Genomic DNA, 60,948 nt, shown 5'->3' on the forward strand with positions numbered 1-60,948 from the left:
TGGAATGCAATATACCAGAAATGGAATGGCTTTTTAAAAGGGGAATTTATTAAGTTGCAGTTTACATATTATATGGCTGTGAAAATGTCCAAATTAAAGCAGGGCTTTAGAAATGCCCAATCTAAGGCATCAAGGAATAATGCCTTGGTTCAAGAAGTCCAATGACATTCAGAGTTTCTCTCTCAACTAGAAAGGCACATGGCAAACACAGCAACATCTGTTAGCTTCTCTCCAGGCTTCCTGTAACATAAAGCACTCCTGGGGGTATGCTCTTTCTTCATCTCCAAAGGTCTCTGGTTGCATGGGCTCTGTAGCTTTTTAAAACATGGTTCTCTCTTAAAGGGCTCCAGTAAGCAACCCCCTTGAATGGATGGAGACACACCTCCACAGAAACTGTCTGTGCCTGTTTGAAAGGATTATGAACCCTAGGAAAGCCATGTTTTAATCCTGCTCCATCTTGTGGAGGCAGCCATTTCTTTTAATCCATATTCAGCACTGTAGGTTGGAAATCTGATTAGATTATCTCCATGGATACAGTGTGCCCAATTGTGCATACTAACCTTTGATTAGAGGGAGATGCAACTCCACCCATTCCAGGTGGACTTGATCAGTTTACTGGAATCCTTTAAAAGAGGAAACATTTTGGAAAAAGCTCAGAGCCATTAGAACCATAGAGCCTATACAGCCAGAGACCTTTGGAGATGAAGAAGGAAAACACCCCAAGGAGAGCTTCATGAAACAAGAAGCCTGGAGAGAAAGCTAACAGATGTCGCCATTTTCTCCATGTGACTTTCCAGTTGGGAGAGGAACCTTGAACTTCATCAGCCTTTCTTGAGTAATGGTAACCTCTTATCGGTGCCTTAATTCGGACATTTTTATAGACCTGCTTTAATCTGGACATTTTCAGGGCCTTAGAACTGTAAACTTGCAACTGAATAACTTCTCCCTTTCAAAAGCCATTCTGTTTCAATGATCAATTGATTGATAGATAGATGTAGATGAATTGATAGATGAAGGGATAGACAGATGGGATAATATAGCAAATGTACCAAAATGTTAATATTGGTGGATCTGGGTAATTGGGGGTGGGGGGAGTGTATGTTGGAGTTCTCTGTATAGGATTTGTATTATTTTTGCAACTATCCTGTAAGTTTGAAATGATTTAAAAATAAAAAGTTTAAAGCAAAATAAAAAAATTTTTTTTAAATAATAAATTACACCCCCCCCCCCAAAAAAGGCCATTCTGTTTCTGGCATATTACATTCTGGCAGCTAGCAAACCAGAATACCATCTAATCAAAAGTTACCACCCACAGTTGGATGGGTCATATCTCCATAGAAACTACTAAAAGTTCCTACTCAGCAATGTTGAATGGGGATTAAAGGACATGGCTTTTATGGAGTCCACAGCAGATTCAAATTGACACAAATTGTGTCTCTTTTTGTTGTTAAGTTGAAGGATTTTTTTATAGGCCAAATGATTTTTCAAAGGACTGCTAAGTTCACTCAGTGGGAAAAGAATAATTTATTCAACAAATGGATGAATACTAGATATCCATGTGAAAAAAAAGGGTAACCCCTACCTCACAACATATACAAAAATTAACTCAAAATGATCAAAAACTTAAATATAAGAGCTAAAACCATAAAATTATTAGAAGAAAACATAGAAAAATATCTTTAGGACTTTTATTAGGCAATTAATTCTTAGACGTTACACCAAAAGCATGAACAACAAAAGAAAAAATTAAGAAAGTGGACTTCATCAAAATTTAAACTTCAGTGTATAAAAAGACACTAGTGCTTACAGGGCAAGATGGCAGATTAGTGAGGTGAGGAATTTAATTAATCCACCAGAGCAGCTAGTAAATAGCTAGAAACTGTACAGAACAACTGATGGGGCTACATCAGTGACCAAATATACAGCGTACAACAGTCTGGACAAACTGGACCAGCTGTGACCCCACACAAAACTGTAAGACCCAACCCATGGAGACCAGAGACCCTCCCCCACAGGCAGAGCAGGCTGGGTCCCCAAGGGAAAAGGAAACAGACTTTACTAGCAACAAGGGCTTAGCTCAAGCAAGCTCCATTCATGGAATTAATTATCAAATTCTGACTACTGATATAGACCCCCAGCATGGATAAACCTGAAATAAGCACTAAAGGTACTAGTAGTTTTTGCCCTAGCAGAGAGAGGGCAGGGCTGACAGAAAAAATATATACAAGGGCGAACTATGGGGTATACATACAATGGACTACTGAGTGGCCACAGAAGGAATGAAGTTGTAAGCCATGCAACTAGGTGAATGAAACTTAAGGACTATATGTTGAATGAAACATCAGAAACAAAAAGACAAATATCATGCCTCATTCATAAGGACTAACTATAATATAAAAACACAGTAACCTGAAGTCAAGAACATGGGTTATCATGTTGGGGCCTATTCTAGTTTGTGAGCTGCTGGAATGCAGTGTACCAGGAATGGAATGGCTATTTAAAAGGGGAATTTAATAAGTTGCTAGTTTACAGTTCTAAGGCTGAGAAAATGTCCCAATTAGAACAAGTTTATAGAAATGTCCAATCAAAGGCATCCATGGAAAGATACCTTGGTTCAAGGAGGCCGATGAAATTCAGGGTTTCTCTCTCAAGTGAGAAGGCACATGATGGACATAGTCAGGGCTTCTCTCTCAGCTGGAAGGGCACATGGTGAACACGGGTCATCAGCTAGCTTTCTCTCCTGGCTTCCAGTTTCATGAAGCTCCCAGAGAGGCGTTTTCCTTCTTCATCTCCAAAGGTCTCTGGCTATATAGGCTCTGTGGTTCTCATGGCTCTGAGCTTTTTCCAAAATGTTTCCTCTTTTATAGGATTCCAATAAACTAATCAAGACCCACCTGAACAGGTGGAAACATGTCTCCACCTAATCCAGTTTAACAACCACTCTTGATTGAGTCACATCTCCAGGGAGATGATCTAATTACAGTTTCAAATATACCATACTGAATAGGGATTAGAAGAAATGGCTGCCTTTACAAAACGGGATTAAGATTAAAACATGGCTTCTCTAGGGTACATACATCCTTTCAAACCAGCACAGGGCCTGTTGTAAAGGATCATAGACTGTGAGCTCTTACAACAGTCATTATTTCTAAATTCTGAGATACTGAACTGTTTGTTTATAACCTGGTCGTTCCCAGAAATTTGGGGTATTTATGTGTCACCTGGGATTCAGATTTAGAGCTCTGAAGGTATGAAAGTCAGCAGTGCCCCCATACAGCAACTGTTTAAAAAGTTGAAAAAGAGATCAGACTTTGACAAGAGGTATGAATGAAGCTGATCTGGATAGGACTAAGGTAAATGAGAATACAGGGTAAAGGATAATATTGCCCATATTTTAAAACTTCAGCTTCTGCATGAGATCAAAGGGAGAGGTGTTTATTTGATGCAAAATTTTTATTTTGAGTAAGGCATTTCCTAATTTAACTTGTATGGTCAATTTACTTGAACACCGTAAGTACCTGGAATCCTGAATAGGGTGTGAGATTTTGTTGGTTCGTCCAGGTTAGTATGATGCCCTGATGTATCCCAAAGTAAATTTGGGCAGTGAATAAAGAAGTATTTGCAAGGTCCCCTTGGGGCACTGGGGAGAAAGAAGGAAATATTCAACTTCCCCATTTGGAGGATTTCTGATATTCTCACAAGCAATAGAGACAACCAACTCTATAGGCCAAGCCATTGATCTTGGGGTTCGCCCCTATGAAACTTATTCCTGCAAAGGATAAGCTAAGCCTACTTAAAATTAGACCTAAGAGTCATTCCCAGAGAACCTGTGTTTTTGCTCAGATGTGGCCTCTCTCTCTAAGCCAACACAGCAAATGAACTCACTGCCCCCCCCCCCCACTACATGGGACATGACTCCCAGGGGTGTAAATCTCCCTGGCAACACGGGACAGAAAGCCCGGGATGCGCTGGGACCAAGCACCAAGGGATAGAGAAAGCCTTCTTTACCAAAAGGGGAAAGAGAGAAATGAGACAAAGTTTCAGTGGCTGAGGGATTTCAGACAGAGTTGAGAAGTTACCCTGGAGATTATTTTTGTGCATTATATAACTTTCCCTTTTTAGTTTAAGGTGTGTTGGAGTGGCTACAGGGAAATATCTGAAATTGTTGAGCTGTGTTCCAGTAGCCTTGATTTTTGAAGATGATTATATAACAATATAGCTTTACAATGTGACTGTGTGATTGTGAAAACCTTGTGTCTGATGCTCCTTTTGTCTAGGGTACGGAAAGATGAGTGAAAAATATGAATAAGAAATAAACAAATAATAGGGGAGACAAAAAGGTTAAAATAAATTAGGTAGATGGAAATACTAGTGGTCAATGAAAGAGAAGGGTAAGGGGCATGGTATGTATGAGGTTTTTTTTTCTTTTTATTTCTTTTTCTGGAGTGATGCAAATGTTCTAAAAAATGATCATGGTGATGAATGTACAACTATGTGATGAAATTTTGAGCCATTGTTGTATATCATATATGGATTGCTTGCATTTTAAGATTGATTAAAAGAAATGTACAGAGTTCCTATTTGGAAAGATAGAAATATTTTTTCTGAAATATAAATCTGAATGTGTTTAAAGAGGGAAATGGTAAGTTGTATATATGGTAATAGAAAAAAATACTTAAAATCCATAGAACTACCTATACGAATAATGAGCCCTCAGTTAAACCACAGACTGTAGTTAACAATACAATTATAAAAATACGTTTTCCTCAATTGTTACAAATAAACCACACCACTGAAAGGTATTGATAATAAGGTACTTTGGGTAATCCTGCATTTTATACATACTTACTCTTTAAACCCACACATTTTTCTAATGAGAAAAAGAACAAATACTTAGAAATAAATTTAACAGAAGAATTACAAAACAAAACAAAAGGACATTAGCAAGAAAGTGAAAAGACAACCAACAGGGTGGGAGAAAATACTTAGAAACCATATATATGACAAGGGTTTAAAATCAAGATATAAATGAATTCCTACAACTCAATAACAAAAAAACAAACAACCCAATTTAAAATGAACAAAGGGCTTGAACAGACATTTCTACCAAAGAAGATACACAGGTGGCCAATAAGCACAGGAAAAGATACTGAACATCGTTAGCCATTAGGGTAATACAAATCAACAGTACAATGAGATGCTACTACACAAGCCACTAGAAAGACTATCATCTAAAAAAAAAAACAGAAAACAAGTATCAGCAGGGATGTGGAGATATAGGAACCCTAATACATCGTTGGTAGGAATATAAAAGGTGGGAAAGTGTGGCAGTTCTTCAAAAGTTAAACAGAATTACTACTAAGTCCTAGCAATTTCACTTCTAGGTATACACGCAAAAGAAATGAAAGGAGGGACTTGGACATATTGCTTTACACTATTACACTATTCACAGCAGCATTATTTGCAATAGCCAAAAGGTGGAAGCCCCCAAGTGTCAATCAACAGATGAATGGACAAACAAAATGTGGTATATTGCAAGCCTCCTTCCATGGGACTTTAATGCACAGGTCAAGATGAAAATAGTTTGCTTTTCAAGAAAAAAAAAATGGCATCATCCCTGCATTGGAATATTATTCAGCAGTGAAAAGAAATGATGTTCTCATGCATGCAACAACATGGATAAACCTTGAAGACTTCATGCTGAGTGAAATAAGCCAGACACACAAAAGGACAGATATTGTGTGATTTCACTTATACAAAATAACTAGAATATTCAAGTTCACAGAGCTAGAAAGTAGAGTACAGTTTACCAGGGTTGGGGTAAGGGGCAATGGGGTGCCAATGTATAATGGGTGCAGGGTCTCTGTTAGGGGTGGTGGAAAAATTGTGGTAATGGATGATGGTAGCACTACACTATGAATGTGATTAATGCTACTGAATCTTCTGCTTAAAGCTGGTTAAACGCTAAATGTTACATTGTGCTACCACAATTAAAAAGAGAGAGAGAGGCCTAACACAGGGGTAATGGGAAGGGTCTATTTCTCAATTTTTCAGTTGGCTGCATGGTAGTATGTATTTGTGGAAACTCATCAGATTCTTCACTTAAGATCAGTACATTTAGTTCATGTAAAGTACACCTCAAAACGTACAGTGGAAAGCAGGCAAAATTGGACATGAGTAGACATGCTCCATGACTGACTACTTCTGTGAGTTTGAGCAACTTACATAGCCTCAGTTTCCTCATCTGAAAAATAAAAGGATAGGAATAAATGATCTCTAAGTTCCCTAACAGCTTTAAGTGTCTAATTAGTGATTTTTAAAGTAGTAATTTATGGAAATTATTAACATGACACAATTTTGACAAGTTTAACTGTAAAAGTTTCAATTATATCAATATATGAATACATTTTCATTATAAAGAGAAACTGAGGGCAGGCCACTGTGGCTGTGCAGGTAGAGTTCTTGCCTGCCATGCCAGACACCCAGGTTTGATTCCCAGTGCCTGCCCATGCAAAAAAAAAAAACAAAGAAAGAAACTCATACACTACAGATAAGGCCCACCTCCCACAGTCCTCGAGGGGACCTGTCTTGCCAGGTTTAGCTCTACTTTTCTACACTGGGAATCGAACCCGGGTCCTGGGGCATGGCAGGCAAGCACTCTTACGTGCTGAGCCACCGTGGCCTGCCCTCTAGGCATTTTCTATTGCTTGGAGGCACTCTGGCCTAGCGGATAAGCATGAAGACTGTGGAGTAAAATGCTGCACAGGTGCAGAACCCAGCACCACCACCAACCAGCAATCTGACGAAGTCTCCCAAATTCCCCATTCTTCAGTTTCCCCACCTGAAAACCAGAATAATGATAAGCATTCAAGACAGTGCTATGAGTATTAATGTGATATGCTTAAACTCTGAGAACAAAACCTAGCACCCAGAAAGTATCTGTCATTACTGGTGAACTTTTCACTATTTCATTATAAGATATCTATACTAGCTTCTTCTAATAGTTTCAATTATGAGCAATTTAAAACTTAACACTAAGACAAGCAGGTCACTGAAAGTACTTCTTTGAATACAAAGGCATTCAGGAAACTAGATCTCTGATCCTGGAATATTAATCGTTGATCTTGAACTAAAAGTATTCTTAGATATCAGTCAGTACACCTTGTTTGAGGAAACTTAGTCCCATCCAAGTTCTGTTACTAATATTTCACGTGGTTTTTTTGTTTGTTTGTTTTTATCATTTATTTTTTGTTTTCTTAATTTTGTTCATTTTAATGTAGGAAGAAGTATTCAATGAGTAGGGGAGAGGTGAGGAGGGGATAAAAGTCAAAAGAACCTCATCCAGATGCTCAATAGCTGTCCCATCACTGAAAATCACTGAGCATTCACCATATCCAGGAACCCAACGACTGCAGGGGAACACATAATGCTGCAGCACACAGCCTGATGACTACCTGAACTTTATATCTAGGTTTATGGGAAGGGATTCAATGTGCTTGCTCTTTATTCATTTAGTATTCGTGCTGTAAAAGATTTTCATTTCTTAAAACGGAATCCTTAAATGAAGAGACCAGGGGAGTCTGTCTGGTTGGATTCGGATTAGTGTACTATTTTAGTGAAGTGGAAAGACACAAAGACTATACTTTCAATTGACATGAGGGAGAATGAAAGTTCATCCACTCGAGCCCAATCAATTTTTCACCTTTACACACAATGATAAGAGCCTGTGTCAAAGGTTCTTCATTCCGTCTACGTGAAAGAGCCGTATCTCACAGCCACTTTGTCCACAAGTCAACAGTCTTAAAGAACAAAAATGTGAGGACGTTGATTCTGCTGCAGGTGTGGGCAGTTCCTGGCTCTGCTCTGGATGGGCCCACTTTCTACTGGGATGAACTGGCCGGTCTGGGAAGAACTGTGCTGGCTAACCAGTCCATTTCCTCCCACGACAAACCAGCCTGCAGAGAGCACACCCATGTAGCGCCTTGCTGGAGAGGAAAGAGACAAAGAGCATGGGGAGAAAGCCCCAACCATGCCCTTTAACCAGACCCAAGCATGTTTCCATGGCATTCTTGGCTGAATCCCATATTAACACATTCCCAAGGGTAATAGCTGACCTCGGATAGCAGAGTGAACTATGACCCATGTGGCGTGATTTTATACATCCCTCTGCCTCAACTTGCTCCTCACTTTCCATTAAAACTGTCTGGCACCCAGTATTTGAGACACATTCCTCTAGTTTAACAAGCATTGTCTTTAATTAAAATGTCAATGTCCTTGGGACAGTTTGTAAATTCAGTCAGTCATTCATTCCCACTATTGCATGAGTTAGTTTCATCTATTCCATTTTCCCTGCAAACTGGCTGAGATCACCAAATATAGAGGATGGGAGATTGGATTATGCTTTACTGCTGTTCTTTTATTTTATGTTTCAATTCAAGAGACCTTCAAAGAGAGGGAAAGGTGACTTTGGAGTGTGGAGCACTTCCATGGCAGGGCAGGGAGAGGAATAGAGAGGGTGGTCTGTCAGAGGACAGCAGAGGGACCCTGATCACCTGATGTAAGGGGAGAAACACAGCAAGTAAGCAAAAACCCCAAATAAGCCCCATTACTTCCCAACTTTGGCACCAGCACTTTGGCACCAGCCTACTTGAGGAAATATCACTCAGATCCAAACAACAACCTAGAGTTGTATCAACTCTCCTTATCTTTCAAATTAACACTTCAGTGATTAATGAGGGAACAATTTTTCAGTGCACAAACTGAATTTAAAACAACGCAGTGACCACATGAACAAAAGCATTAAAAAAAAAAATAAAACAAACAGCAGCAGCATCACAGGCAAAACACATCATTCAGTTTTAATGAGAAAGTCTTGACATCAAGGAATAAGGTTGTTCCATGGCATTGTGACAACCTCCCCCAAATACCATCTCCCCTGGTTGCATTTTCCTATAGTTGCTTTAGAACCATCAGTAGCAACTGGAGAAATAGAGACATTTGGAAGTAATTGTAAAGACTTGAAAGGTTAGATAAGTGGCTAATGATTTAAGGGGATAAGCAGAACCTAGAAATGTCCACAAACTTGGGGATGTAGAATGCTTTAATGTTGATGCACATTATAAAGTAAGACCCCCTGCGTATTGAGTGTTTACATTGTGCTAAGTCTGTGCTTTACCACATCCAATTCTTATAATTCCCTATAAGTTTGATATTATCACTCCATTTTACACTTGAGGAAACTAGAGATATCAGAAGTGGCAAGACCAAGATTTGAAACCTGATTCCACAGCCTGTTTGCGGATGCATGGGTGGTTCAGTGGTGGAATGCTTGCTGGCCACGTGGGACAGCCGGGTTCGACTCCCGGACCATGCACCTAAAAAAGAAAAAAGCTTGTTTGCTCAGCTACAAGTCTTCCTGTTCCCCATCGATGTGACATAAAATGCTCTGGGGTCATCTCCTCCAAGAAGCCTGTGTGGTATCTCTCTCTACCCTCTCTGCTCTGGATTGCATCTGTCCTTTGTGTTTTTCTGGCTCTTTATCTAGGACTACACATTCCTTGAAAGCCAGGTCCACAGCTTATATTTATATAAACACCCACCAGAATGACTGGCAGAGAGGAAAAACTTACAGAATCCTAAAATAAGAGATATCTAGGGAAGATACCAGAATTAAGCATTTATTATTCTCACGCAGTCTCTAATAGCATTATTTATACTTTTGTTTTATATAATTAGCATAATAACTATTCATTTTAAAAATATGATATTGATGGTTGATATAGATTAATTGATTCCATTTTCAAGTAACTCAGCCAGAGCTTTTTGGCTGTAGTATGCAGCTATAACATTCAAGGCCTCAACTGGGACCAACTGAATGCATAAAAGGCAAGTAGAAACTATACATTAAATAAAACGAATCAAATGATAATTGTTAAAAAAGAGTGCAGGTCAAACATAACCAACCATGATGAATATTCTGAGACTTCCCAATTTAATAGCCAATCCTCCCCTTCCCCTAAAAGAACATACTATAATATGGTTGCTCAGATCCCACTGAAAGAGTTCCTGTCTTCTCCCTTCTCCCAGATTCCCAGTTAAACCAGGACTTCTCTACCTGTAAGTACTCGTAACCCATGGCTTCAGGCGACTGCTAGCAAAACAGTCATAACATACAGAAATGTGTGCTAGCAGACACCTCACCAGGAGCACAAGAAGTTAGGAGGCCAGCTCCTGAGCAGGAGAGCAGGAGAATATCATGGTTAATCTTGGCTATGAACCTAGCGGCTGTTGATCTTGAGCAAGTTATTTAAACTTTTTAGATCTCAGTTTCCTCATGTGTAAAATGGAAGTTAAAACAGCTCCTACTTCATAAGGTAGTTGGGATAAGTTGATAAGATAATGTATGTATAACACTTCCCACACTCCCTAGCACATAGTAAGTACTCAATAAAAGTCAAATATTGCTGCCTAAGGTGACAGCTGAGTGACAGCAGCATTGTCCTACACAACAGAACTGGTCTGTGGGTCAGCTTTGGCACAGATGGCAGGACCAAAGAACATAGATCCTCAAATGAGCACTGCAATAACATGTCAAGATGTCAAAGGAGCCAATACAGTATAGACTACTTAAATTGCAAATTATCAGTTTCTAGCTGTGTGGCCTCAGGAAGATTGCTTACTCTTATTGTGCCTCAGTTTCTTCATGTGTAAAATGGTGGTAATAATTACAATGATGATTCAATAAGTATGTATTTTAAGCCCTTAGAGCAGGACCGCCTGTACATGAATGTGTAAATTAGCTGCTATTATTCCAAGCCACCTTTGGCCTTTATTTACTACACAACAGCTCTGTGTTTAACTAGACAGAGAAATTATGTGGTCACTGAGGGAAACCTAAAATATCTTCATGCATTATTCAAATCTGAGAAATACTTCACAATGAACTTCTCTATTAGAAGAAACTGGAGTCCAGCAAAATATAGAACCTATCTATAAACCCCTTTCTGCTTCTAAATTACTCATTATTAAACTGAAAAAGGTGCTGAGCCATTATGTGACAATGAATAAGAACTCATATTCCTCCTACAAAGTCTGGTTCTCCTCCCCTCAGTGTTTCAGAGAGAGAGAGAGAGGAGAAGTCTGGCTCAGGGCAACTGTTTTGCCAAATAAAAAAATGTCCCCAAAAGTGTTTACAATTCTCATTTGGTTTTTCTTGTTACAGAAAAATAGCAAAAATTGTTAAGAGTTCTTTAAAATTTTCATCATATACAAAAGAAGGGGTACAAGTTACATGCGAAACTACCGTGCAGTTTCTGAATTAAGTCAGGTAAGGAAGCATCCAAGATAAGGCTGAAACACATCCTTCCCACTGGCTATCTGCTACCCTGATAAAGAACTGTAATTGAAGCCAATCCTGGGCAAAGCTAGGTCTTTGCAAAAGGTGCCTTCTCTGTTTCCTCCTACAAAAATTCATAGCAGCGCTGCACCAAACCACTTCTACAGTTTAGTGCACTCATAGTCACTAGCTAGTACTTCTCTATCTTTTGATCTCACTGACTGACTCTGTCAGTCTGTCTTTGTCTCTCTCTCTGACAAGCACACACATGCAGATAGTTGCAGTAAAGGTTTGGAGTACAGATAAAGAAAGAAAAGACTGGCAGGGGCCTGCTGTAAATACCTGGATTCCCAGCAACAACTATCTCTCCCTAACCTGGCAGTTTCTAGACATGGAAGAATCAGCCCCTTCAACAGACTGTGTTGAATGCAGTCTACCCCACACCCTGTACGTACCTAAATTCCTCATAGTAGAATCTAACAGCTGTAGGAGGATCCAAACTACTAAAAGTCTTCTGGTAGTACTATCTGGATGTAGGACTGCTGCATTTTAAACTAGACTAGGGAGAATACTTGAAGGAAACCTGAATTCTAGCTCACCTAATAATTTACATTGGTCATCGTCCAAATTTGCCAAGTGTCAGAAAGCCACTGCTTTGATGGCTGCTCAGCGACCTATGTAAAATGAGTCAGGTGCTCAGTCCAGTTCCAGTCCACGTCACATATCACCTGCACAGTACAGGGTGTACTGGTGAGGTTTGGTGGGTTGCAAGACGGGCCAGAATGGGGAGAACTGAGACCCTGAGTAGACAGAGCCCAGGAGCCAGAGCCGGTGATAGAAAAGGGTCTTGAGATGGGCGAAAGGTATTAGGAAGTTTACAGGAGGCAACAGGAAGATCTGGGGCCCCAGGCAGCACTCCAAGCCAGGGAAGGGACAGTCAGCTTCTCAGTCATAAGATATATGGCAAAAACCAGTCACCAGTTATTGTGCAAAGAACAAGACACATCTTCTAATTCCTTTTAGGAATTAGAGGAGGTATGAATAAACCAATAATTACATATAAATGCATGCAATTATGTGTAGGAGAAAAATTCTACTCTAGTTTATAAATTAGGACATCTAGTCTCAATTTCATTCCTTACAAGCTGTACGGCCTGAGGCAAATTGTTTAACCTCTCTCAGCCTATTTCAGCAGCTCTAAAAAGGGGATAATACCTCTCATATCTGTTGTGCAAGGTTGTAAGAATCTGATGAAAGGGCAGTTGTGAAAACAGTTTATAAACCACAGTGCTCTAGACCTATGAGGTGGGCTTATTTCTTCTTCATCAGTAACCTAAGGGATACGCTATAATCCCAGAAGGAGCAGGGCCTCACAGGGCCTGTGGATAGAAGGAGGGAAACACCTGAATTGGGAGAACATCCAAACCTGTGCAGTTTTAAAAGTTCCCCTGTGCCATACTGTACTGCCACTCCTATCCCCATACACCATGAGAATAATTCCTCTAATACTTGACCAATTCTTTTGTAAACCAGAAACTGAAACTGGAGACCTATGAGTCAAAACGACCACAGATGTGCTTCTTTGGCCTGCCATTTGACCCACCTAGGATTCCTCCCTACCTCAAAAATACATCTTCTACATAGATCCTCTACAATTTCCAAATAAAAATTCAGTAGAAAATGTTAAAATAAATTTAGATTGAAATGCTGGTGATCGGTGAGGGGGAGGGGTGGGGGGTATGGTATGTATGAATTTTTTTGTTTTCTTTTTATTTCTTTTTCTGAATAGATGCAAATGTTCCAAGAAATGATCATGATGATGAATATGCAACTATGTGATGATATTGTGAATTATTAATTATATATGTAGAACGGAATGATCAAAAGTTAAGAATGTTTGCGTTTGGTGTTTTTTTTAAAAAAATTTTAAATTAATAAAAAAAAATCAGTAGAGTTCAATAAAAATTCAGTTTGCTAGCTCCTTTTGAAAAATCAAAAGACCTAGTAACATTGGGCCTAAATTCCCATGAGGCCATATTGTGTTAGAACAGTGGTTTTCAAACTTCAGGAAACATCAGAATTATCTGGAGACCTTATTTAAAAGTTTCTGATAAGTAAGCCTGGAATGAAGCTAGAAATACGCATTTCTAACAAGTTTTCCAGGGGATTTTGATGCTGCTTACTTGGGGACCATACTTTGAGAACCACTATGCCAGAACATTACGTGAGCTGTTCCCTTTAAATGTAAATGGGGCACGCACATTCCAGTTTGCCATAGTTCCCATCACTCCCTATTGTCAGTGATACAAGTACCTATTACCATGTATCATGTTTTCCCTGTGGTTGTTCGTACACGTGTAAGGCAACATGACTAAATTTACCTGGCCACATGATCATTTGATTAGCAACCTCTGCTACCTGAGGGCAAGAACACAGCCTGTACCACCCTACACCCCCCACACACACACACCTCCCTGCACGGTGTCTTGCACATGGCATTCAAATATGTTATTTTACCTGAATTCCTGCATAAGGTTTGAACCCTTCAAGGCCTGAGCATGAAGGACAGCAAGACCTTCAAGCAAGCAGCTGGCAGTCCTCCTCCCCCTTGCTAATGTATCCAGATTTAAAAGCAGGGCCATGTTGCCTCAAATGTGGAGACGGGACGTAATGAATGAAGTAGATCTTACATAGGGTCAGGCATAAATTCTCCTGAAACCCATTTCTTATATTCAGCTTCTCAACCCCAGGACCTAGCCCCAAATCCCCTAAAATTAGTTACCATCCACGTATGCAATTGATTGAGCGATTCAACAAACTGCTTTGACTCCTGATTGGTTGTGTTATTCACCAGGCTGAGGATAGAGGGTGGCCCTGGGTGATAATCTAAGTCCATTCTAATTTTATTGTCTATGAATGAGGACTGAAAACAAACTTTGCATGCTTTGAAATTCACCAAAATGCAGGCCAAAGTCTTCTCCCTAGTGTCCACCCAAACCCCCATCCACATAGCGCTACCTTGGATCCTTGCTCCTAAAGCATGGTTTGTGTAAATGGCCCCAGATTTAATTTCCATTAAGAGTTTAAATGGATATATGGGCAGTTCATTCCAAGACTCTGTAAAGGATACCAACAAATTTCACCTTATTTTATGGCCTACGAGCAAATGAAATGACTCTGCTTTGCCAGAAGGAGTACTAAGGTAATTGGGAAGATATCATTAAAATATTCTTGAAACATGACCCAAAAGGAGGAAAACATCTAAATTAACTGTTAGAGGCTTCTCCTGCAATGTCAAAAATGGCATCAGAGCAGTATCACTCACACTTTACAGAAAAGGGCCCTAAGGTTTATAGCAGCCTCCTCAGGACTACAATGCTATAATCTAAGGCAAAATCACATTCACTCTCAATCCACAACCTCGCCATTGCCGATTTATCACCATCCACAGGTCTTGTACCAAGGTCATATCTTCTGTCTAAACTGCCCCTTCGGATTCAGAGGCTCTTGAGGGCCCAAAAAAAGGAAACACAAATTAGAGAACCCCGTGGTGATCATGCCTTAAAATCAGGAGAGTGAAACAGAAAATACATGATAGATCAGAGCAAAGATATGCCAAGAGGATCTGATACATGAACAGTGACTAGCAGGCCAGAAGGGCTTTGCTTTAACTTAGTTGAATGCAATAACAAATCCAAAGAAACAACAGACCCTTGAGAGGGAGACTGGGAGGGGAAGCGAAGGTAAAAGACAAACGTCACCAAAGCCCATCAAGCACCCACCCTCCAGGAAGTCTTGGCCAGCTATCTCAATTTAATGAAAAAACATGTTTAAAACCTGTTATTTCAGGAAATCTATAAACCATAATGTAAAAACCAACAGATTTATCACATAAAAATTAAACATTTCCATAAGGTAAAAGACGCCATAACAAAATCAAAAGGCGAATGCACATAGACAAGGAGAAAATATTTGAACACATATGTCAGCAAAAGGATTAATTTAACTACCACTATAAACACCCCATTCCAAATAATCAAAGACAAACTACCCAATAGAAAAAAAAAAAAAAGGAGAGAAAATGAAGAGACAAATCATGGAAGAAGAAATGCAAACATCTCAAAAACGTAGAAAATTCTCAACCTCACCTTGCAAATGAAAATATGTAAATGAAAACAAAGGTGTACTGTTTTTACCAATCAGGCTGCAACAAACAAACAACCAAATAAACCCTAAACATATATGTATCATCCATTATCCAGGACTGGCAAGGGTGTAGAGAAACAGATACCATCACACACTGCTTGGGGTGTAAGAATGTTACATAATCCTTGGTCAGTTTTTAATAAAAATCAATAGACTTTCTATCTCAAATTCCACTTTAGAGAATTGTGTATCAAGGCAGTTTAAATAGTGACCAAAAAGCAACTTATTGTTCCTCATAAGTAAAATGATTGGACAAATTATGAACATCCGCATAAATACTGTGTAGCTGTTGAAAAGAATAAAAATAAAATTATTTGGGAGACAGTAAAAGGCAGCAGCTATCACTGTGACTCAGGAGCCAGATTGCCTGAGTGCAAATTGCTGCTTCCACAATACTAGCTATGTGAACCTGGGCAAATTAATCACATCTCAGTTCCTTGTCTACCCACTTTAGATAACAGTACCTACTTCTCATGGTAGGTGAAAGGTAAATGAAATGAAGCATACAGTCTGGCATCCAGTAGGTACTGGACTGATGTCTGTGATATGCTGTTAAAGGGGGCAGAGGAAGCACAAATTGTATAGCATAAATTGATTTTGGTTAAAAAAAAAAATTTAAGCACATTGTGTATGTAAGTGCTTGTGATGGTGAAGGGAAAAGAGTTTTGAATTTTTCTTTCCACATGTTTATGTTGTTTGGTTTGTTGCAAAAAACTCATAAATTGTTTTGATAGTTTGGAAGAATAATCCAAAAACTTTTTTTGGAAGTGGCACTGGTGGTGGGGCATGATCAAGCATGATTAAGGATCGGGATGCAGATCTGGAAACTGAGAAGTTTGGTGGGTCTGAAGCACAGAATTTATGATGAGGGAAGGGGGATATGAGCTGGGGGGTGGGTAAAGGAAGGGACTTGTGTGCTAGGGAAAGGAGTGTGGACTTTATACATAGGTCCATGGAAAGTTCTTTGGAAGAAAAACAAAGAAAATATTGGCTGTTCTTTTCAATGTGAAAGACTAACTCCACCTCTCCATCAAAACAAAAACTTTCAGTGGCTCTCCTTTATTATTTATAGGATAAAGTTCAACGCTAAATTCATAGGCCTTATCTCTAGGCTTCGTACCCCACCCTGCCTCAACTTCAAATTCTTCACTACTAGTTCTTAGAAAATTCTCTCTCTCCAGCTTCCAGACCTTTGCTCAGATTGCAGCTTCTGCTGGCAGTACCCTTTCTCCTGTACCTCCCCTCATTCTATCTGGCTACCTCCTCAGAGCTTAGCTAAAATACACCCTCTCCTGTGAAGCTCTCCTTGATCCCCTAAGTCACCATTTCCCTTCCAGATCCTCCCATATTACCTTAGGGTTAGCCTAAAAACATACTTTTGACATTGATTTGTAATTGTCAGTTTGTTGTCTGCCTCCCCCACCAGACAGCAGATCCTTAAGGGCTGATGCTTGCTATATTCCTTGCTGATTCTTCAAAATCTAGCACAGAAAACAAAACATACTCAGGGATCTATATAGATCTGTTAAATAAGTGAATACCTTTAAATATACATACCACTTAATTATTCCCCTTTCTAGTAATTCATGTTTTCCATGAAAATTTGTAATTTCATTCTTGGGTGACTAGGAGAAAGTTCATGACAGATCATATCACTGCAAGTCTGGACCCATGTGACAGTTACATTACACACTGAAAAAATAATAAATTGGCCTATGGGTTTTATACAACTATGTGTCTTGGTTAATGTAAATCTTCCCTGGAGGAAAAAACCTCCATGTGCTGAGAGAGAGCAGAGAATGCTGCAGCACCACGAAGCAGAGAGTCCACCAGCCAGTGACCTTTGGAGATGAAGAAGGAAAATGCCTCCCGGGGAGCTTCATGAAATAGGAAGCCAGTAGAGAAAGCTAGCAGATGATGCTGTATTCGCCATGTGCCCTTCCAGCCAAGAGAGAAGCTCTGACTGTGTTCGCGATGTGCCATCTCACTTGAAAGAGAAACCCTGAACTTCATCAGTCTTCTTGAACCAAGGTATCTTTCCCTGGATGCCTTTGATTGGACATTTCTATAGACTTGTTTTAATTGGGACATTTTCTTGGCCTTAGAACTATAAACTAGCAACTCATTAAATTCCCCTTTTACAAAGCCATTCCATTCTTGGTATATTGCATTCCAGCAGCTAGCAAACTAGAACAGTTGGAAAATGTTTTTCTCTTTATTTTCTGAAAGACTTTGTGAAGGATTGGCATTATTTCTTTAAATATTTGATAAAATTCACCAGCAATCCCAATCTGGTCTGTTGTGTTCTTTGTGGAAAAATTTTAAATTACTAATTCAATTTCTTTACTCGTTATAGTTCTATTCAAATTTTTAATTCTTGAGTCAGTGCGCTAATTTGAAAGGACTTATGTACCCTAAAAAGAAGCAGCGTTTTAATCCTAAACAATCCTGTGAGGGCAACGGTTTCTTCTAATCCCTATTCAGTACTATGGGTTGGAAACTTTAATTAGATTATCTCCATGAAGATATGACTCACTCCAGAGTGGGTGCTAGACTAGGTCTTGATTACTTTACTGGAATCCTATAGAAGAGGAAACATTTTGGAGAAAGCTGGAGATTCAGAGAGAGCAGAGAAGAGTGACAGAGCCACAAGAAAGCCACCACAGAACACCGCAGAACCATTTAGCACAGAGTCCAGCTGTTTTCAGACATGAAGAAGGAAAATGCCTCCTGGGGAGCTGGAAAGGAAGCTAGCAGATGATGCTGTGTTCGCCATGTGCCCTTCCAGCTGAGAGAGAAGCCCTGACTGTGTTCACCATGTGCCTTTCCACTTAAGAGAGAAACCCTGAACTTCATTGGCCTTCTTGAATCAAAGTATCTTTCCCTGGATGCCTTAGAGTGGATGTTTTTATAGACTTGCTTTAATTAGGACTTTTCCATGGCCTAAAAACTGTTAATTTGTGACTTATTAAACTCCCCTTTTTAAAAGCCAAAAAAAAAAAAAAAAAAAAAACCCTCCATGTGCTAACAATAGCAGATTTCTAAAAATTCAAAATGAAGGGCCACAACTCTGAATAACAGGAAATTAGTAAAGTGAAACCCTCTTGGGAAGTCTTTCCTAGGTTTATCCAAGCTGTAACCGAGAAATTAGGATTTAAGGGATGATTTTGACTACTGAATCATTATATAGATATTCTTTTTTGCTTTCTGATAGAGGGAAATTCCTGAAATCTCTCAATTGTAATCCAGCTGCCTTGATCTCTGATTAATGATTGTATAGCTTTTATCTTCTGCTCCTGTGATTGTAAAACCCTTGTGACTTCATTTATACCCACTTATCCAGTTTAACAACTTTAGAGTCTTGTAATCACTAAAGACAGACCCTAATGTTTATTAATGAAGAGTCCTGGATCAGCCCAGAACTAACCCACCCCAAGTCCAAAATTATCTAGCTAACCAAAACTGGATCTACCCAAAATAGGCCTGCCTGACATGCAGAGTAGCTTAGACTTTAACCTACAAGTCATTTAAACCTCATTATAATACTAGAAATCATGCCCATCAGCATATTAAGTCCTCCATTTTCTTACATATATTCCGTGATGCATGTAATCAATCTGTGCATACTCAATAATTAGATCACCTCTAAATAGATAAATGGGAACTCCTCAAAATCAAATGCTTCTACACCTCAAAAGACTTTGTCAAAAAGGTGAAGAGGCAGCCAACTCAATGGGAGAAAATACTTGGAAATCACATATCAGACAAAGATTTGATTTCCAGTAAAACAAAGAAATTATACAACCAAACAACAAAAGAACAAACAATCCAATTATAAAATGGGCTAAAGATATGAATAGACATTTTTCTGAAGAGCAAATACAGATGGCTCAAAAGTACATGAAGAGATGATCATTTTCACTGGCTATAAGGGAAATACAGATCAAGACTACAATGAGATACCACCTTACACCTATAAGAATGGCTGCTATTGAACAAACAGGAAACTACAAATGTTGGAGAGTATATGGAGAAACTGGGACACTTATGCACTGCTGGTGGGAATGTATAATGGTGCAGCTACTATGGAAGACTGTTTGGCAGTTCCTTAGGAAACCAAATATTGAGTTGCCCTATGACCCAGTAATTGCACTACTTGGTATATACCCAGACGAGCTGAAAGCAATGACACAAACAGACATTTGCACACCAATGTTCAAGGCAGCATTATTCACAATTGCCAAAAGATGGAAACAAGCCAAATTCCCATCAACAGAGGGATGGATCAACACAATGTGGTATATACATACGATGGAATATTTTGCAGCAGTAAGACAAAATGACGTCCTGAAGCACATGACAAGATGGATGAGCCTTGAGGACATAATGCTGAATGAAATTAGCTAGACACAGAAGGACAGATACTGTATGATTCCACTTTTATGACCAGCATAAGGGTATAATCAGAGACATAATAGAGAATATAGTGAACTTAGAAATACATAGAAGCTAGAGATGGGTGAACTGTTTGCTAATGAGGTTGAACTCCAATGTAAGAGAATAGATAGGAGTGAAGGTGATTCTCTGGTGGGTCTATAAGTAATATTACCATACTGAAGATGAACAAGATTGAAAGGGGTTGTATAAACCTATGTGTCTCACCGACTCACACTAGAAATATGAATGAGTTCTTCTAAGAATTACTTTAAAGATATAATTCTTGTATAAAGAGTGTTAAGAAAGGAGGGAAGTTCAACTTTCCCATGTGGAGATTTCCTGATATTCTCACAAGCAGTGGGGACAACCAAAGCAATAGGCCGAGCCTGCAATCTTGGGGTTTGTTCATATGAAGCTTGTCCCTGCAAAGGATAGGCTAAGCCAATTTAAAATTAGGCCTAAGAGCCACCCCCAGAGAACCTCTTTTGTTGCTCAGATGTGGGCCTTCTCTCTCAGCCAACACACACACACACACACACACACACACACATATACACACATACAAAGAGTATTTAAGTCCAGGGTATAGGTGGAAAATTGCTATTGCATGCTATGAGCTATGTTCAAAAAGAAAACATCAGCACTACCACAGCAACAGTAGAGGTGAATAATGAGGTGAGGGACAAGAGTTAAGAGGAGGTGTAGATTTCCTATTTGGTGAGGGTGTGTTTATTGGTTTTCTGTCTTTCAGGAACAATGAAATTATCTAAAATTGAGAATGTTGATTGACTGTGGACTTTGGGCCCTCTACATGATGCCCGATGAATGCAGGTGGCTGAAGGATGCACTGACAGAAAAGTAGATTGGCAGACAAAGGTGTATACTTATGAGCGAAGGTTATGCTGCAACAAAAAGGAACAATGTCATGAAGCATGCAATGATGTGTGGGACATTTGGTGAGATAAAATAAACCAGAAACAAAAAAACAACAACAGTATGGTCACCTTTAGAAAATTCTTACAAGAAAACAGGGGCCTAGATTGTAAGCTTTTAGAGCAGACATATTAAGTCCGGAGTGGTGATTATTATTTCTGGATTTTGAGAGGCTGTTTTATATATATAACCTGATATTTAGAGATAAGAGCCAAGCCAAACAGGCTGGAGTTAAAGTAATTCAGAACATAGAGGTAAGAAGGACAGTGTCTATGTTTCAGAACCACATATACTGTTTGAGACCAATGGAAGAAAGGTTTATTTGATCTGGAACTGAAATTTTCTGTAGTGCATAATCTAATTCAACCTATCTGTATAGCTCATTTGAACAACTGAAACACAGGAAGCACAGAATGAGAAAGGAGTCCTTTGATCCTGTATAGATTATTGTAATGCCTGGAAACATCCTAGAGTATATTAAGCAGATAATTAAAAAGTATTAGCAAAGTCTCTGAAGGAGGGGAGAAAGACGATGGAATTATTAAACCTTACCATGAGGGAATCCCCTGATACTTTGTCAAACTTTAGGGATACCCAAATCAATAAGCCACGCCCTTGATCATGATGCTTATTCTTGTGAAGCTTATTGTAGGTAGTGGAGAAGCTTAGACTACCTATTAAGCATGCCTAAGAGTTACTTCTAGAGGACCTCTTTTGTTGCTCAGATGTGGCTTCACTCTCTCTAAGCCCAACTCTGCAAGTGAAATCACTGCCCTCCCCTCTACGAGGGACATGACATCCAGGGGTGAAAGTTTCCCTGGAGACATGGGAGAGGACTCCCGGGGATGAATCCAGACCTAGCACTGTGGGATCAACAATTCCATCCTGACCAAAAGGGGGAAAAGAAGTGTAATTAATTAAGTATCAGTGGCAGAGAGAGTTCAAATAGAGTTGAGAGGATACTCTGGAGGTTGCTCTTATGCAAGCTTCAGGTAGACCTTGCTACCTATCATAACCTGCCAACCCCCAACCAGGACCATTCCAGACAATTCTAAAGAACACCTAGGGCAGTATATAAGATTCCACAAGAGTTCCAGGCACTAGAGTAATTTTCCAGAAATCTATAACCTCCAGATGGGTCCCTGGTCCAGATAAGCCTTGAAACCTACCCCAACCTCTCCATAGCGCCAGCTAGTTCCATCTCCCTACCCCATATTAGTGACAGGCCCTTCCAATATCAAAAATTTAGAATTGCCATAGTCCAAACAACTCCAAAGAGAGATATGGAAAGATCAAAGGTAATGGTGGAATTATACATAGAAGATAGGACTTAACAAATGAGTATGAATCCTGAATCATTAAATTGATATCTCTTTTAGTCTCCAGTATTTTAGAGCAGCTAGAAGTAAAAATCTCAAATTGTGAAATTGTAACCCATGTCAAAGTCTCAAATATGTTCTACAACTAATTGTGGTGCTGGGCTTGGAAATTTATGCTTTTTTGTATATATGTTCTTGCTCACAAAAAAAAGACAGAAAAAAATTCAATTGTGATGATAAAAAAGTATTTAAGCCCTCTAGCCTTCAATATTCTGGAGCAGTTAGAAGGAAAAATATGAGAGGATCGTATAGTAGCCCATGACAAACTCTGCTATCTATCCTGTAACCACTTTTTGCATAGTGCTTTGAAAACTATTGCTTTTTTTATTTCTTTGTGTTGTATATATATTATACTATACAATAAAAAATGTTTAAAAAAAAAAACTACTGCTCAGGGACTCACCCTGTTCAAGATGGCGGAGTGAGAAACTTCAGGACTCCATCTGTCCCAAAGAAACTTTGAACAACCCGCAAGAATTGGCAGAAACATCTTTCTCAAAGTTCCAGGAAATAGTTAAAGGACTGCAGTTATAAGGCAAGTACCCAATCAAGGCAAAGTCTATTTAAAATCTGTTGGCTCTCCTGTCCCTGGAATGAGCCTTCCTCCACCCCTCAGGGGATTGACTTGGAACTGGACCACACTCCCAATGTGGCTCGCTGGTCACAATTCCAGAGGAAACACAATAAGCCTTATGCACATACCAGGAGCAAGTAAGTCTGACCCATCTGTCTGCTGGTGGCCTGAAAGCCATGCCATGCCAGAATTTACCCTGCCTGTAGAAAGCAGCTTAAAGAGCTCTCCTACAGAATATTGTGGAAGATGTCAAGTCATACTGCCCTGGCTGTAGGATATACACTGCAGTGCCTGGGGCTGTTAGGAAACTGTTTCCTAGGGAAGACGGAACACTTGGAATCCTAAACAGGTGAATTCCTAGGGTCATATGTTCATGCCCAAGACAGGACACAAGCTACTGTCTTTGGCTATTCTCTCAACTGATTGTATGGTAAGCCCTGAAGGAGTGCACACCCACGGGTCAATCTGCAAAGACTAGGAAAGGCATTTTCTTTTTCCTTTCTCTTTCTTTTTTTGTTAGCTCCTGGCAATCAAAGAAAGCTCTGTCACAATACTAATTCAAGGAGTTTATAGACAAAGAACTAAAGGAAAGTAGGAGAACAAAACATGCACACAAAGAGATTATCAACAGAGAGATGAAAATTACAAACAAGAACCAAACAGAGCTGGTCACAGGAATAGAAATTCAAAATTCCCTGGAAGGGTTCAACAGCAGATTGTAGCTGGCAAAAGAGAGTCACGGAACTTGTAGATAAAACGATTGAAGTCATTCAGTCTGAGAAGAAGAAATAGTGAAGAAAAGTGAACAGAGCCTGAGGAACATGTAAGATACTACCAACTGTACCAATATATGCACTGTGGGAGTCCCAGAAGGAGAAGAAAGAGAGAAGAGAGAATATTCAAAGAAATAATGGCTGAAAACTTCCCAGATTTAATGAAAGGCATGGATATACACATCCAAATCACTCAACAAACTCCAAACAGGATAAACCCAAATAGACCATGCCACAGTATGTTATAATCAAACTGTTGAATACCAAAGATAAAGAGAAAATTCTGAAAACCACGAGAAGCAACGTATCACAAACAAGGGAACCTTAATAAGATTAAGTGCCAATTTCTCTCCAGAAACCACGGAGGCAAGATAATACAATGACATATTTAAGGTTCTGAAAGCAAACATTGCCAGTTAAGAATTCTATACCCAGCAAATCCATCTTTAAAAAACAAAAACAAAAGCAAAAGCTGAAGGAGTTCATCACCACTAGACAGCCCTACATTAGATGATAAAGAGAGTTCTGCAGTTTGAAAAGAAAGGACAATAGACAATAGATTGAAGTCACAGGAAGACTTCATGTTTGTTTTTCAAAGAATGCTCCTGAGAGAGCAAACAACCCTACTGCATCCAGGTAATACATACCCCAGAAAAGGCAAACTGTTGTGGGTGGGACCTTTTGGTTAAGTTGTTAAAATTGAGATGTGACCCACCCAATTCAAGGCGGGTCTTAATCCTTTGCTGGAGTTCTTTATGAGAATAAAAGACAGAAAAAGCCCAAAGAGCTCAGAGAGAAATACCCAGAGAGCTGAGCAAAAAAAGCCCTGGAGATGCTAAGAGAGGACTCACAGAAGCTCAGACTAACAGAGGCTCAGCTGCGACCAACTGAAAGCAACAAAACCCATGAGCAAAGGACCAATAGATGTTGGCAGTCTGCCTTGCTATCTGACAGAGGAACCCTTGATGCCAGCAGCGTTTCTTCCGAGAGGGTATTGTCCTGTTGATGCCTTAATTGGAATACTTTCATGGCCTTAGAGCTGTAAATTTGTTAACTAATAAACTCCCATTGTGAAAGCCAATCCCTTTCTAGTATACTACATTCCAACAGCTTTAGCAAACCAAAACACCTACTTAATAATAAGAACTAGGTGCCACATCTCATCCTCCTGTTTTCACTAGCATTTTTTATACACTTTCAAGAAAAAGGGAGTAAAAAAGGTATAAATTTCCTTCAAATAGTTCAATGTTAATGTAAAAGTACATGTATCAGAGATAACTTAATGTTTTATATTTTCTCGAACAATTATTAGACTCATAGGAGAAAATATTTCCACTTATTTTTGCCTAAAGATTATTGGATACAGTAAATCTGTATTTGTTGTTTTCACCTAAACACAAGTCTGCTCATTGTCATTTGTCAACTGCTTCTCACCTCATTTATTTTCACTATTTATCTAATAGATTTAGATTCAGATATATGGACTTCTGTTGTAAATAACAATCATTTATTCACCTTCTGTAAGTTCTGCACCTGGTAATTACCCAATATATTTTCCTCTTGTGTCTCCTAGTAAAAACTTGCATTCATTTACAGATACATGAACGAATTGGGAGGGGGGTGCTCCATCCATTTCATTGAGAGATGCATTTCCAATAAAATTAAATTATTATGTTCAGTAATTTTTGTAAAAATTTGTAATGTGGTTATATTCAATTATGTGCTCCTAATAAGTGGAATAACTCAATCCAAAATTTATTTTTGACATATAGAACCTTTTTGTCATAAGAAATTTTAAAAATTATAAGCGAACTTTTATTGCAGAAAAGAACGAAAGGGTAAGCTATAAATTACATCAGAGTATAATATATATTTATTTGTATGCTATATGGTGGGGATCACATTTCATTCTTTTTCCATGTGACCATCCCATTACTGCAACACCATTTGTTGAATTTTTTTTTTTTGGCTTGGTAGGTGGTGGGGAGTGCATTGGCTGGGATTGAACCCGGGTTTCCCACATGACAGGTGAGAATTCTACCACTTGCACCCCCCTACATTTGAGTATAATATATATATATATATATATATATATATTATAAAGAGAAAATTTTGTGAGGAAGTGGAATGAAAATACAAGTTCAAAGAGAAAAAGGAATAATATAAAATTTCTGTGAAAATGGATGACAATGAGTACCCAATTTCTATCGGATGCAGATTCCACTAGGTGCATTTTAAAATTATTAAAACCCCTTTTATTTAAAAAATATTTATAGTACATTACATTGTAAATTGCATCTTTTGCAACTAAACTTAGGATAAAAAATTTTACATTTCAACTTAAAAATTACTTTAGGGGTTATGAAGTATGAAGACAATTGCCTTAACCCTTTAGGTTTATCCACTGAGATTACCTTGGGATATGGGTATTAGGTGAGCATACTGTAGTTTATTTTCATGAGACCATGTCTCCATTACTGATTATAACTCTTTGGTGGAACCTCCTGGGTCCACCAGTGAAGTATAGAGTCTGTCCCCAGAATGTCCTGAATGGGAAAGAATACATCCAATAAACCAGCTCCAATGCTATTCTGTACCAAAGGCTGTAACTCACAACCTATTCTATTGCAATCTCAAATATCCAGCCACCTTGTCCAATGATATCAGAAGTTCTAAGAGGGATGAACTGATATCATAAAAATACTTTACTGATAGCCAAAAGAAGATTTCCCCAATTCAAATATGATCCCCTCCCAATATGAATTGCTCAGGGAGAAATGAAAAATTCAGAGAGTAAATTCTCTGGTTCTTCTAAATTGTCACCCAAAGTAATCAGTACCAACTTCTTGTTAAAGTCCAAAATTATCAGTGCCCAATATTGAAACCTCTGGGCCTTGTGAAGTACAGTTCAAACAGCATGTTTTTTCACCCTGGAAATAAATTATGACCCCAAACCGAAAACTTATTCAATAGGCATCTCTTGGCAGAACAGACCCGTATAAAATTTGTGGTATGGAGTTGCAGAGCAGAAAGTACACTTTCTGTGGGCAACCTGGTGCCCAAAGGGGGGAAGTGGGCTGTACATACCAAATCTACACCTCAGGAAACTCACTGGCAGCACTGGAGTATGGATGTGGGAAAGAGGTTGTTTTGTTTTGTTTTTTCCCTAAAATAGAGAAATAGAAAATAGCATAGCAGAAAGTACACCTTCTGTGGGCAACCTGGCGCCCAAAGAAAGGGGAGACGGTGGGCTGTATATGCCAAATTTACACATCAGAAAACTCACTGGCAGCACTGGAGTATGGATGTGGGAAAGAAGTTTTTGTTTTGTTTTTTTTTTTCCTAAAATAGAAAAATAGAAAAGAATTACAAAAACAATCTCTCTTATATAAGAAACATTTATTGAGTATCATGGCACAAATTTATCAGCTGGGTTCACTGGGAAATTCCTAAGTGAATTCAGCACCTCCAGTTGCCTAACAATCCACCACTAACAGTTGTAACATATTCATATATGTCAATACCACATATTTTAGGATTTAGTTACAGTGGTGCCCTACTTCTTGTGCCAATTTTTTGTATTAGTCAGTATGGATCAGGTTTTGTTCAACACCAAATGCGTCCAAATAGTTCAGTGAATCAGAAAAGCAGAGCTGTGTTTCTCACTTACATAGCTTATATATAAGCTTTCCACCTTGTCCTGACTCTGGGGCTCTGGTTATGGAAGTAACAATCATTTGAAACACTGTTAGGGTGATGGATTAAAGACGGCCACATATTCTTTGTCATACATTCCCTTCTCCACTTCAAGAGGTGGACATTATTTCTCCTCCCCTTGAAACTGGGATGCCATTGTGACTGCTTTAAAAACAGAATGCATCAGTTACAGACCTAAGACAAAGACCTGGAAACTTGCTTTCACACTTTTGAGAGCCCTGAACCACAAGTAAGAAGTGAGGCTACTCTGCTGAATTAGCCATGGGAAGAGGAGAGACCCTGGGACATCATAGAGAAGAGAAAGTTTGGCCATCCTAGCATCCCACTAGAGCCTCAAAATTAAGCCAGCCCCAAATTACTCAAACAATACCTGTCTGGACATGCATGAGAGACCCTAGGACAATTAGACAACTGCCCACTGAGCCCAGTCAACCCATAAAACCATTAGAGACCATTTAAAAACGGCTATTGTTTTATGCCACTGAGATTTAGGGTGGTTTGTTATGCGGCAACAGATATCTAAAACATTCCATCATTGTGGTAAAAGACAGCACAACAGGGTGGGCCATGGTGGCTCAGCAGACAGAGAGTTCTCACCTGCCATGCTGGAGACTTGGGTTCGATTCCTGGTGCCTGCCCATGCAAAAAAAAAAAAAAAAAAAGACAGCACAAGTATTTGTGCACCAGCTCTTAAAGCTTCTGCTTGGAAGTGTTCCATGTCATTCCAATCACATTTCATCAGCCATGCCTGAGTTTAAGAGAGAACAGAAGAGGAAATATTTGGTGGGTGGTATTAATATCTCCCAAAAAGAGGTAAGGGCTAGAGAGGTACATCTTCCACAGACATAACAGGTCAATCAGTAAAGAGATGCAACGTCAAGGAAGAAGGGGTTATGAAGAAGAAATGTAGCCACTGGGCAGGATGGGGATATAAGGAGGAAAAGGAGGGGAGAAAGGAGTCAGAAAAGGAGAAGGGCAAAAAGAGAAATGTTGGGATTCAAAGGAGTCTCAAGAAGAATCGTAAGAACCGCATAAAACTGAAGGTCAAAATGGTGCATAGGCAAGGAATCCAAAGAAATTCGAAGAAGTAAGATCAACGTGGGCTGATGGAGTCACAGGCCTCAGGGATGAGGTCAAATTAGAGAAGGAATTGGAAGGCAATACAATTTGAATGGTTGAAAAGGAAAAGGCAGGGCATTCTCAGTAAGGAAATACATGAGTTAAGTCTTAGAATGAGGATTGAACATAGAAAAAGTGCAGGAAATGGGACTAGGCATCACAAGGGGAAACATAACTGTTATAGAAACATATAAACATGACATGTTGGATACGAACAAAAGATGAAGTGAATTAGGTTTGCTGCAGAATGTCAGAGGCAGGGAAATCATTTGTGGATTTATGCAAAGACTGATTACCAATCTGAATTTTCTGAGTTTTCACCTTTTAACAGTGGAGTACCCTTGGTGACAGGTGTTTCAGCGAAGGAAATTAATAGAATCTGTCCTTTCATTTATGAATGAGAGTAATGGAGAGACTGAGAGCAATTCACCAGTCAGTAAGTTATTGCAGTATTCAAAGTAGGTGGTGATGCTTGACCAGTGAGGAGAAAAAAGGAAGAACTCCCCTCCCAAGACTAGTTCAGAGGGGTTAGAATCAGAACAAGCTGCTCAGAAGTCTCAAAAAATACCCCACAAATTTTGGGGAGAAGTTTCAAAGGAGAAGAGGAGCTATAACACACAATGATAGGACTTAAATGAGTATGACTTCTGAGTCACTATATTGACACTTCTTTTAGTCTCCAGTGCTGTGGAGCACCTGGAAGGAAAAACTTCAAATTGTGGGATGGTAACCCACACCAAACTTTGAAATCTGTTCTGTAACTACTTGCTAAAATGTACTTTGAAAATTATTGCTTTTTATGCATGTGTATATGTTACACTTTAACACTTCACAATAAAAAATGTTAAAATACATACAAATCCAAAGGTGCTTGTACTTTTGCTTTCTTCAACATAAAATGTTCATAAAAATACACTACTTCAAACACTGCATGACAAACTAATAATGAATAAAGGGTGGATGAGACTAAAACGAAAACAAAAAAAAATGCCTAGGGTATGCTATCAGCATTTACTGGGAAGGGAGAAATAGTAAGTACCCAGCAATGCGTGGCACAGTGCTGCCTAAGAACTGCCAAGAGCAAGATAAATACTAAGAAACCATGGGTTCCCGCGTCCCTTGTCAAGTACTGCTTTAGAGATAGCTAATGACTCAGCTCTGGTCAATAAGATATAAGGAGGGCCCTGCTATGGGGCCTCTGGGGTGTTTCCTTGTCTAGTGATGTCCCGACCATAAATGGTAGCTGGAACAATACAGCCAACTTTTCACCAAAAACAGTTTCTTCCCAATCACCTTGTTTCCACTGTTGGCACCTCCACTGTGTCATCAAGTCCTAAAACATTTTGACTTCTCTTAACCCATAACTTCGTGGTAACTTCATTCAAGTTTGTATGGGACAATCTGATTTTACTATATAATTATTAATAGTGCCACATTTATTCCCAATCAAATCCTGTTCATGCAGCCTCAAGGAAGTACTTCTAATGCAAGGTCAACAAACTAAGACCTACAGCCTTTGCACCTTCCTAGAACTAAGATAAGCATTTACATTCACAAATGTTTGAAAAAAATCAAAATATTTCGTGACACCCGAAATTATATTAAATTCAAATTTCCACTAATGAAGCTTGTTGGAACGAAGCCTCACTCATTTTTTAAAGTATTGTCTCTGGCTGCTTCCTCACTAACGCCAGAGTAGAGTGGGACCTTTTGGGGTACAACACTTAAAATATTACCTGGCCCTTTACAGAAATAGTTTGCCCACCTCTACCCTAATGCTACCACTAGTTCTGAGCCACCTCGTTCCCTGTACAAACACAGTAGCTTCCTCACTGGATTTGGATTCTTTCCCCACCTCTAATGCTTCATACTGCGGCTACAGACAAACTCTCTCGGGAGGAGTTTTGCTCCTGTCAGTTACCTCTTCAGTATCTGCAGTGGCTCCTTCAAAGCCAACACTACATAGGTCCAAGCTCCCTGACACCAAAAACCACAAATTCAGCTTTTTAGACTTTGTTTTGCCTCATTACTTAAGGGCAAAGTGGCCCACTTGCTGTTTCCCCAACAAGCACTCCATAGCCTACTCCTTACACCCGACCCCCATCCCCACCTTCCCCCGGCTTCTCCTCTGCCCGCCTGTTTCTCAAGAGGAAACGACACTGGTCACTTCCCGGATGCACTGCATTCTACCCAAACAGGTCATCTCTGGGGATGGGCGGCCAAGAGACACAAGGCGAGACACCCCAGGTCAGGAAACTCGAATAAGGCTGAATGAGCGAGCAGAGGCCCCTCATCTAACCGCTTCTCCACCGCTACAAGAATCACTTCAGACCTTTGGTCTAACACCTGGGAGACAAATTCTACAGGAGAAGACTTGGTCCAAGTCACGAGCGCGGCCGCTCGGCGCCCGCGCAGGCAGCACGTGGATTCAGGAAGCGAAGGAATCCCCGCGCGGGCCCCAAGCCTTCTCTCCGAGCAAGGAAGACTCCAGCGCGTGGTCAAAACTTCTGGGCGGCGGCCTCGGGGCTGCGCGCCCTCGCTCCCGACCTCCTGACAGGGACCACGGCGCCCCGGGCGAAGAGGATGCCCCTCAACCAACAGTGCCTGCGGTTAAACAAAACCACGTCGAAGCCCCCTACGGGTCCCCGGCCGCAGTCGCGGCGACTCGGAGGACCCCCGCCACCCCCACGCCGCCCGGGCGCTCGCGAAGCTCCCCGGGGGACGGGGGGCAGATCTGAGAGCAGATCGGCGGGAGCTCGCAGACGCGAACCCAGGCCTGGGAAGGAAAGCGACTCCGGGGCGCAAGCGCACTGCGAGGAGACGAGGCGGAGCGCGCCTGCGGGAGGAGCTGCTGAGGCAAGGGGAGCGCGTGGCGCTCAGGCCCTCGCGCACGCGCTGTCGTCTCGCTCCGCTAGCGCGCGCACGGCAGGCGCCGCTTTCCTTCAAGCCCGCCCCGCTCCTCTACTTCACCCAGCTGAGGCGAGGAGCAAGAGCAGGGAAGTGTGGGGCGAGGTGGGCGGGGCGTCGCACGCGAGCGCGGCCAGCGAAAGGAGGGAACCCGAGGGAGAGACCCGAGACGGCGTTACCCCGTCAACACCCAATCGGAAGCCGGCCCGACCCCGCCCCCTCTCCTCATGTTATTGGCTGGGAGGCACCAGGTGGGCGGGGCTGCCCGTGGGGCTGGGGAGGGCAAGGGGCGGGGAAGAGGAGGAAGGCGCTGGCGGGCAGTGATGGCGGCGGGTGATGGGGACGTGAAGCGAGGCACCCTGGGGAGTGGCAGCGAGAGCAGTAGCGACGGCAGCAGTGAGAGCCCGGGCGGCGCGGGAGCGGCAGCCGAGGGGGGTGGCTGGGCGGCGGCGACGTTGGCGCTTCTGACGGAGGGCGGGGAGATGCTGCTGAACGTGGCGCTGGTGGCGCTGGTGCTGCTGGGGGCCTACCGGCTGTGGGTACGCTGGGGGCGGCGGGGTCTGGGCGCCGGGGCCGGGGCGGGCGAGGAGAGCCCAGCCGCCTCCCTGCCTCGCATGAAGAAGCGGGACTTCAGCTTGGAGCAGCTGCGCCAGTACGACGGGTCCCGCACCCCGCGCATCCTGCTCGCGGTCAATGGGAAAGTCTTCGACGTGACCAAAGGCAGCAAGTTCTACGGCCCCGGTGAGGAGGAGGAAGGGGAGGGCGGCCCCTGTAGCTCGGGCACTTGCCCCCTTCCTGCGGGAGCCTCCTGGGCACCGGGCGGGTTTGCCTAGCCGGCCTGTCGCCTAGACCCCGGCACCTGGAGCGGCCCGGCCCCCGCACGCCCCCGCCCCCGGCCGCGTTCTCCCCGAAGTCTTGGTCCCAGCGGCGCCCTGGGACCTGCCGTCAACTCTCAACTTTGTCCCGTCTCCTTGCTCCTCGCAGCCTTTTATGCTCACTTTTTCGAAATCCTTCTAGTTGTTGCCAGTCCTTTCCCGAGCGTTTTGAATCCTGTGATAAGGGTAGATTTCCAAAGTAGGGACCTAAAGTTCCAGGCCTGTAATTCACAGCTTTCTTTACTTTTTTTTTTTTTTTTTTTTTTGCCTCCGCTCACCCCCTTACCTCTCTTACGCCCCAAGTTTAAGGCCACGTTTAGGGACACGTAGTCCCAAGTGTCAGCCCTCCAGTCTGTGAAGTTCGGGAGTTTAGCAACAACGCGGACTCCTTCGAGATGGGTTTTAGTCCAGAGATGCTTTCCACGATTGGTTCCATGTATGTGGGATGAGGACGGACCAGATATACAATCTTGTTAAATAAGGGCTGGCAAGGATATGCGCCCCGAGTTTTGGGGTGGAGCTCATATACCCAACTGCTGGCTTCTTTTTACGTTTTTTTTTTTTTTTGGTTGTAGGAAGGCAAGAATCCAAATACACGTTGATAATGACTTACTATGTTTTCGCTTACGAGAACTGAGAAGAAAAAACTTGGAAGCGCTGTAAATTCATTACCCCCATGCGCTGTTCTAAAGGATTTTTGGAGTTTTCTTTTAGATAATTTAGTATGTAGGGCAGTTGATTTGGAGCCCTTTTACAGTATCGTACCGTGCTTTTCACGTTATGCTACTGAACTTCAGTTCACAGTCATGGAACCTGTTCGCATACCATAAAAATTGAGCAACATTCTGCATCTTGGTTGTGTAGTTATTAATACTAAGCTAAAAAAAAAAAAAAGAGGAAAGAAAAGTGACCACAATGAGTATAAATGATAAAATGAGAAACCTGAAGTGGCCTGTTATTCGGAAGATGCATCCGGGCCCGAAATTTAAGGAGTTGGCAGCAAAAAAAAAAAAAAACAAGCTGGTTTCTTCCTTGATTTAATCTGTTAGTGTATGAGAATTATTGACACATGCAAAGTACTTCTGATTTCAGTGCTTGGTGGCTGGGAGATAGTTCAGAAGTGATGTGGTTTATTGTTTGTTAATTGTAATAGAGATAAGAAATGGAAGGTTTTCATTGTTGAACTATTTATTTTTGAGTTGCTTGTATTTCTGTGGGTATATTTACAATCAATCCAACCAAGTTACAGATAGCTTATAAAGTGGTTTCTTCTGGTTATATAAATATGGATACCAGATGTCTGTTTATATCAGCTCAAATGGTTAATATTTTGTTGTTGATTTAACAGCACGTGGGACAAGAGAATAGGGCTAAAGTTCAGTGTTTAAATGGACAGAACAAATTAGTTTTTTTGTCAAGGATTTATTTGGTATTTCATACTCAACTGTCTTATTGGATGTATACTTCTGAATTAGTGGTTATAGGGACAAGAAAGATTTATAATTTGCAATCAAAATTTTACTAAGATATATACTTTTTAAAGCTATTTCCCCATTAGTGTTAAAATGCGTTTGGTGATTAGAAATTGTGTACAGGTTTAAATTTTTTAGAGCTTACCCAATTATAATACCTGCCTTTGCTCCTCCTGACTAGACTGACAATGAAGCAAACAAAGTATTGGAGCAGAGAGGCATATCAGTCCTCACACATTATGCCTTGCCACTATCTGAAAATAACTATGAGACACCCATAGACACTGTTTGGCAATCTCCAGTGGCAAATATTCTGTGGCAGAAAATATTAAAGAGTGGTAGGTATAATGTAGATAGCCTTTTGTGACTTGAGCGCTGAGGTGACTCTTCAGATAACAATCGAGAAGTCAGTGTCTACCAATTCCCAGGTTCTGGTCAACAGCCTAAAAGTGATATTAAATTTATTTTATTTCTAAGTATTGGTCAACAACCTAACAGAGATATTCAGAATATTTTACTGTTGAAAGAAACCTTAACAAGATTGCCAGATCATCTCGGGGATTGGAATATGTTTATATTTCACATTAATAAATGATGTGGTAGCACTTTCCTAAATTCTTGGAGCCAAATTTCTGTCTGTGAAACAGATATAAGTTCATTTTGACTTTGATTTTTTTCACCCTCAGATTAAGCAGTTTTCTGCAGAATTATGTAAAACAATAATCCTTACCTAAAAATTTTAGTAGCTTGAAAGAATGGGCTGAGGAAGCTAGAAAACCTGGTTATGATGCCCAGCCAATATCCCACTTCACATAATGATTTTAGGATTGAAGATTGATTTTTTTTCATAATGTTAAAGATACTTTCTTTTTAGGTCATACATTTTTAAAATTCAGTTTCCTGAGAAGTTAAATATTGACAGTTTAATTTAGTAGAGTAAACACATTTTGGCAAACAGTTGGCATTAACTACATTTGACTATATTAAATTTAGTAACAGTTCAGACACTTAGCCAGCCTGTGAGGAAAGTGTGTGGTCATGTTAGAAACAATGGACATGGGAGGAGGGAGGAAACCAAATTGGTTAAGCACCAATTTTATTAGATCCATTTATTTGTTACCTCCACAGTGCCTCAATGAGGTCAGTAAGTATTCCTGCCCTGTAAGAATGTTGTGGTTTAGGTATCTTAGATGAATTGTCTTGAGTCAGACAGACATGGCATTCAAATCCAGATATATTTGACCACAAAACCTATGTACACTATTTCTAGTCAGCTACATACTGGGATAAATTTGTGGAGAATCTTGACATTGGTTTTCTTTATACTCTCCTGGTTTCCATAAGGATTTAAAACCTCAAGCAAACGTATTTTTATGGTTTTGTTCTACACTGTCCAGTATGGTAGCCACAAGCCGTATGTGGCTATTTAATTAAGGTTAAATAAAGTTAGAATTTGAATTTGTCAGTCACATTAATCACATTTCAAGTGCCTCAATAGCCACTTGGCTCCCATATTGAACAGCACACTTTATAGAATATTTCTATCTTCCCAGAGTGTTCTGTTGGAAAGCATTGATTCTAAAGGTCAGGGTAGAAGAAAAGGAAACTCCACTTACTGAGCTTATCTCATTTAATTTTCACAGCAATCCTATTAAGTAGGTAACTTTCCCATTTTATGGATGTGGAAACAATTCAGAGACGATTTGCCCAAAGTCACATATCTAGTAGGGACAAAGCTAGAGTTCAAACCCAGGTCTAACTGGCATCACAGGCAATCTCTTCCCAATATATCACAATATATCTTCTTTCACATGTTTTTAAGGTTGATAGTAGGTTTCAAAGATAATCTTCAAAACAGATAAAATTTTAAATAATTATTTCATTTACTGTCACTTCAATGGAACGCTACCAAAACTGTGTTTTCATTTGTTCTTTAAAACACCAAGAAATTATACAATTGAACTTTCTAATAATTTATCCCATATTCCTGAAACTTAGATTTAGTGCTTTTCTCTTAATCCATCTGGAATATCCTTTGACATAGACCAAAGCCATATTTCCTCCAACTTAATGTCTTACTTTTTAAATTCCACTGAAAAGAAAAATGTCACATAAGAAGCGCCCCTGAGATGCCTAATATTTAGGATCTTGAAAAAAGGAACACATATACCTTTTGTATCTCTTTTTTTTTTTTTCCCATTCCTTTTTTTGGTATTCCTTTATTTTTTTTATTGTGAAAAATAACATATAAAAAAGCAATAAATTTCAAAGCACATCACAACAATTAGTTTTAGAACAGATTTCAGAGTTTGGTATGGAGTACAGTTCCACAATTTTAGGTTTTCCTTCTGGCTACTCCAAGACAATGGAGACTAAAAGAAATATCAATATGATGATTTAACAGTCATACTCATTTGTTAAATCCTATCTTCTCTGTTATAACTCCTCCTTCTCCTTTGAATATTCTCCCAATCTGTAGGGGTATTGGACTATACCCAGTCTTACTTTTTCTGTTGTAAAGGGGTGTCAGTAATATGGGATAGGAGGATGGAACTACTTGATGTTCTGGAGAGGCTGGTCTTTCCAGGTATCAGGACTGATCTGGCCTAGAACTTATCTGGAGGTTGTAGTTTCTTAAAAGTAATCTTAGTGCATGAAACCTTTGTAGAATCTCATATAAAGTCCTAGTATTCTTTAGGGTTGGCTGGAATGGTTTTGATTGGGATTTAACAAACCATGATAAGTAGCAATATCTAGCTGAAACTTGCATCAGAGTAGCCTCTTGACTCTGAACTACCTTAGCCACTGATAACCTTAGTAGTTACAATGCTTTGCCCACTTTTGATTAGGAAGGTATTGTGGACCCCATGATACCCGGGCCAAGCTCGTCACTGAGAGTCATATCCCATGTTGCCAGGGAGACCTTCACTCCTGGATGTCATGTCCCCCATAGGGGAAAAGAGTAATGATCTTACTTGCAATGTTGGTGTTAGAGAGATAGAGGCCACATCTGAGCAATAAAAGAGGTCCTCTGGAAGTAACACTTAGGCATAAGGTTTAGCTTCTCCATTTTATAAATAAGCTTCACAGGAGCAAGCCTCTCTGTTGAAGGGTTGTTACTAAATTTAATAAAGTCAAATGTAGTTAATGCCAACTGTTTGCCGAAATGTGTTTACTCTACTAAATTAAACTGTCAATTAAACTTCACAAAGGAGAAGATGGGAGTTCCTGCTGTTTGAGACAGTATCAGGGGTTTCACTGGTGGTAAAGTGTAGTAGTTATATATTTTTTCTCCCATCTCTCAAGGGACTTTGCCAGTACTTTTTAATTATCTGTTCTACATACTCTGGACTATATCCAGGCATTACATTAAGCTATACAGAATTATAAGCACTCATTCCCATTCTGGGCTCCCTGTATTTGGATTGTTTAAATGATCTATCCAGACTGGTTGAGTTATATTATGTGCTACAGAAAATTGAGCCTTTGGACAAAATAAGCCTCTCTCTCTCTTTGGTCTCATAAAGTAGGTGAAGTTCTAAAATACAGACAATGTCCTCCTTACCCCTGTATTCTGATTTACCTTGTTCCAACCCAGTCAGCTTCATTCTCATCTCCAATTGAAGCCTGATTTCTTTTTCAATTTCTTTAACAGTTATTATATGTGGCATTGCTGACTTTCAGAACTGCGTAAGGTCTGTACCCAAAGTTCCAAGGAAGCACAAAGTTATACATACATAGCACATCCTCTCAAAATCTAGAAATAATAATCACTGCTCCAGACTAAATGTGACTGCTATAAGAGCTTGTAATCTAGGCCTCAATTTTCTTGTATTTTCTAATTAAGACCATACAATATTTGTTCTTTTGTTTCTGTCTTATTTTGCATCACGTAATGTCCCACAGGTTCATTTGCAATGTTGTGTGCCTCATGACTTCATTCCTTTCTCTAGCATCACAATATTCAATCATATGTATACACCAGAGTTCACCATTCTACTTCTCAGTCAGTGTATCCTTCAGCCACCTCCATCCATTGGTCATCATGTATAATGTTCAAGGTCAACAGTCCATGTCTCCCATTATCTTCACTTAGTGGTATAGTCATCAGCACTCAATTTTAGACAATTTTCATTGCTGCCAAGAGAAGAATGAGTGATAAAAACACCCTCACCAAATAGAAAATCCAAACGTCCCACATCTTTCTCTCCTGCCCCCACTTTTTAAATTTTTCTTTTTTTTTTATTGTAAAATGTAACTTATGTACAAAAAAGCAATAAATTTCCAAGTACATTTTAACAGCCTGCCCTCCATTATTTATTCCTGGAATTGCTGTGATTTCTGATGCTGTCTTCCTGTTAAATATAGTCCATAGCATGCAATGGTAGGTTTCCCACTATACCCTGATACTATAAACTCTTTGTAGTTCATGCAAGAACTTGTTTATATTGGTAGTGTTAATCAGTGTGATAATAGCTGTATACAACCCCTTTCAATCGTGTTCACCTTCAATATGGCAATGTTACTTTTAGACCCACTAGTGATCTCCTTTCACTTCTCTGTATTCCCTCATGTTTAAGTTCAACCTCATTAGCTAAGCATTCACCCATCTCTAGCTTCCAAGTGTCTGTAGGTCCTCTGTATTATAGGCCTCTGAGTTTACCTTTAACCAAGGTCATAATAGTGAAATCATACAGTTTCTATCCTTTTTTTGTCTGGCTTATTTCACTCAAATATGTCCTTAAGGTTCATCCATCTTGTCATATGCTTCAGGACTTCTCTTGTCATATGCTTCAGGATGTCTTTTGTCATATGCGTCAGAACGTCTACAATAACTTTTATTTAACAGTTTAGTTTTCAGAATTTCAGTTGAAGCAAGAGTTGCAACATACAGACCAGACTCAGTCTGACCTGTTCTTTCATGGTTGTCCTAAAGTTGACACTACCCAGCTATCATACCATCTTCTTTCTTTGAAGCCAACTGGGTCTGTTGTTTGGAATAGTATCCATATACATCCATTACCTACCAGTAGGATAGAAGGATTACCAGGGTATGATGAGTTTTGACATTTTGTTCATCTTTTTTTCTAGTTATTTTGACAATATCTGTTTGATTGGCTTTTCTGGGTTCAACATCGTTTTTAATCTTTGAGAGAATTGTATTTGTATTTGATGCTAAAGTAAAGTATGAAAGAAAAGTTTAAACCAATTATAAGACCTGAAGATGTTATTCAAGTTGAAAGACAGGAATTAGCCCATTCAAGTTCTTTTAATCACTCTTTCAGTAATTTGTGATATAGCTCTTTTCCCATGTACCCATCGCAGACATCACTAGATAACTGCTATACTCTTTTGGAGTCTAATTCTGACCTCTGAACTTTCAGCATAAGGTTACAGTTTCACTTTTAAATCTGAAGAAGGAATCTCCTGGATTTCATTTCATTAAAATCTTAGATAAAATATTGTGAGGAATGGGAGGTAACTGAATCTTCAGACACATCCCTACCCTCATTGAGTTTATTTTCTACTGAGTAAGACGGACAATAAATAAACATTTAAATGCATAATTATAATGAAATATGCTATCAAGGAAATGAATAGAATACATAAGAGAGGATTGTGAGAATTTATAAAGATCTAAATTCTAGATAAGGATTTAGATTAGGTGGTTAAGAAAGTTACCTTACTTATATTGGATTGTCAAGGAAAAAGGGTTGCCATTTAAGCAGACCTGAAGAATCCAGACATACAAAGATTTGTGAGAATGTTCTGAAGCCAAGTTATTCCTACACTTACTAAACAACTATACTGAACAAATTGAAGCCATCTAGCAGTAATTTGATCATATTGTGGTATACTTGCAAGAGAAAGAAACATTCTTTATCACACTCATTATTGATTTTCAGATTTGAACTTAGCCTTCATTTGATTAGTGTTAGCTCAGTATACCTTTTTTCATCCCTTTACTCTTAACTAATCTGTTTTGTGTTTTATTTTTCTCTTATAAATAGCATATAATTGAACTTTCCCCATTAAATCTAATATCAACACTGTGTCTTTTAGCAGCTTAGTTTATGTGTTTTGTGATTACTGGTATATTTAGGTTTATTTCTACCATCTTGTTTTGTGGTATTTCTTTACCATAACTGTCATGACTATGAATGTGGATGGTAAATGAAAGAACAATTATCATATGGCCTCCTTTAGAAAATGCTTATAAGAAAACAGGTGCATAGATTGTAAGCTCTTATAGCAGACACATTTAGTCCGGAGTGGTAATTATTATTTCTGGATTTTGAGAGCTGTTTTATGTATGTATAACCTGATATTAGAGATAAAAATGAAGCTGATGAGGTCAGTGTTAAAGTAACTCAGAACACAGGGGTTAGGGAAATATTGTCTATATTTTGAAACCTCACTTGCTCTTTTAAGACCAAAGGAAGAAAGGTTTATTTTGTCCAGAACCTAAATCTTCTGTAGTACATAATCTTACTCAACCATTTGTAAAGCTCATTTGAACAATTGAAATACTGGGGGCCCAGAATAAGGATGAGGGCCTTTAATCCTGTACAGTTTATTGTAATGCCTGGATACATACTAGAATATATTAAGCAGATAATCAAAAAGTATTGGCAAAGTCCCTTAAGGGATGGCAGAAAAATATGGAACTATTAAACATTACCATCAAGGAATCCCCTGATACTGTGTCAAACATGAGAGATTTGGTTTGTCAATAAAAATTTTAAAATAACATGAGGGACACCCAAATCAGTAGGCCAGGCCCTTGATCTTGAAGCTTACTCTTGTGAAGCTTATGTAGATAGCAGAGAAGCTTAACCAACCTATAGGTATGCCTAAGAGTTACTTCTGGAGGACCTCTTTTGTTGCTCAAATGTGGCCTCACTCTCTCTAAGCCCAACTCTGCAAGAGAAATCATTGCCCTCCCCTAAGTAGGAAATGACATCCAGGGGTGAAAGTCTCCCCAGCGGCATGGGAGATAACTCCCAGGGATGTCTGGCCCTGGCACCGTGGGATCAACAAAACGGGGGAAAAAAGTGTAAAAGTATCAGTGGCTGAGAGAGCTCACATAGAGTCAAGCGGCTGCTCTGGAGGTCACTCTTTTTGCAAGCTTCAGTTAGACGTTGCTACCTATCATAACTTGCCAAACCCCAAACAAAACCATTCCAACCAATCCTAAAGAACACCTAGGACAATATATAAGGTTCTACAAAGGTTCCATGCACTAGGGTAACTTTCTAGAACCTGCAACCTCCAGATGGGTCCCTGGGCCAGATATGTCCTAGAACCCTCTAGAGGGCCCAGCCTCTCCAGAACATTAGCTAGTTCCATCTCCCTACCCCATATCACTAACAGCTCCTTCCAACATGAAAAAGTTAGAATTGACATAGCCCTAATACCCCTAAAGAGTGAGATAGAAAAATCAAAGGTGATGGTGGAGTTATACAGAGAAGATAGGGTTAAACAAACAAATACGATTGCTGAATCATTAAATTGATATTTCTTTTAGTCTCCAGTATCTTAGAGCAGCTCCAAGAAAAACCTAAAATTCTGGAATTGTAACCCATGCCATCCTGTGAAATCTGTTCTACAACTAATTGTTGTGCTATGCTTTGAAATTTATTGCTTTTTATATATATAATTTTTCACAAAAAAGAAAAAAAGTTGATTGTGATGATAAAAATATTCCTTCTGGCCTCCAGTATTCTGGAACAGCTAGAAAGAAAAATCTGAAATAATGGTATGCTAGCCCATGACAAACTCGGGCTCATAACTACTTGTTGAAGAGTGCTTTGAAAACTATTGGTTTTTCTTTCTTTCCTTTGTATATATGTTATGTTATACAATAAAAAAAGGTTTAAAAAAATGCAGATGGTGTCCCCTGGAGTTAAATAGAAGACAACTATATGTTGTGGCACTGGTTAGAAATTTAATCCCTCCCACCATCCTACTTTCCATGTAATTACTACTAGATTTTGAGTTCCACTGTGTTTGTAAAACCTTGCCCCCAAATTAGTTATTACTTTTATTAGTATTATTAGAATTACTTAGAAAAATAGTCTTTATTTAAATTTGTCAACATAGTTACCATTTTTTTAATTTATTGCTACTTTGTGCATCTCATTCCATTCTTCAGAGTTCAGTTTTCATTTTACATCCTATAGTTCTTACATTGGTAGGAAAAAAATTGTCTTTATTTGTCTTTATACAGGAGTAATAGTTTAAGTTTTAGATATAAATTTTTTAATTAACTTTTCTTTTACCTCAACTGTTCAATAATATTACGTCACTGTTTTCTATTTCTGTTGTTGTTGAGAAGTCTATTTTTGATTTAGTTGTCATTCTTTTAATTAATCTGTTTTTCCCGTTTGGTTTGAGAATAATTTCCCTTTGTCTTTGTGGTTCTGTTCATTTACTAGGATTTATCTAGGTGTGGATTTGATGTCATTTAATGTGTGCCAGACTGTACTAAAATCTGAGGGTGGGTGTCATTTATTTACTATAGAAAATTTGAATCTGTTATCTCTTCAGATATTGTCCCTCCCCCATTCTCTCTTCCTTCCTCTGGAACTTTTGATAGATATTCATTAGCTTTCCATTATGTTCTTCATGTCTCTTAAGTTTTCCTTCAAATGGTCCACCTCTTGGTTTCTTAGTATATTTTAAGCACACTTACTATGGTTCTTTTTTTTTTTCGCATGGGCAGGCATTAGGAATCGAACCCAGCTCTCCGGCAAGGCAAGAACTCTGCTTGCTGAGCTCCCGTGGCCTTCCCCTTGCTATGGGTCTTTAATCTACTTCTTTTCTTTTTTTTTTTCTTAGAGTGCTGGATCTCCTACGTTGTCTGCTCATTCCTCCATGGTGGTTTGTTTCTTTATGTGGTTTATAGTTTTTATTGAACTACTCTTTAGCAAATTGTTCTTCTCTTAGGTACTGTCTTGTTGGGTTTTTTTGTTTTATTTTATTTTGTTTTTATTTTGGGGGGTATTTTCTTTGATGCTCCATGAGCTCTGGGTTACGGAAGTGTCCCTAAAGAGTGGTTTGGGTTCAGTTTCAAAATAGGGCCTCATGTAAAAAAAAAAATTTACTTCATCTTTATTCATCCTATAGGTAATACATGCTCAAGATAAAAAATACAAAAAGATATGCAGTGAAAAATAAGTCTTCCTATACCTACCCCCATCACCATATCCCACTCCCAGGAAGCAGGAAAACAGGTTGAGAAAATGGTTCCAGATTTATTCTGTTCATGTACAAGCATGTGGATATGTACGCTTCTCCCCACACTAATTTTAGCATACTATGCATACCTTTAACAATATTTTAATATCTTGAGAGCCATTCATATCAGTATGAAAAGAACCATCTCATTCTTCTGAATATATGCAGGGTATTGTGTTGTATGAGTACATTGTAATTTACCAGTCCACTATTAATGAACATTTAAGTTGTTTCCAGTCTCTTGTTAATTACATGGTGTTGCAATAAATATCATGTACATGTCATTTTATACATTTGAGTAAAATTATAATTACCTATTAAATAAATTCTTTAAAGAAAAATGACTGAGTCTGACAGTACGGACTGTTTTAATTTGGGTGCATATTTCTGAATTGCCCTCCAGAGAGGTTGGACTAATTTATGCTCCCATGATAATGCCTATTTCCTACTCCCTTGCCAAAAGTGTGATATTAAACTTCTTGGTCTTTACCAGTCTAATAGATTAAAATGATATTTCATTAGTGCTTTAATTTGTATGTTTCTTCTTCTTAGGTTAGGATACCTTGTCAAAAATTTGAGTCATTATGTTTCCTGTGAATTGTCTGTTCATTTATCCTTTGCCAATTTTTTTAAATTTACCTAGTTTTGAAAAGATGAAATAAAGACCCAACTCTTGTTTGTTTTTACAGAAGGCTTCTAGTTGTCCCAACACTGTTTATAGAATAAACCTTTCCCCCCCCAGCACTGGCATGAAGTATTACCTTTAATGTTTACTAAATTCCGATAGATATTTTAAGTCTGTGCTATCCGTTCACTTTAGAATTCTCATTCTGCATGCATTGGGTAAAAACTCAGACTCCACTCCCACTTGTGGCACAGGCCTGGGGAGTTAATATTTCAAAGTCTTCCCTTCCCCTATCCCATTCATGTGCCCTGGGTGCCAAGTCCCTGATCTCAATCCACTATGTTGAAAAACTTCTAGTTTGAATTTCAGGCCCTCATAGAATCATAGCATTCAAAAGATGATCTATTTTGGCCTCCAACTTTAGGAAGGTAAAATAATATCCCTATTTCATAGGTGAGGTATCTTGAGAACTGTAGAAATTGAGACTTGCCCAATGTCACCTGATGAGTAAATAGTAGAATAGTCAGAGCTTCTAGAACCCAGGTATTTTGGCTTCTTAAGAAGTTTTCCATGCCACCTTCTCTCTAAAAGTCTTGGGACTTCCTGGGCCTAAATATTAAAAAATAATACTTATTAATTGGAATTCATTAAGAACTTTTATTGTCTCATTTGTTCTAGGCTGATTATAATATTAATTGGAATAAATTACCTAACTTAGAATTATTATTAGATTTTTAAAAAACTACTTTAATAATCACAAAGGGCTATGGTCACAACAAGCCAGGAAACTGCTATTTATAAACTTTAATGACGTCAAGTTTGTCTTTGAGGACCATAGTTTTTATGCCATGGAAATAACTAAAATATTTGTGTACTTTATAAACACTAATGTAAGTATATAATCATCTAATAGTTGCTGTATTATTTGTTACATATTTTAGATTGTTTTTTTACTTTCTCCTAATTTTTCTGTTAAATTAGTCTTTAAAACAATGTTTTACAATAAACATATGTTGCCTATTTCTAGACTATGTCACCCCCATTCTACCTGATTGAAGTAATTAGCAAACTGTTTCAGGATACAGTAACTAATGAATTTATTGATTTTTGACCTTTATGAATCTTCACCACTAGTTGTTTTTACTCTAAAAACTGAAATCTGAATTCTAAGTATTATAATGTCATCTGGTATTTTTAACAGTGTCTTTGAAATACAATTTATCTTTATGATGATGTCCTAGAATATTTATCTGTATGTATATAAGTACATTTAAGAGCATCTGTTGTGACTGAATAATTGCTTTTCATTTTTTCCAGAAAGAATTTTCTTGAAATTTTGAATCCATTTTTGCATCAGCCTTATATTTAAGTCTTTGATAAAGCAAAATAATCTAATTCTCTTAGTTATTAGTGGCCATTAATGTCTAAATGAACCTTAATAGTCCAAACCAGATTCATTTAAATAAGCTAGCCTTTATATGTTGGTTAAGACCTATTACCATTTAATGTTTGCTTTTTTTTTGGCAGCTCCCTGTTATTTTAGTATTATGATTAGCCAGTATAAGTTAAAAAATGTTGGATTTGGTAACATTTGGTTTTGTTATGTAAGGGAATTGGTTGCAATAGTGAGATGTGCTTCTGGCCAGCTATCATAAAGATGAAGGGAATGTTCTTTAAATTAGACCTACAGTCCTGCCTTTCTCAGGGCAACCCATCCAATTCTAACTCTGCTTAATCTTTTTTTTTTAATTTTTTATTAATTAAAAAAAAATATTACAAGAAGCACAAACATTCCCAACACATACAATCAGCAATTCACAATATCATCACATAGTTGCATATTCATCATCATGATCATTTCCCACACATTTGCATCAATTCAGAAAAAGACATAAAAAGACAACAGAAAAATAAAACAAAAACAGGAAAAAAAATTTTACATCCATACCCCTTACCCCTCGCTTTCATTGATCACTAGCATTTCAAACTAAATTTATTTTAAAATTTGTTCCCCCTATTATTTATTTTTATTCCATATATTCTACTCATCTGTTGACAAGGTAGATAAAAGGAGCATCAGACACAAGGTTTTCACAATCACACAGTCACATTGTGGAAGCTATATCATTATATAATCATCATCAAGAAACATGGCTACTGGAACACAGCTCTACATTTTCAGGCAGTTCCCTCTAGCCTCTCCATTACATCTTGAATAACAAGATGATATCTACTTGATGCATAAGAATAACCTCCAGGATAACCTCTCGACTCTGTTTGGAATCTCTCAGCCATTGACACTTTGTCTCATTTCCCTCTTCCCCCTTTTGGTGGAGAAGGTTTTCTTAATCCCTTGATGCTAAGTCTCAGCTCATTCTAGGATTTTTCTCAGTCCCTTGATGCTGAGTCTCCCCTCATTCCAAGATCTCTGTCCCACGTTGCCAGGAAGGTCCGCACCCCTGGGAGTCATGTCCCACGTAGAGAGGGGTAGGGTGGTGAGACTGCTCGTTGTGTTGGCTGGAGAGAGGGGCCACATCTGAGCAACAAAAGAGGCTCTCTTGGGGGTGACTCTTAGGCTCAGATTTTAAGTAGACTTGACCTATCCTTTGCGGGGTTAAGTTTCATATAAACAAACCCCAAGTCTGGGGACTCTGCCTATAGCTTTGGTTGTCCACACTGTTTGTGAGAATATCAAGAATTCAACTTGGGTAAGTTGCATTTCTCCCCATTCTTTGGCTTTGCAGATACTTTTCCATTCACTGATCGAATCACTCTGGGATTCATCGTGGCATCACTCTGGAAAACCCAACAAAATCTCATGTCCTACCTGAGATTCCAAGTACTTAAATGGCGTTCAGTCAAACTATCTACATAAGTTATTAGGAAATGCACTAGTGAAAATATTAATTTTGTAACAAATAAACATTTTTTGCTTTAGTCTCACACAGAAGGTGACATTTTAAAATATTAATTACCATCTATTTTCAGTACCCTGCAATATGACATTCCTTTGTTCTTCCTCATGCAAAAACATTTTTAAAATTGTACCTTGTACATTTCACTGTTATTATACACTCTAGGCATTCATAGATTATACCAATCTCAATCTTTAACATCTATCTTTCTGATTTCAGTATGTCCCCAGCCCTCCTCCCTCTATATTCTCACATGCAGCTTCATTCAGTGTTTTAACATAATTGTATTACAGTTAGGTAGTATTGTGCTGTCCATTTCTGAGTTTTTGTATCTAGTCCTGTTGCACAGTCTGTATCCCTTCAGCTCCAATTACCCAATATCTTACCCTGTTTCTATCTCCTGATGGTCTCTGTTACCAATGAAATATTCCAAGTTTATTCACTAATGTCAGTTCATATCAGTGAGACCATACAGTATTTGTCCTTTAGTTTTTGGCTTGTCTCACTCAGCATAATGTTCTCAAGGTCCATCCATGTTGTTAAATACTTAATAAGTTTATTCTGTCTTAAAGCTGCATAATATTCCATCGTATGTATATACCGCAGTTTGTTTAGCCACTCGTCTGTTGATGGACATTTTGGCTGTTTCCATCTCTTTGCAATTGTAAATAATGCTGCTATAAACATTGGTGTGCAAATGTCCGTTTGTGTCTTTGCCCTTAAGTCCTCTGAGTAGATACCTAGCAATGGTATTGCTGGGTCATATGGCAATTCTATATTCAGCTTTTTGAGGAACCGCCAAACTGCCTTCTACAGTGGTTACACCATTTGACATTCCCACCAACAGTGAATAAGTGTGCCTCTTTCTCCACATCCTCTCCAGCTACTTGTCATTTTCTGTTTTGTTGATAATAGCCATTCTGGTGGGTGTGAGATGATATCTCATTGTGGTTTTGATTTGCATTTCTGCTTATTGGTTTTTCTATTTCTGAAAAGTAAGTTGTTGGGATTTTGATTGGTATTGCGTTGAATCTGTAAATCAATTTAGGTAGAATTGACGTCTTAACTATATTTAGTCTTCCAGTCCATGAACATGGTATGCCCTCCATCTATTTAGGTCTTCTGTGAATTCTTTTAACAGTTTCTTGTAGTTTTCTTTGTATAGGTCTTTTGTCTCTTTAGTTAAATTTATTCCTAAGTATTTTATTCTTTTAGTTGCAATTGTAAATGGAATTTGTTTCTTGATTTCCCCCTCAGCTTGTTCATTGTTAGTGTATAGAAACACTACAGATTTTTGAATGTTGATCTTATACCCCGCCACTTTGCTGTACTCGTTTATTAGCTCTGGTAGTGTTGCTGTGGATTTTTCAGGGTTTTCGACATATAGTATCATATCATCTGCAAACAGTGATAGTTTTACTTCTTCCTTTCCAATTTTGATGCCTTGTATTTCTTTTTCTTGTCTAATTGCTCTGGCTAGAACTTCCAACACAATGTTGAATAACCGTGGTGATAGTGGATATCCTTGTCTTGTTCCTGATCTTAGGGGGAAAGTTTTCAGTTTTTCCCCATTGAGGATGATATTAGCTGTGGGTTTTTCATATATTCCCTTTATCATTTTAAGGAAATTCCCTTGTATTCCTATCCTTTGAAGTGTTTTCAACAGGAAAGGATGTTGAATCTTGTCAAATGCCTTCTTTGCATCAATTGAGATGATCATGTGATTTTTCTACTTTGATTTGTTGATATGGTGTATTGCATTAATTGATTTTCTTATGTTGAACTATCCTTGCATACCTGGGATGAATCCTACTTGGTCATGATATATAATTCTTTTAATGTGTTTCTGGATTCGATTTGCTAGAATTTTGTTGACTCTGCTTAATCTTAATGTTACATTCTGTATGGCCTTTTCATAAAAAGTAAAGAAAGTTTTTACCAAAAAGACCTTTTCAGAAGTTAGAAATTCTAAACATGTGGAGGACAGTTTGACATAATTTAGGGAAGGGGGAAATATGTTAATCACTATGAATCATTCTTTTCAGGAGTTAACAAAACTTGATTTTCACTAGAATTTGGCTTTGATCATTAACTATTGACTCAAGTCAACTTTTGCTAAATCAGACATACAAAAAAAAAGTTTTGTTTCATTTTTGTTTTCACTTTCATTCAATATCAAGGTCTCCTTAGGAAACATGGCAGAGAATTTTATTAGAGAATGCACTGGTATAAAGTATTATACTCAAAGATAGTTTTCTGATTGCTGCTTTTATATTGATCATTTTTTCCTTCTCCCCTTTGTACCATTTAATGTGTTTAATAGTTAAAAGCATATTAGTTAAGATACTCTTACGTACCCTGAAGTAGACTGACTTTTACAGGCCAGGAAGGTAGATATTAGAAAGCTAAATAAAACTCTTGGTGTTTTATATCACTCTTTAGTTAATTCTCTTCAACTTTGATTTAATGGGTATTGTAAAGTTTCCATTCCCCTGAAATTTTGAAATTAGTGAAATGTGCTGTTTTTCAGGATTGCCATTCCCATCTTTGGGTTTGTGGGTCTTCTGTATGTTTTCTCAATGTGCAGTCTTTGGGATAGTTCGAAAAGTGGAAATAGTATTTCCAGATCTGTCAGTGACTCTGGGAAAGTCACTGATTACCTCTGTTCCTATTTTTTTCATCTGTCAGGTAGGGAGGGCAAAAACTGTCTCTTCTGCTTTGTAGGACTGTGAGAAAGGAAAGCGAGGTTGCTAGAAAGTTCTTAAAAGTCAAAAGTATCATTTTACATTTGTAGGTTATTATAACCCTGATCAGTATTATTTTCCCCTAGTGTCTTTCACTTGTCACTGTTTTAAGTTTATAAACTTTGGTTCAGTCGACATAAGAGGCTGTATAATGTTTATGGATTTTTTTGTTGTTGTTATTTCTCAAGGAAAAAATCACATTGGGGCTGTTCTTTATTATCTAATAAAAATATATTCTTCTATATTGCTCCTTATATAAATTTCCTCCATCTCCTCAAAGCAACCATTGCTGCAACACATACAGAGTTCTAAAGAAATAAAAAATTAAAGGACACAGCTGCCTTAGGGTAGCCTCCTTTTCTGTAGGGACTATTTTTGCTTATTTTTAGACGTTAACATTTTCCCTAAAATAATTAACTCCATCTAATAAACTTTGGATTTAACTCTGTAAACAAAAGCAGTATTTAATTTCTTTCTCTTAAATGCTTAATACACTTTTGAACTGACATTGAGATAATAGGCAAAGTTCGATGGTAATAAATGTTGACCAGTGGTAAATAGTGTCCCATTTTTTTAAATAGAAAACAAATTCAAAAGTATTTAAAAAATGGAAAAATATTTCATCGTTAAGTGATAATTTGATAGTGACCTAATAAGAATTAGCAATATGGAAAATGCCTAAGAATGAGAAAATCAGGATAAGGTAATATTTTACAAAAATAAAGCATTTATTTTTGTATTAATGTATCAATGCCTAGTAATGCTGCTTTAAAAATTATTACTATTACCACTTTTTAGTTCTATGCAATAAACTATTTTCAGAGGAGTTTTTTACATATGAATTTTGTGATGGTGATTTCTATGATCCAAATTAGTGTCTGTAAGTTTTTAGATTTTTGTGTATTTAACTGAAACTTTGAATTCTAGTCTCAGAAGGTACAGATATTTTCTGACACATAACCTTCAAATTTCTAATTGCTTTCAGATATGAATATGGATAAAGTCATTCTGCATATTTTAAATGAAGGAATTTCCAGTTTTCTCTACTTGCTACTTCTCATTAGAAAATATTTTGTTCTCTAAACTGTACATTAGCTGTCATTGACCACCCTGTTGCTCATGATGATAGTGAAGCCAACAATTGTGGTTTTAAAATTATTTCCTCTGAATAAACTTTATTATATATATGGATAATCCACAGATTGAGAAAACAATTTTTTTTCTATTAAGGTGTATATTTTGGATATCATATTTATTAGTACTTAATGCTTTAAACGCATTTTGAGAATGAAAATCTGCTTAGTCTTCTCTGCAGCGTAACGTGAATACAAAATTATAGGTATTATTTTTGCTCTTTTATGGAAGAAACAACTTTCAAACCCAGAAGAGCTAAGTGAGATACTCAGAATCACCTGAGAAGCTGTGGAGTTCGATTTTTAACTCAAAGTTTTTTATTACAAAAATCATTTTAAAATAGCCAGCAGACATTATCACTTATTTATAATAAATAAATGTAAAATTTTCCCCTTCATTCCCCCTAAATTTTGCCACTGTTAAAAGTATGGTCTGTATTCTTCCTGGTATTTTTTATGCATATACCAGCCCATAAAATATGCACACATATATATTCCTTTTCAAGATTCAAAGCAAGTTATACTTATCTGAATTGCTCTTTTCAGTTAATATAGGATGTACTTCTTTCTGTCTACAGTGACCTCATTCTTTTGATTTTTTAAAAAATTTTTTATTGTATAGTATAATATATATACAATGCAAAGAAATTTTTAAAAAGCAGTAGTTTTCAAAGCACTTCAAAAAGTGGTTAAAGGACAGATCCCAGAGTTTGTCATGGGTTACCATACTATTTTCTTATATTTTTCCTTCTAGCTGTTCCAGAATATAGGAGGCTAGCAGGCTTAAATACTTTTTTATCATCACAATCAACTTTTTTTTCCTTCTTTTTTTTGTGAACAATTACATGTATACAAAAAAGCTATAAATTTCCAAGCACAGCACCACAATTAGTTGTAGAACATATTTGAGACTTTGACATGGGTTACAATTTCACAATTTGAGGTTTTTACTTCTAGCTGCTCTAAAATACTGGAGACTAAAAGAGATATCAATTTAATGATTCAGGATTCATACTCATTTGTTAAGTCCTATCTTCTATGTATAATTCCACCATTACCTTTGATCTTTCCATATCTCTCTTTGGAGTTGTTTGGACTATGGCAATTCTAAATTTTTGATATTGGAAGGGCCTGTCACTAATATGGGGTAGGGAGATGGAACTAGCTGGCGCTATGGAGAGGTTGGGGTAGGTTTCAAGGCTTATCTGGACCAGGGACCCATCTGGAGGTTATAGATTTCTGGAAAATTACTCTAGTGCCTGGAACTCTTGTGGAATCTTATATACTGCCCTAGGTGTTCTTTAGAATTGTCTGGAATGGTCCTGGTTGGGGTTGGCAGGTTATGATAGGTAGCAAGGTCTACCTGAAGCTTGCATAAGAGCAACCTCCAGAGTATCCTCTCAACTCTATTTGAACTCTCTCTGCCACTGATACTTAATTAATTACACTTCTTTTCCCCCTTTTGATTAAGGTGTAATTGTTGATCCCACAGTGCCAGGTCTGGATTCCTCCCTGGGAGTCCTCTCCCACGTTGCCAGGGAGACTTTCACCCCTGGATGTCATGTCCCTCGTAGGGGGGAGGGCAGTGATTTCACTTGCAGAGTTGGGTTTAAAGAGAGTGAGGCCGCATCTGAGCAACAACAGAGGTCCTCCAGAAGTAACTCTTAGGCATGCCTATAGGTAGTCTAAGCTCCACTACCTACATAAGCTTCACAAGAGCAAGCCTCGTGATCAAGGGTGTGGCCTATTGATGTGGGTATCCCTAAAGTTTGACACAGTATCAGGGATTCCCTCATGGTAAGCTTTAATAGTTCCGTTGTCTTTCTCCCCTCCTTCAGCGACTTTGCTAATACTTTTTGATTATTATTTGAGTATGTTTAACATACTCTAGGATGTTTCCAGGCATTACAATAATTTATATAGGATTAAAGGATCTCTTTTTATTCTGTGCTTCCTGTGTTTCAGTTGTTCAAATGAGCTATACAGATAGGTAGAATTAGATTATGCACTACAGAAAATTTCAGTTCCAGACCAAATAAACCTTTCTTCCATTGGTCTCACAGATTGTGTGTGGTTCTGAAACACAGACCCTGTCCTCCTCACCCCTGTGTCTAAACCACTGCAGCCCCACCCTGTGTGGCCTTGTCCTTGTCTCTGAGCATCAGGTCGTATAATGACCCCCACTCCAGACTCTACAAGCCGACAGTCTAGGCCCCTGTTTGCTTATGAGCATTTTCTAAAGGGGACCTCATTCTTTTTGATAGTCATGTAGTTTCCCATTAAATTAATGTACTATCATTTATTTAATACATTTCTTGGTACAGAAGATTGAGTTGTTTCTACTTTGTTGATATTATTGTCTGTTTTAAACAACTGAAGTGTCTTATATATTTGGGTTGAAGTTTTATTGTTTTTTAATATAATACCATTATATTAAAATGAAACCATTTGCCATAAATAAATTTACCAGAAATTAATCTGTTAAAAGTAAAGAGAGGGTGCATGGGTGGTTCAGTGGTAGAATGCTTGCCTTCCATGCAGGAGACCTGGGTTCAATTCCCAGACCATGAACCACCACCACCCCAAAAAAAATAGAAAAAAAGAGGATCTAGAGTTTATCCTTATTTGGTACTGCAGCTCATTCAGTAGGAATAAATTTATTTTGCACTTCATCAAGCACATTGAGTATTCAGAGATGGACAAGACAGTTGCTCTCAAGGATAGACTTTGGGAATGATTCACTTCAGTCAGCATATAAATCATACCATTCTTTCCCAGAGATGATAACACCTAATTTCTTGAACAGAATACTAATCATCACTTAATGTGTCAGTCCAGGAGAACTATTCCTTATAGTGTTTCTGTTTCCCATGACAAATGAAAACCATTATTTTCTTCAGTGACTTTTCTTAGTTTATATAGTATAATTGTACATATGTTAGTCAGGTAATATTTTTGAAAATGGGTATTTCTGATCAGACCAGCAAATCATTGTTGAGCAACTCATGTACTGAATACTGAACTAGAAGTACAAAAATGGTATAGTTTCTGCTCTCATAGAGCCACAACCCACATAGGATAGGAGAAGGAAGAATGTTTTAGATCCACAATCTACCAAAGTCTTTGCGTAGTACATATCCAGTAGCGGTTCTAATGATTAATTATAGATTCCACTATTAATTAGTAGTTATTAGTAAAGGATCATTTCTCGATCAAATTGGCTTTTAAACCTAACTGTTTAAGAGTCCTCTCCCTAAACTACCACATAGTCTTCACTTATTAACATATGCTTCAGGGTATCAGAAGTAATTATAATTTAACATTTGAATGAAAAGCTTAACTTTGGTAAAAAGGCAGATTTCTAAGAATTTTCTTATTATCCCATCTAGTATCTGTACATGTTTTGAAATTAAGGCTATCTGTGAAATATGAGTCATGGTGAGATTTCTTTTATTTGACTTTTTCTATTGAGACTTTCTAAAATATTGTTATATAATCTAAATAATTTCTTTTTCTTTTTCTTTTCCTTTTCTAGCGGGTCCGTATGGAATATTTGCTGGTAGGGATGCCTCCAGAGGGCTGGCAACGTTTTGTCTAGATAAAGATGCACTAAGAGATGAATATGATGATCTATCAGATTTGAATGCTGTACAAATGGAGAGTGTTCGAGAGTGGGAAATGCAGTTTAAAGGTACCTTTGTTTTGTGGAGTTATTTGGAAACCAAGTACATGGCCCAAGAAACATATACCATTTCACTTTCTTTAAGAACTTAAGGATGTCATCTGTTTTCATGGCCATTATAATTTGATATTTTAAACATAGCTAAATATCAGTAGATTGTGACATGTGGTAGTTATTTTGAAAATATACATAAAAATTTACTTGTTACAGATTTATAGGGGACTTCTAGCAGATGCCTTTAGTCTGATAAAGCTAGTTCATTAAGCTATAGATTTAGCTTATTTTTTTAAATAATTGATTTATTGTATCAATACTTTAAGTATAGTCTATCCTGAAATGATTGTTCCAGTCTTACCTTTGAACTGTGAAGAGAATATGTCATTCCCCCTTATTATACTCTTGTAACTTACATCATTCAAGTTATACTTAACTATTTGACACTCCGGACAGCTATTTGTCTGACCCCTTAATCTCTTTAGATCAGCTGTTTCTGTCTTCCTGGCATTTGTACTGGTTCTAGTATATGCAGCAGTCCTCTTGTCTAATTCTCTTGATTTGTCAGTTAATTCACGTAACTTATTCACATCCTTGTCCAAGAAACAACATAAAACAAGCAAAGTAACAGGATCTAAGTAGTGGGAATCATGTGATGGCGGTCCACAAGGAAGCCTCAAAAGGATAGCTAGTACCAAATGAATTTCCATATCTTTTCTTGAGGACTAATAGCATATGTCTCATTATTTCCCAAGAATATTTCTTTGTTGGACCTATTTACAGTGTGATTCTCTACTTCACTTATTCTTCCACTCCCTTCCTTAGTCCTAGTCCTCAGTCCCAAGAAAGTCACTATTTCCTTTTTCATATTCTCTACTCCAGAATTTTGGCTCTACAATTTTATCCCACTTCTTTGCAAAATCCATTTTATTTATAGATTTAAATAACTTTGAAACACCCTACTTGCCAACTTATTTCTCTGCTTAGGATATTTTGAGACAACTGAGAGTTAAAGAACTAGACTGAGACTCACAGTGCACATTAGGTGTCCTCAGAAGTCTGGGGTGGGTAATTCTTAGATGGGTCCTGGACATGTATATATTATTTTTAAAAAGATCTCTACTCTCCTGCCGTGCTGGAGAGATTCGATTCCTGGTGCCTGCCCATGCCAAAAAAAAACAATCTCTAAGTGATTCTGATGCAGTGTCCTTAGTTAAGAACCAAGTATGGAATACTGCCCTTTAAAGAATAATGCCCAAGCCTTATAAATTCTTTAATCCAGTTTTCTTTCATTCAAGCCTTATGCGTATACAAGCACCAGCTGTCATAAGCAAGAGGAAGAATTTTATTATTCTGTATGATTAAAGAAGCAAATACCTTCCCCTCTGTTATAATGAAATGTTGGACAAAATTGATCACTATTGATTTTCTTTTGATGTATCTTTCAGAAAAATATGACTATATAGGCAGACTCCTAAAACCAGGGGAAGAACCATCAGAATATACAGATGAAGAAGATACCAAGGATCACAATAAACAGGATTGAACTTTGTAAACAACCAAAGTCAGGGGCCTTCAGAACTGCAATTCTTACTCCCTTTCACAGAATGTTCACCTGCTGCGAAAAACACTCAAACAGGTTGTGTACAAGAAAAACGAGTCTCACTATGAAGATTTGAATACTAGACACTATTTATGCTGCGAAACTCATTTGTTGCAGTTGTTTGTAATGTCTGGTGGGGTTTCATAATCCTGAGAAGAAAAAAAGGACACAAGGATATTTTAAAGAGAAGAAAGTCACAAGGTGTCTCTCTCCCTCCCTCCGTCCTTCCCCCCTCCCACTCCCCCTCTCCCTGCCCCCTTCTCTCTCTCTCTTTTCTTCTTTTAATCAGAAACTACCAGATATGTATTTGGTACTCTTCAAGTGTACAGATCTCCTCAAAAGACAGTAAGGGACTCTGATTTCACATGCTCTGTTTTTGTTTTAGCCATGAGAAGGGAGGAGACCAGGACAAGGGGATGGGGGTATTGCACATCAATTTGAGTAGTTTATAGGTTACTGAAGCATTAAAATGTGAATTCCCAAACTTCTCTTTGAGTTTTGTCAAGGAAAAGAAAAAAATCCTTTATTTCTAAGAAATCTTTGAAAATTAGGAGAGGGGATTTCAAGTGGATTTAAGTCAAAACTAATTCCCCAATAGTAATATCATTTGAAACCAGAATCCTTTCCCTTCCCCTAGATCAAATCAATGTTAATTGTGCCTTATTTCACTTACACAGACTTGAATTATTTTTAGGGAAAGCCCCTATGTGAATTCAGAAGTCACTACAAGCAGCATTGAGACTAAAGTTGGAATGTTCTGTTGACCGCAAAACCTTGATGTCATTCTTTATCTATAGAATGTAAAAGGAATATTCAGTGTTACTGCCATGATGTTACTATACACAAACTCAGTTAGCATTGTAATGGCCAAATGCATTCTTCCATGCTTTCCTCTTTTCAAAAAAATTGAAAACAAATCAACAACTCTAGCCCCCAACAGCTGCCTAATGTACGGAGTCTGACCTTCACATCTCAGCGGTGTGGGTGCAGGGGACATGGTGTGTTTTGTCTGTATGGGTGTGTCTGAATGTGTGTGAGAGCGCCTGGGAAGGGACTCTTTCTGCAGATACTGTAAATATACGTACCGTTTTAATAAAGCATGTACAATAAACCAAATAAGCTTGAGTTGGACTTTATATACAAAACTGTAAGCCATTGCATATGGACATGCTAATCAGGACTGTGCATTTGATTCATGATAAGGAAAAATCTTGGATGTGAAAAGCAGGCACTGGTTAACCAAGTTGTACACATTGTACCACATTCACTGTAACTTCAGGAAGAATTCCACTTTGTGGAACATTCTCAAAAGATCTGAAATTATTCAGGTAAGAACTGATTTATAAAATACACATATTTTTACTTTATATTTTGATGCCAGCTGATATTATAGATAGTAAATCCTTCCATTATTAGATTGGAAAAGCCCTCACTTAGAAGCCCTATGTTTGTCAATTATTTTATTTCATCATGACTATTTTAAGTTCTTGGTTGGGGACAATTTGCACCAAAAAAGGCAATTTTATTTAAGAAGTCACCGATTAAGAAAAGACTTCCCCTTTATGGGCATAATATGTGCAGAAGCCATCAAAGAAAGGGGAACTTTTAACTGCAATAATAAGCTAAAATATGTAAAATACTACATTCTATAATATTCAGTCTTGGAGTGTTGTGCTAAAAAAAAAGAGCTTCAGGCAAACCTTTGCTGAAGACAGGTTGTAAAGACTGAAAAGTGTTGGTAAATGCTTGGTGTGTTTTATGTAAAATACTTTCTAAAAAATTTTGTTGAAGTACTTGTTCTCTGTAGTAAACGTATATGTGAATCATTTGAGCCTAAAATTTAATAAATCTACACATGTGAATAGAGAAGCCCTGAATATTCATGCCATAAAAATTATGCAGTCTGTTAAGAAAAATGAATAATTTTGTGTTTTGGACTTGAAATAAACAGTGTTCTGTAGATAATTCCTCGATTTTGGTTAAGTGTTTCTCGTTCAGGTAGCTTGATGGGCAGTCCAAGTGGATGGAGTTGTGGTGGTATCATGGTTTCCTCCTTAGCCGGTATTTCCCAAGCTTGCCTGAAAATGGGAATCACTTGAGGTGCTTAAAATACAATTCAAACCTAACACTCACTAAACCAGAATCTAAAGAGAACGGGCCTCAGCATCTTTATTTGTAAGGAATGCCTCTTGTAATTCTTAGGAGCAGGCACATTTGAGAAACACCATATTTTCTTTTCAAGTTTAGTGTTAATCTTTGTCATCCACTTGAAACAGAACTTATTCTCCGATAATTTTGGTCTGATTCCCTGTATTTGGTTTTGTATCATTCCCTAAACGTCCTTAGGGTTTCTGAGTTACAGTTCTGAAATTGTTGCAAATATTTTAACATCAGGAGATTTTTCATAAAAATTTAATAACATGGCTTCAGAAAGTAACCTTTTATTTTCTTTGGATGCTCATCTTTTGATAGCATCTCTAAGTTGGCACGTCTCCCTAATGAAATCTATCCTGTGAGTACTAGCCAATATCTCTCCTATTAGGAAATGAGCCCATTAGATACAGGTCATGTTTTTAAAACGTTAACAATGGTGCTAAAGATGCATCCATTTTCTGATGTATTCTACCTGCCTTTCTGAGCTATGCGGAATCTGACACTGTAACCCACCTCTAGCCTCATCTAGAAAAAGTTAATATATTGAACTAGCACAGGAAAAAAACTGATCTCTAGAAAACCTGGTAATGAATCAAACTCCTTATCCAAGTATTGCATTTACCTCTATTGACAAATGAGAAGTAAAGCAAATTGCTGGGAAATATTCCATTGGCATGTTAACACAAAGTATATTTAACCTTTTGGGTCAGAAGCAATACTATAATAAGGAATTCATGAAATTTATAAATTGCTTTACACATAGGGAAAATAAGCAGTCAATGAATAGTATAGTGATGGTCCTTTTCCCCTAATGAATTTAAAGTAGCAAACGCTTATAAGATGGTTTTTGAGAAGATATTAAAGTAGCAAATGCTTATAAAACAGTTTTTGAGTATGAGCTATCAGTTTGGTAGAAATACTAATCACAGAGATTGGGATCTGTTTGTTGGGGTGTGACAAGGAAGTTCAGATACCACCCAACTTTTATTTACTGTGTTAGGCAAAAGGCAATAACCAGACAATATCAGAAAAAGTCCATGTCTCCACACCACATGCCTGAGAAGACCCTGGGCTAAATAACAGCTTTGCATTGGCTCTGCCAGCATTTGGGCCGCCTGCTACTACTTCATTCAAGAGAGCACTTATTCTCAGATTATTTTATTGTAGTCCCATAAGAACCAACTTAATTAAATCATGGGGTTTGAAGAAGATTGATAAATATTGGCACACACCAGTAAATATTTTTTTGAAAGCATGATTTTAATGGCTGCATAGTATTGTCCCAAATAAAATTTTTGGTGGAAAATACAGCATATTCTATATTTTTGAGATCCCCATTATATTAAGGAGGAAACAGGGAAGAGTGAAGTTCAGAAGATAAGTTGACAATTTAAAAGCTAAAATAACTACGCTTTTGCCTACTTACAGTTTCATTTTTTGAAAAGTACAAAGAAAATAAGAATTTAACAAAACTCAGTTAAGCATTATACAAATGATTGTATAATGCTCCTTTTATCTACCTTATCAACGGACAAGTGGAACATATGGAATAAAAATAAATAATAGGGGGAACAAGTGTTAAATTTTGATTGAAATTAAATTTTCTGTTGTCTTTTTTTCTGAATTAATGCAGGTGTTCTAAGAAATGATCATGATGATGAATATGCAACTGTGATGCTATAAATTACTGATTATATATGTAGAATGGCATGATCATAAGTTAAGAATGTTTGCATTTGTTTATTGTTATTTTTTAATTAAAAATTAATAATAAAAAACTCAGTTAAGCACAGTTAACCATTTCCTGAATCTCTCCAGTCCCTTTATGTACATGGAATCATAGTATATTCTCTTATTCCAAAGCTTTGAACTCAAAATACCCATTCTTCCTTCCTTGACATCTCTACATGTCCCTGATAAAGGCCTCATTTCCCTCCAAACTTGCTCCTGCTTTTTTAGTCTTTGTCACAGAACTATAGTTGTAGTCTCCTGACTTGACTTCCTGTATCTGACTCTCAAACTCATCTTCCTTATCGACAATTCTAAAAAATTTGACCTTGTTGTTCCCCTGCTTAAAGTGGCTCCCTATCTCCTCTAGAACTGAGACAAGGCTTAGACCCATGCCTGCCTTTTCATCAGTTCCCACTTCATTATCTGCTACATAACTTCCACTTCCCCACTCTGTTCTGGATTATACTTTTCCCCACACCTTCCCAAACTACCCTGGTCTCAGACTCAATGCCCGGCCTAAATTAGGGCGCTCCACCCCATGCCTCCATAATAGCACAGGTACATTTGTTTCTCTGAACTTTCTTCTGGGGTGATTATTACTCAGGCCCAATGTTTTCCGCAAACTTGATAGAGTACTAGCTACATAGTATTTTTGCTCAATTTATAAAATGAGAAGGGAGACGAATAATAATATAAATTTTAAACTGGGGCTCCAAGAAAGTATATCAAGGACTGAGAAGAGAATATGAGCTGAATCAGAACAGCTCCACTTTTCTTGGTTTATGAGGTTTGCAGGTAAAAATCTGAAGAGATTTTGTGCTACCAAAAAAAAAGTTGAAAACCACTGGACTAGATGTCTCTTACTATTCTTTCAGTTATGAATATGATTCAGTGATCAAACCAAACAAACATAAGCAATTAACACAGTAATATTACTGCTAAATACAGATTTTTTTTTCTTAATTTCACTACTGGATGAGTCATTGGCACCACACTGCAACCGTGACCTGATTGTCTATGTTTGTTTTGCAGTAACTAAAGATTAAAATCTTCATTAAAGGGGTGACCCAAGGAAAAGTGAAAGGAAGAAGACATAATTTTTTCTCTTCTAATGGAGACACTCCTCAATCCCTTCGATATCCCACCACAGAGTCCTCCACTCACTCTCTACCACCCCCATCACAGAGGTGTTCATTCCTTGAGCCTAGTTCAGTGGTGATTTAGGAAAACACAAGTTAAAGTAAGAAGCAGATTTAAATCTAATCTTCACAAAGACAAACTGCAATGTAATAAAAGTATAATGAAAAAGCCCAATCTGATACACTTTCCTAGGAAGGAATCTCTTAGTTGTGGGGAAAAACCTTTGCTCATATAGCAGTGCTACAGATAAGAAAGCAGAC

The 60,948-nt window shown here is 38.2% G+C and overlaps 1 protein-coding gene across 1 annotated transcript; it reads left to right on the top strand.

The window, feature by feature from the left end:
- Positions 1-31,653: 31,653 nt before the first annotated feature.
- Positions 31,654-57,628, top strand: PGRMC2 (progesterone receptor membrane component 2). Its single transcript, XM_077140058.1, has 3 exons — positions 31,654-32,121; positions 53,920-54,075; positions 55,509-57,628. The coding sequence occupies exons 1-3, from the start codon at positions 31,704-31,706 to the stop codon at positions 55,604-55,606; spliced, it is 672 nt and encodes a 223-aa protein (XP_076996173.1). The 5' UTR covers positions 31,654-31,703; the 3' UTR covers positions 55,607-57,628.
- Positions 57,629-60,948: the final 3,320 nt, after the last annotated feature.

Source organism: Tamandua tetradactyla, chromosome 22, assembly GCF_023851605.1.
Source record: "Tamandua tetradactyla isolate mTamTet1 chromosome 22, mTamTet1.pri, whole genome shotgun sequence".
Classification (NCBI taxonomy): Eukaryota; Metazoa; Chordata; class Mammalia; order Pilosa; family Myrmecophagidae; genus Tamandua; species Tamandua tetradactyla.

What these genes read in the sequence shown, in the direction of transcription:
- PGRMC2 (XM_077140058.1), top strand. Translation starts at nt 31,704, where the DNA reads ATGGCGGCGGGTGATGGGGACGTGAAGCGAGGCACCCTGGGGAGTGGC. An exon ending in CAGCAAGTTCTACGGCCCCG is followed by an intron (nt 32,122 to 53,919) that starts GTGAGGAGGAGG and finishes TTCCTTTTCTAG; the next exon opens with CGGGTCCGTATGGAATATTT. An exon ending in GTGGGAAATGCAGTTTAAAG is followed by an intron (nt 54,076 to 55,508) that starts GTACCTTTGTTT and finishes TGTATCTTTCAG; the next exon opens with AAAAATATGACTATATAGGC.